At 47.0% G+C, this 71,936-nt stretch overlaps 1 protein-coding gene across 1 annotated transcript; it reads left to right on the top strand.

Annotated features, from left to right (window-relative positions):
- Positions 1-46,466: 46,466 nt before the first annotated feature.
- Positions 46,467-71,719, top strand: DMBX1 (diencephalon/mesencephalon homeobox 1). The gene is given in 6 exon segments (XM_068406917.1): positions 46,467-46,564; positions 46,566-46,623; positions 64,765-64,930; positions 69,121-69,299; positions 70,491-70,845; positions 71,319-71,719. Coding segments are annotated over 6 exon segments (1,257 nt in total).
- Positions 71,720-71,936: the final 217 nt, after the last annotated feature.

The raw sequence follows: 71,936 nt of genomic DNA, 5'->3' as shown, positions 1-71,936 counted from the left end.
ACTTATAAATCTAGAAGAATCAGTCTGTTTAATGGGTTCTCAGCTAATCAAAAATTAATTAAGCGTTTAGTGGGGATTCCAAATCCCTGAATTGGATTTAAAGAAGCCTGTTTCCATGTCTTTTCCAAGTGTTGCTTGTTTTACTATAACAGGAGATGTGTTTGATTGTGCAGACCTCCCATTATCCCTGGCTTGCAGGTGATCAGCCTTGAAATTCATTCTTGTTAGTTGATAGCAGCACCGTTCCCCGAAATGACTGTGACAGAGCATCACTAAGTCTCTGTCAGCCCTAAAAGAGGGCTCAGAGCTTTCATTCCAGCATTGTGCCATGCATCTCCTCAATAGTTCACAGGTGATAAAGAATGAACATCAGAGCAGGTCTGAGTGGAGAAATCTTCCCCTTACTTCTGAGGCTTTGTGGTTATGCAGTGGGGAATGGCAGTGCATTAAATGGGCTTTCTCCCTCCACATCTCTGCTTGCAGATGTCCTAATGCCTTTGCTCTCAGTAAACACTACCTATTGCACCCTTATTCCCTCTCTCAACCCCTTTCTCACCACTCTACAAGACAACATCCTCCACTGAGTGATGGAGACTACTTGCCCACAGGCAGCAGCTACCGTAGCCTGGTCCTGAGCTGGATGAAGATGGCTTTCAACGCCAATGTGTCTCAGAAATGCCCTTTACCCAGTCCCTTCTCTCCCTGTCCCTTGCCCCCACCTCTCCCCCTGCCCACAACCCGTGTAATCCCTTCTGTCTCAGTGCAGAAAACAGCCCCAGGGAGCGGATCCAGCTGAAAAGCAGCCCATCCATTGAAAAGCAAAAAACTAAAATAAAATTTATTTTAACTCCTATCTGTTCTCCAACCCATTTCCCAGTGAGAACAGCAGGGAGGGCAGACAGCCCCCAGGAGGGAAGGCTGGTGCACAGGGAGATGTGGTGCTGCCTGAGCCGGCTGCCTGCAATCACGGCTCGTCAAAATACACCCTGCGATGGAAACCACAGCCCCGAGCCTGCAGTGGAGACAGCTCGATTTGCCTTTCATCTCTGGAGATCTTTTTTTTTTAGCTATTCAGCATGCTGACAATGTAAATAATACCAATAATATAAAAAAATAAAAACGTATCAAGTGTCAGGCAGGATGCAAAATTTTTCTGCCTCTTTTTTCGGATGGGGGGTGAGGGGTGGAAATTTAATAATGCTCTACCTGAACCCCTTAAAGCACAACATCTTTGAAGTAGCAAACTGGCAAATACACTCAATCAATTATAAATGAAATAATCCTCTTAAAATATTAGAGATTTGGGTGCTAAGCAATACTGGAAGATTACGGAGAGAAAATCAGTTTTAGAGCTTCCTAAAGTGACAGAAAGAGAATAATCGGAAGAAATGGTGAGAAGTTTAAAACGATTATGTAGATTTGTGTCAGTGAAAATGTCCCAGCAATCCTTAGCCGATCTCTGGTACGCTGGAAATAGATTACGTTCAATCCTTTCTTAAAGGGGCAGGTTTCTTTCAAGTATGGGGGTGGTTTAATTTTTACTTTTTTTAATTTTTCTAAGCACCTCTGCAGTATTTTTAACCTCCAAATGAGGCTGGGCCCAAGGGCATGTCTGTGTTTCTTTGACATGCTGTACAGAGGTGCACGCACTGGAGCAGCATTTGGGGTACACCAATGGGTAAGGTGAGCCCCATCTCCACCTTGAGGCATGACACCCTGCACAGAGCAGCCACCAACTGGAAAGAGGTATCATCCAGCCCAAGATACCCGAGATACGTACCTGATATACCAAGATACTGCTTGGGCCAGGAAGATACAACCTCGTAGAAAACAATTGGTTTTCCCCACTGGAAAAGACCTCTGAAATCAAGACTACATCCACCCTTACAAGGAATTGGATGACCCTGGAAAAACTGAGGTACCTGAGTCTGAGTGAGACTCATTCCCTGTCTTCCTGTGGCACAAGCAGCACGAAAAGGGGAGAGCAGAAACCCAGGAAGGGAACAGGAACGCACAAGGGGCAATTTGACCCAGGTTTTGACATGAGCAGATTATGGAGAATCTGCACTGCATTTCCTTCTGTTGGTGTTGTGGTGGAGATCCCGTCTGATCCTTTACTGGGTCTGTGTTTCACATTTACAGCCTCCATGCAGATTATTTGGATAATTTGGAGCTTACCCCTCACACACACATATGCTTTTCAACACAACCTCCAAATGTTTCCTCAGTACAAAGGACTACACACACGACCTGGAAAACAGCTATTCCATACAATCACCTTCTTTGGTTTCATGGTACCACTTGGGTTTGAGATACAAGCCCAGGAGACCTCATGCCCCCAGGTGTGATGCTCACATGGGTGTCAGGAGGAAAATCCTGGAGTCAAGAGAGGAGGGCAGGAGCCCATCAACTCCCCAGGACCTCAGTGCTGGGATTTGCAGTCAGAAACAACAGAATAAATCAGAGGAAGAAGTTAAAAAAGGAAAAAGGCACATCAACATCAGGGCTGCTTTTAAAGATGGTGCAGTTAAACCGAGGGCTTGGTGAGAGCTGTTGTTAACTGATAGCAAAGGAGAGGAGGCTGTCTCTGGGGAGAAGTAGGTAATGTAGGTAATCTTCAGAGAGGATTTGCCTAAAGAGATGGAGGTTTGGGAATGGAAATTCCTGGAGCCAAGTGGGGGTGGAGGAGGAAGATGAAATCTGGTTTGTCAGCAGCCAGCAAGGAGATGCAGAGCCACCAAAGATCAGCCAGGCTCTCTAAGAAGACATTGCTGCCTTCGCTTAGGACCCACGTATCAGATCATCTCTGGATTCATGGGTATTTTCAGTAGGGAAAAAAAGTCTTTTTTTGCTAAAACAGATACTTTCAATGATACACACAAAAAAGCCATCTTTTTGACAAAGTGTGTTTTTTTCACTTTAACAAGAAAAATATTTATTCTCGTGTTTGGGCTTTTTCCCCTCTTCTGTTTATTGCTTTCCCTACCTTTTTTTGGTCTTACTTCTTCCTTTCCTGAGGCTCAAAGTGAAAAAAAACAAAGAAAGAAAGAAAAAGTTCCCAGACGAAAACCTTTCCTAGAGGTTCTTGCAAAAGGTAAAAGTGAAAAGCTTTCCTGCAAATGCTTGCAAAAGATAAAAATGAGCACAAAACACAGGATTTTTTCAAGAGTCCTATTTTTCAGCATCTCTGAGCACTGGAGGTGTTTTTCTTTGGATTTGGGAGAATTTGGGGGTCATTCCAAGATATGGTCACTCTGTGCTGCTCGCCCACAGGATGCCCACGGCTGCTGTGGTCTCACTATCTACAACAGCTTCCCCAGAGCAACTTTGTCTAATCCCAGCTCTCCACGGGGATTCAGACAGTCAGAAATAACAGCCCTTACCTGTCGCCGATGGAGAGGGTAGGCAGAACTAGTTAACGTTTGTAAAGCTCTTTGCAGATGACAGTGCTGTTGTGTGGTACTACCCCCGTATTATAGCTGGATGCTGCTTGATAGTCAGGCATGGAATCAATTTTTGAATAATAGATATTAAAAATGTCAACTATGACACCCACCTATAATGCCTGCTGCGCGCTGAGTGCCTATATATTGTTTCACACACTTAATATACAGTGGAGGCACTGTAATTACTCTTTGCTAATCCTCACACTTCATAATCTGCCTCTATGTACAGAACCTGGCCGCCTCTTCCCACCTCTCCGCAAAGATTTCAGAGCACAAGCTGCACCTAGCTGTCACTGCGCTAAGACACCACTATGTTTTTTCCCAAAATATTGCGAATTGCCAAACAAAGATTTACTAATTGAACTTATCCAGATCCCTAGACCTGCTCTGAGCCTGCGTCTATTACCAGCAGTCACTTATCATCAGCGGGATGGAACAAGTTGTCTATCCAGAGCGTCAAAGGCAGAGCTTTCTTTGCAGAGACCCTCAAATAAATATCATCAGAAATGATACACAAAGGAATACGTTTATTTGCAGCATAAGCTGTGGGAAATGTGGGCACAGAGGGCTCGGTCTCACTTAGATTTAGCCATCTGAAAACTGAACATGGAGTCTAAGCAAATCTAGGCAAGTTGTCTCAATTTCGTTTATAGTTACTCGGGCTTCGAGCCAACTTCTGCTCTCAGTCCTTGCTGGCAGTTTAGGTAGATTCCCCCTGTTTCTGCTAGACCCATCCACCAATACACATGAGGGGTAGGTGAGATTGGGACAGGGACTCTGGAAGTAGTTAGGAAGCAAACATGAACACCCCTAGGCTGGGAATGAAGAAGAACCAGAAACAGTTCAACAAAATATCAACAGAAATAGTTTGAAATAGCCCTTCCAGTTGGAGCAGAGGGGCCTGAAACAGCCAAACTAAGCTTCAGGTTGAGCCTGATGGGATGATGGGAGGGATCGTAGAATAATTTACATGGGTAGGGACATGCCAGCCTCTAGTACAGCCTCCTGCTCCAAACAGAGACACCTTTGAGGTTAGATCCAACTTCAGTGTTAATATCAGGTTGCCCAGAGCCTTGTCCAGCTGAGCTTTGAGTATCTCCAAGGATGGAGATCCCGCAGCCTCTCTGGACCCTTTTACAGTGTTGACAACAAAGTGCACAACGTGGTGCTTGCACACAAGGAAAGATGATGAAGAAGCCAGGAGGTCCCAGCCTGTACCCCTGCAGAGCTCCTTCTCCTTCAGAAGCCCAAGCCACTGGATGTGGGAGAAGGGGGCCAGAGAAGGAGCACGGCTATTCAGAAGCCTTTCGCTGCCAGCTGGTGCACCCTTCACTGGTGTACATGGACTTCGCAGACAGAGGCTGTGCTGGCCTCAAAGAACAGGGCAGTGCAGAGACAGGCATCTTTTGCTGGATTTTGGATAGGCCTTTACACTAACACATGGATGGCAGTGGAGGGGGAAGGAAAGGAGAGAAAGTCCAAAATATCAGCCTCCGTCTCCTTCTGTCCAGCTCACCCGACACCCCCATTCTGCTGCAGGAAAGGGATTGTGCACCTGCCATCCCTTTGGAAAAGTTCCTGTCTCTCCTTCCAGTCCTCCTCCATCTCATTGCCTCCAGGCAGCGGCACGGGCTGCAGAGGGACTGCTGTTAGGGAATAGAGCTTTATTAATTAGATCCAGGCCCAGTTTCCTCACAGGAGAAATAAATTACCTGCGCTTGAGCTGAGCAGGAAAAGCCTCTTTTCTGCTCTTATTGCATATTTCATCTCCTCCTCCACCCATGGGTTTTATGCTGTGCCAGGACCACTGTGTGGACAAATCCTGGCTCCTGGCTGGAGCTGGGGCATAATGACACTCCTGCCCACCACACGGGACACCACACAGGGGGAAATGCTCTGGGAGCCAGCTTCAGGAGCTGCAGTAATGAAAGGGGCTTTCTGTCAAGAAGGCAGAAGAGAGAGAATTTTGCTGAGATGATGGTTGGATTTTACCCCTCGATCTCCATCTCGGACAACTCCCCTCTCCTTGAAAGTATTAGGACTCAAATGAGGTCAGATGTGCCACCGTAGATTAGGCAGAGCCACAATGCTGATGACCTCAGGGCTCAGATATAAAAGAAAGGGGACTTGAGGTAGCCTTTCCTCACAGTCACAGTGGTGTCATGCATGGAAACACCATAGAGGTACCACCTCCGTCTCAAAGCAGGTGTTTACTTACACATCACAGAGGTAAACTGAGGCATGGAGCAGTGGAGAAAGAACCATAAGTTGGACCCAAAGCCTGAGGACTTCATCTGAAACCTGCTCCCTTTTCTTTTTAGTGAAATTGCTTAGATTTTTGTGTTGTATCAGTTAGGGGCAGCCCGGGTACAGACCAGGGCCCCAGGATGCTGCATGCTGACATACAGCAGAAAGCCAGTCCCTGCCCGAGTGTTTCTTGTTCCCCAGCCATACTGATGGAGCAAGGGTCAGAGAATAGAGAAACCTTCTGTTTGCAAGAAAGTCACAGTTTAAAAAGAAAAAAACACATTTACAAGCCTATGCAAAATGTGCTGCTTCTGCATGTGCTCTGTTCTCTGTGCTCAGCCTCTGCCTTCTTAAACTTGCTTGTGGGGTTAGCTCAGAGTTGCAGCAGACTAGCACTGCTAGGTCTTGGTTCACAGCATCTGAGGATCCAACTTGCTTTATTTTCAACCTAGGGAGGGCTGGGAAAGCAGGCTAACACCCACCCACTCCAGATTAACAATATCAGCGCCGTGACTCCCCGTGCACACACAGCACAGCTGCTGCCCGCTGTGCCAGGAACCAGCTGCGACCTGCACCAACCTGCCACACACAGACCTGGCATCATGGCCCCAGAGCTCTGCAAACCAACCGAGACAGGCAGCACACCGGCCTGAAACAGCTCTGAGCCCAAAACTCGATTATTGCTTAACTTTCCTGCCAAGCCTCCAGGTCCCTTTGTGCTAAATCATTCCCCATCGATCCGTTCCCATTATAAAGCTCCTGTCTCCCCCACGAGCATGCGACTCCATATGACTCGACTTCCAGCACAATTGAGCTCGGACCCTAAAAATCAATACTGCAGCAACCCAAGGATCAGAGGCCAATGAGGTCTTTAACAAACGTGTCTGGTGCTCTTGACTTGAGTAGGCTTCAGCCTACTTTGAGGTCCTTTCTGATCCATCATGGGTTTGTTCAAGTTGTCATAAAGCAAATTTGCAGTCATTGATCCAGGCAGAATGAAGTTGTGAATATCAGATGGGGGAAGGAGGGGGGAGAACAACCCTAGAGAAAGAGTTTTAATAGCTTATAGGCAACACATGTCTGAGCCAGAGGAAAGCAAATCAGGAAAATGCAAACGAAATGAGCTTTTTCTATTTTTTTCATCCTTTCTTCCCTCTGGAGAGGGAAGCTGCCTTGGCTCTCAAGAAAAACAAAAGGAAACAATATTATTAACTATAATACAGGGCTGGGTTTTTTCTAATGGATAAGCGCTATGGCTACCTATACTGGAGATATTAACCGTAGACCATGTTATATAAGGATAACTTACAAATATAGATAAAATAACAGGCCAGATCCTTCTTTGCCATGAAACCATGTGGCTCTGCTGAAGCCCATTCAGCTCCTGCCAGGAGACAGGACCTAGGGAAACTAATTTCAGAGCAAAAGTTGCTTTCCATAAAGTGTGATCCTGATGACAAATGACCCATCCACCTGCAAAATGTATTAATGAGGCTTTGCTATGCAACAAATTGCACAAAAGCCAATTGAATTTAATATAAGGGTCATTCATCTCCCTGGCTTTTGTTTTTTTACTTTTAATTCAGCTCCAAATCTTTTCAAAACTCATTAAAAGAAACATAATCAAAATTCACATTTCTGTACCTTTTTTTTTAAGTCCAAATCAGGACCCTAGATCCAAACACTCCCAGCTTGGCTCAGCTCTGCTTTCAGAGCCACCACCCATCCTCTGCAAGGATAAGGCTATTCCAAGGTTTGAAGATCATTTAGAAATGGGAATCCAGACTGGAATTTCTTGTGCAGGAGATGTCTACTTCACTTTCACATTACCTAAAACATTGACATATTCAGAGCAAATATGAGATGCCTACTGAGCTTTTCATGGCAGGTCTAGAAAAGGAGAAGAAGCAGCCAGAAAACCAGGAATCCTCCTGAGTTCTGCTCCCACAAGCCCTGGGGAGATAAGCAATCCTTGCCTTTTCCCCACAACCTTTCCCCTGACATTTTTCAACTAGCCTGTCGTGATATTCAAGACAGGTACCAGTTACATCCCCCTCTGAGTGGTAATGGGTTTGTTGCCTGCCATGCAGAGCTGGTGGACTCCTGGCACCCATCGCTCCCATGGAGATGCTGCAACAGCAGAGCTCAGCCAGGCAGTGCCCTGGGTCATCTGTCACTCTCCCCATCACAGTTCTCACTGCCCTCCCTCATCAGCCAAGTCCCCTCCCCACCCCTCTGAACAGCTCAGGATTTGGGAATCTGCAGCCTCCTCCAGACAGAGCAGAGGCAGGGCCAGGTAAGCGGCTTCTATGCAGAGATTGCCTGGATGCTGGTGGGAGACACCGAGTACCAAGGAAAGACAGCTTGGCCCTGTGAAATGGAGGGGGCGTTGGGAAGGGAGCTATCACAAGCACGTTGGAAAGCAGGGGTTCCCCAGATAATTCAGTAACAGAGCCATAGTGGGTTATGCCATTGATAAGTTTATTCCCCAAAATTATGCACCTGTGTGGATCAGCACTGCTGCAAGGCATGCGCTGTCTCTGTGAAAGCCACGCTATGCTCATCACACTCCCCAGCTCCCCACTCATTTCCAGGTGCGATTCCAAACTGTTTGGTACAGCAGAGTATCATGAGCTTGCTCCATCCTCTCACCTGATCTCTGCCTAGCAGCCTCTGTCTGCCCGTGGCTTTCCCTGTAACTCAAGATTTTTCCCTTAAGAAGTCCCAGTGAAACTACCCTCAGGTTCAGTGATCACTGGTTAGGCCCAGAAATCCCAGTCCAAGAAAGCATTTCAACTTTTCTCCCGTCACTCACCATGGCTGAGTGGTGACAGGATTGTCCTTTTTACAGGAAAACCCATGATTTCATTTTTCCTGCCAGTCCAAGCTGTAATGAAAACAAAAAGCACTGAAATTTCTCATGCTGCTCTTCCCTGCTGAGTAAAAGTGAGTTGAGGTGGATGAAATGAAGTTTTCTTTCCAATTTTGTTCACTTTTTTCACAGAATAATTTTGGGTTTATGTTTATTTTTAACAAAAACCTGAAAACAGTCTGTTCTGTCACTCATGAGTTAATGAGACTAAAACCCAGTTTCCCCTTCTGACCAGTTCTTCTCCTCTAAAACCTTTTGCGTTTCTCATATCAACATTATCCAGCAAAAACAGGCTCAGAGAGACTTTTCCAGCTGGATGCATTTGCATCTTCACACACTTGGCCATTTTCAGGGTACTCAATAGAGCAACGCAGCGATTTAAGAACTTCTCTGGAGCGGAGCCGCGGCACCTACCCTGTCCCCGGCTCTGTTTCATTTTGTGGTGATGAAGGAGCAAACAAGACCTCCATTCCTGATGAACAGATAGAATCAAGGTTTGCTTTCACTGCCCTTGATCCATTTATCTGAAAACATTTCTCCCTTGAATGCATTCCCCTTTAGAGCCATCTTTCCTCAATTCAAATTGCTCCTTAATTCCTCCTTTTCGAGTGCACCTGACTACAAGCTTTTCCCCATATCCATCAGTTCTCGTGCTCACTGTAATAGTCTGTGTGAATGTTTGCGTATATTACTGCTGCTTCCAAGTTATGCTCCCTCCACCTCGCACTCTCTGCTCTATCTCCATCTATTGCTTTACCCCGCTGCCCGTCTGAAGAGCGGCTGCACGCACTTCTGCAAAGCGTTATCTCATTATTTCAATTCAATCTGCTAAAGCATTTGTAGAGACAGTGTATTAAAGACACTATATAAAAATAAATTGAATCCAAAGGAAATCTATATACCTAAAGTTGTAAAAAGGAATAGTCTCCGGTGATGACTCCATTTCCAGCAATGGCATTGTAACAAGCCGGGGCCCATCTCCCGGTTGAATTTTAAATAGATCTGCTCAAATTGAGCAGAGCTGGCCAGGCTCACAGGGCTGAGGGCTGTGTCCTGGGGAGCAGGGACTTGGGGAGGCCTGGGAGAGGGGTAGAGGGAGCAGGGGACCGGTGCCACGGCCCAGCCTGCCCCCCTGCCCAGGCTACTCTAGACCACCAACCCACTAGCACAGCTTGCCCAGCTCAACTGGGAGCTGCAAAGAGGGACACACTGCCTCTCACTCAGCTGGTCCCTTGGGCATCGTCCCCCCATTTGGCATTCCCTCCATCACTAAGGCATCTCCATGGTGCAAACCCTGGTAGCTACCTCTGTGTTGGTCCTCAGGTCATGGAAACACAGCCCAACCTTCCTCCTTTTGCAGTCTGCCTCGTCAAAGGAGACAGGCACAGTTCTTACATGTGGAAAAGCAAGAGACTGGCGGTTTCGGATCTCTCTACAACCACAACATACTAAAATAGGTGGTTAGAAGACTATAAGGCAAGAACTTGGTTTGGATAAGTAGTCCAACAGAGACCCAGGTGCAGGTTTCTGGGCCATGTTGACAATCCAGAGCCAAAAGAGGTAGATGCAGTCCTTCGATCTACAAGCAGGGAGGCAAGGAGGGATCTTATCTCTGCATTGCAGAAGAGAGATGTGCTGGTCTGTGGAGCAAAAAGGATCAGAGGTCCCAGTAAGGGGACTTAGTAGAAAACAGCTCTACACATGAAATCTATGACAGGACTGACAAACCCACCCCAGAAATATTGGGGCACTCCCAAACAAAATAACCTCTTTGCATAAAGTTGTGCATCATGGTCTTAGCTGAGCTATGGTCTGCAAGGAACCTTTCTAATTCCTGATTACTGTAACTCTGAACTCTCCTCTGCACCCCTGGGAGTCTGTAAGATACAGAAATAGGAAGGCTTTGCCTCACTGGTTTGTCCTTGTCCTCATGACGCTGAGATCTTCACTGGTAAGTGACAGGGAAGGAAAAACTGTGCCATGAACTTGTACACCACAAGAAGGGGCCAAGTCACGGTCCAGATACTCCACAAGACAGGAGGCAATCCTTGGGGAAGGCTTTCTGCCAGTCAGTCCCAGAGCGCTTCACCCTAATTGATTCATCATTTGTCTATTTGGGGGAATGGCTCAGCCGAAATGACGTCTTTTTCAAGTTAAAAAAAGAAGAGAAAGAAAAGAAAACTGGCTTACGTCATGGTCTCCTGCACCCCTCCTGATTCAAAGTGTTCTCAATTATCTGTTTCTCCCTTTACAACTTGTAATGTTAGCATTTGAGCAAATTGAGGGAAACACTCACCTCCCAGTATTTCAAATTAAAATGGTAGGAAGTAAAGCAGATTTTTTCATTACACATGAACTAAGGTAACTACATCTTTTTTTCTGTTCAGAAAGATTTTGGTTTTCATTTTTCTCTTGGTCCTGGTTCAGAATCATGTCTCAAAATAAATATTTTCAGCCAGGAAAAAATATTCCCCCAGCCTTGCACATGACAACCAGCACCCATATAACGCTGTTGCAAAGGAGGAGGGACCTATAGCCAACCATGGGATGCTTCTGTCACCTCATGCTACGTGCAGCCCTGAAGAGCAGTGACTTGACAAGATCTTCCCAGCATCATTTACTCTCTCTGTCTTCCCAGGACCTGAAGCTTGGTGCCAGAAATACATTTGCTATTCTTTGACTTGTTCAGGGAATAACTGGTTGTTACCTGCATCCAAGGAACAGCCCAGTGTGGTGGCTTTGCTCAGGTGGTGAAATTTAGACCTTTGAATTGCTTAGGACTCTGTATTTTAATAGAAATATTAAATCTTCCAAACTGCATTGAGGGAACCGGTGGTGCAGGCTGGATCACAGCTATTGACAAAAATATAGTAACAATAAACCAAATGTCTGGAGGAATTTCTCCTCCCTATCTTCCTCTCTTTCCAGATCATTATTTCTTTATAAGGCTCATTACTAGCAGGTCTGAGACTCAGGCACTGACCCACGAAGGGCTGGAGGGAGGAAAGCTTTCAAATGCTGTCAGACCCAGCTGGGCGGATTGCAGAGAGATGCAGAGAGGTGAGCGAGGTGACAACTGAAGAGACAGGTTTCCTGGGGCCCTGCATTGGAAGTGGCAGGATTAGGCTCCACTAGCACATGCCCAGCTCTGCAGAGCCTCTGCATTTCAGCTTCACTGGAAATATGATTTTCCAGCATGCCAGACCCTGAATCCAAAGGAGATTTACTGAAATCCTAGTGGAAAAACTTAGATGAACAACATCCAACTAAAAACATTGGTCTTTTCTATAACCATTCAACAGTTCAGGAGCGGGTTTTACCCCAGCTGAAGCCTACTTGTATCAGGACTGTTGTGCTCTGTTCCCATCCCACCCTACATGTCTGTACATTCCTGTCCCCTTCCTCATGCTCCTGATGTGTGACAAGTTGTGTTGGTTCAAGGAATTGGTCCGGATGAAAACTAAACTAGCAGGGGGGGAAAAAGGGAGGGGGAAGAGAGAGAGAAACCCAAGAGATTTCAAAAGCAGAACATGCCTTCACTTGGAAATACCGCTGTGTTCAACCACCTTGCTTGTCATTTGTATTCCTCCTGTTCCATCTCCACCATCAGCCTGCCCCTGCTTGGTCTTTGTCTCCCTGGATCCATCACATCCTTTGGGACAAGGCAGAAGTTGCATTACAGGAGTCCATGCAGCCCATAGCTTTGTGATTTCTGCCAATCCCCCACCAGACAGGCCTCCCTCCTGGGTGGTTATTCCAGCAGAGCTACCCTCACAGCAATGTAGGGTGGAGGAGAAGGATGGACTTAGAGAAATGTTTCATGTAAGTCTGCTCATCCACCAAATTCATGCAAGTTTTCTCTTCTCTGGTTCTTCCCTCCCTTTGTTATCCCAGCTCCATGGTAAGCAGCCAAACCCAGGGATGATGCTCAAGCCCTTGCTTTGATAAGGCTCCATGAGCCCAACATGGAAGCCGAATGCAGGACCACTTCTCTACCCTGATCTGTAATGCTGGGAGTTTATGATCTTTTTGGAGGATTTGAAACCTCCCAGAGGACCGCAGTGATGGTAGCCTCTTTGCATCCATATTCATGTGAGAGCTGGAAAGGTTCTCACCCTTGCTTTGACTGTATAGCCCAAGATTTTCTGCTGGAGCCTCCACTTCTTTCCCCAGCTACCCTCTAGACCCATTACCCTATTTCCTTGGCTGAATTTCCTTCTTGCAATATGCCTCTGCCAGCTTGTTTCAATCTGTGACGTTGGTTCTCCCTGCAGCAGAGGTTGTATCTGCATTTTTTGCATTCAACAGCACACCACAGCCCTTCTTGTATCTGAACTTTGGTTTTGCTAGCAAGTGAGGGGCAGCACTTAACTGAGTTTGCAGCTGAGTAAGCCTTTCTACTGGGAACTCTTGGGAGAGAATATTATCTCCTAGTTGTGTGCAAAATGCCTCAGAGAAGGGACCACAACAGGTTGGTGGAAAAGCATTGTAATAAATAACATGCCTGATGGTCATAACAGGCAAGTGAGGACATATGACATAATCAGGGGATAATAAAGAATCTCACCAGGCTTTCAGGAGCGTGGGGCTCAGAGAGACACAGAGCTACAAGGCAACGTCACTGCCAGGCTTGTTGCTCACTGCCAGGAGTGAAACAACTTCATTCCAGCCACTGAGAGGTGGTTTGCGAGAGCCTCAGATATATTCACTGGGGAGAAAATTACCTGTCAAAAGAATGATAAAGTCACAGCGTGCTTTGCTACTGGAATCCATTTGTTCTGACTGGTGATGGGGAAGAGCTAAGGCTGTGTCACGTTCCTCTGCTAAGTCTTTCGCTGCTGCAAGATAAATGCAGGGGAAAGTATTAAAGAACAGTGTCCACATTTATGGCATGGTGAGATGTGTTATCGAATAGCTTTTTTTTAAAGTATGCAATCCTCTGTATTGCCATACTTAAGGTTATATCCATGCACACATCTGCAAGTCTGAACCTGCAAGTAGCATGTACTTTGCAGGGACTGACATTGTTCTTGGTGTGGCTGTGACAGGGGAAATGTGCCACATACACAAACCAAACCACCAGCAAGCATCACTTCTGCTAGAAAAGATCAGGGCAAATCACACCCATTTACACCATGCCCAGGAGCATCTCTCTGTTTGCCCCATAGATGTTTTTGTAGGCAGTTGGGATGGCTTCATAGTGTGGGTCACATACTCACAGAAGTTAGGGTAGAAGACACTTTAAGAGTCACTTGTTCCCATGATTCTTCTCTGCTTTAGCCAGTGATGCAGTGGTGATGATATGTGGATTTCACCCATCTTTTGGTCTAGATTCTGTTGAATTAGAAGGACTGCAGCAAGGGGATAAGGGAAGTTATCATCCCCTCTGCTCAGTGTTGGTGAGGCCACAGCTGGAAACATCCATTCTAGCATCTGTGGTTCGAGAGAGAAAAGGGGTCTGGGGCATGTCCTACAAGGAGAGATGAAGGGAGCTGAGCTTGTTTAGTCTGTCAAAGAGGACTAAGGGGGAATCTAATGCTGCTTACAGCTAACTGGACATGGTTAGAAAGACAACAGAGTCAAAACATTTCTCAGCAGTGCGAAACAGTGTAACATGGAGCAATATCCACAAATTGTGGCTTGGAAGGTTCATGTCAGACAGCAGGAAACAACTGAATACCGTGCAGATGGTGCAGCACTGGGACAGGACACCAGAGGTGGGACATCTCCATCCCTGGAGGAGTTTAAACCCTGGCTAGACACAGCCACCAGCCTGACGCGGCCCTGGCAACAGCCCTGCTCTGGATGGGAGGTTGGGCTGGAGATCCCAGAGGTGCCCCAGCACCACCCCTGGATGGCACTAATGGTCCTCTTCTCACTGCCAGACCTGGCGTGGTCACCTGCAGCGTGGTGCCAGATGCCCTACTGCTAACAGCTGGGGATCCTCTGGGGACAGATACAGATGGGAAGGGGATTGTGTCACACCTCTAAATCCTCTTCGTAATGCTTCACTGGTCAGGCGCACCTATGAAATCCTTACTTAATCCATTCCCCTGAACACCAATAAGGTGCTTGAGGACCCTCTAAAGATCTCATGGTGTCTATTAGATGCATGCACTCCTCCCCCCGTCCTCCTAGATAATGAACTGTTTGAGGGTGAGCAGTAAAATGAAACCTTTGCATCCCACATGTAGTGATTGGAAGTAGCAATGGGAAAATAAAAGCCAAGGAAGAACTCTGCAGAGCAGGCAGTAGGAGAGAAATGAAAATGCTATTATCATTCTTCCACATGAGAAGAGTGACAAAGGAAGACCTCTCTCCCCACCCTTCTGGGTGCTGCCTAGATTTTCCAGCAAGGGCACAGTAATAAGCAATCAGCTGATTGAAATACCACATTTCAGCCAACCAGGACGATAAGCGGACTTTCTATCAGGATTCTCCACAAAGGACAACTCATTGTGATAAATGAACTGGAGAACAAGACAAATGAATATAACCTACTACTGTGCATGGATTCATAAACTCAGAGAAAGCTTTTGACAGAGAGGGAAGGAAAAGACACTGTACAGGGAGCTTTGGTAGGAAGAGGCACACGGGAAGGTTGCAGTGAGCTCCTAGAAAGGGCATGGATTGAAGTAGAGATCTCTGCTAAGTGCTCATGCAGAGGTGACCACAAGGTTATGGGGGCAAAGTAGGAGTCCACTGAGCTGTGACCGCTCACAACTTGTATTGGGCAGAAGGGAACTGCACCATTTATATGACAGCTCTTTGGTGTCTAATCTTGACTCCCTGATGTGTGCAAATTGATCAGACCTGCCAAGACAGGTTGGTTCTTGAGCGGGCATAAACATACGAAAAACCCAAGCAACTTTCCTGCGTGATCCTGCTGTTCTCCAAGGGGAACTCTGGGATGACAGGACCTTCACCTATGGATATACCCTTCCTGCTTCCCATGTACCATAGACAGGATCACAGTCTGTGGTTCCTTCATCTGGTATAAAGTACTTTTAAATCCAGAAGACAAAGATGTAACAACATCCAGGGACTGACAGCTGAAGTCAGCAAAGTTCAAACCAGTAAGAGCATGTCAGTAAGTTCAAACCAGTAACAATCAGGGTAATTAACCATTGAAACGGGTTACTAAGACCTGGAAGGAATTCACCATCACTCACCTTCTTCATCACTGACAGTCAGGAAATCAGGAGTAGAGGCTTTATAAAAGACACAGCCAAGCTTGGCCAACAAATGCTGGGAGAGGTTCAGGAAGGAGGGGGAATACTTTTTTATGGGATGACCCTAGAAAATTGCAGCAGGCTTCGCTGGCTCTTTAGATGTAATGCTGGTGACTCCCATTATGCCATTCTGCAGTGTCCAACCCACAAATGGTGTTAGCAAGGAGTCAAATTCAACAGAAGAGTATGAGAAACCATTGAACTTGACTCTACTTCCAGGACTAAATTTTTGTCCTATCTCTGTATTTTACAAAGAAATTTAAATTCATATCATTGTAGTTCTTAGGGTGATTTTTTCCCCCCTCCTTATGATGTAAAAATAGCCTGCAATGAGACTTTGTTTAAAGCTATGGAGTTAATTTTCTATAATAATTGTTAACAGTAGGAGTTTTTCTTTCTTCAAGCTCGAGGGAGAAGCATGGACAGATTTATTAATGGTGTCCCCCAATGTGATTGATGGGCTGTCGAACAGGGAAACTTCACACCTGAAAAAACTTGAAACAAGAACAGTTATACCAAAAATAACGTCTGTGCCTGGTACCTCTGCAAGTCTCTCTGTAGTGACTTGTGGCTGAGCCTTCCCAGGGGCTTCTCTACCCCAGTAGCTCCTCTGTCAGTTCAGTGCTGTGCTCTGTTCTTCTGTTGCCAGAGAGCTAGATACCCTCATGGCACCACAAATATAGTGATGGATGATGTGAGAGAAGAGAAATCATCTCTGCAAAAGAGTGAGCAGGCAGAGATGAGATTCCCTCTTGGGATAGTTGTCTTAGAGTTTCCTCCAGCAAAAGTGTCTGTCAGAGCAAACGGGACTCAGACACATGATTTCCACACATACACATAGTGATGCACGAGTAAATCTGAACTCTTAGATACATCCCTTTCACCATCATTGGTAACAGGTAGCACCTGGTATCAGCCACACTGAGATTCTCCAGTCTGAAGAACAGATTACATACCTCTGCTCCAGAAAACACCAGCAGCTCTGAGGTCAGATTGAACAAGTAAGAGTGAATGAACGGCACAAGACCTTGTGAGCCCTCATAAAGTGAAAAGAAGAAGCACTGGGAACCATCTCAGTATGTGATAGGAGTGAGGAAAAGCTCAAGCCTTACCCACTGATCACAAATTCTGCTCCAACAGCAAAAATAATCTGTTTTAATAATCTTAATAATCTTTCTCTAGTATCCTCTGTCCATATGGCTGGTAATCTGGCTGCTTAGGAATGAATTATAAAAAAAAATCCTCAAATAGGGATCTGATGGCTTAGCTCAGAGAATCAAAGAAATTAGAGGCAGAGAAGCCCTATCAGGCCACTTAGTCTTCCTTACCTTTCAGGTCTCCTTTCATCAGGGTCCTGCTGGGCTGGAGTGACAGTGTCAAATCAGACCCCCAAGTGGAAACCGCATCCTCTTCCCAGCTCTTCCCCAGCCTCCCGTCGCTGTGGACACTTCTCTCACTCTCTCATTTCTCCTCCCATTTATTAAGACTGCGTTTTCTTCCGGACGGTGACTGTCCATTACAATGAGTTTACACACTGCCCAGCAAACAGGGACCGCAATCGAGGACAAATCCTTCCCATGCTGTGACAACGAAGTACAAAATCCTCCTGCAGGCTCTTCCAGGGTTTACCAAGGTCTTAGAGGGGAAACCACAAATGTTTCTTCCCACCTTTGCCTTTAGCATAGGATGTGGGCAAGGAGGGAGCTGATCCAGCTGCCCTCCGGTGCAAATCAGCACAGCCCACTGACTTTGCTGACATGACCCTGATCTAATGAGAGGATCTGTCAGAGGCCAGAGGTGCTGCTGGAAGGAGAAAGCTCGTATCTCATCTATTTTTATTTGTGAAGTTTCATCCTGACCAAATCAGAGTCACCCTGGCAATATTGACACACAGAGAGCAATACCAGAGTGCAAACTGGGCCTTTTGTGGAAAGCAGGGGCTGCGGGACTCTGACCTGCTGGTGGTCTGCAATGGGCTTTTAATTTATTTAACCATTGGTAAACAGATGTAACCAACATAACCTTCCCCATCTCCTTTGGCACCATATCAGAGCCACAGGCAAGCTCCGCTGGGGACCGGCCGTCACGTTGGGATGAGACTGTGAAGCCTTGAGGTTATGAGACCACTGCTGTGAGTTTTGCCCAAATCTTTACATGCCCAGTTGGTCTCAGCAAGACACCATTAACTTACAGAGGAAGAAGAAAGGAGCCCCATCTGGAGCTTAGAAAGCACAAATCTGCCATTCTCTCTTCGCAGGCTGGGGCTGTCTGAACAGAAGGTAAAGGTTGCAGGGAGATGCTTTCATAGGGAACAATGCATGGGAAACACAGAGACAATACGCTTTTCTCTTTCCACCCCCCATATTTCTCTGCAAGAGCAGGTACCTAAAATCAAGAGCAAAGAAAACTGCAAGTTAGGAACATCAATTCTGCTTTCAACAATTCTTCCCTTGCTCTTCTCTAAGTTAATAAATATTTTGCAGTTTTGCACCAGTGCAGCATTACCAAGTCTGCGGATCGAGGAAAATAAAATCTATCCACACACTGATTTTATATTGCAGCAACCAAACCCGTAAAACACACATCGGCAACAGTCACTGCAGGTAGTGAATTACACACACTTGCTCTTAGGGGAGCTCCGGGTGCAGGATTTTAAAGGATTTTAAAGAAGTAGACTGTCAGAAGTGCTGAAAACTGAGTGTTTTCTTTCCCTTACAGAAGCTCTCCAAATTGACACTAGAGCTGTTTGTCTGCTCTGCTCTGAATAAATCAGTAAATGAAATTATTTTCCTCTTTTTTCTTTCGTCTATTTGCATAGGCCAGTCTCTGCATGCTGTACTCATTTTTGAAGCATGAAAATTTGCCAGTCACTTCAGAAAACAAACCAGGTGCTACAAGTCCTTTTTCTCCTGCTCAGTGTGTCTGAGGGGTGGTTGCCCGAGATGCGTAACAGCTGCTTTGATTCCAAATAGGAGAGAAAAATTTCCTGGCCAGAAGAAGACACCCTGATTTCCTCGGTTGCTCTAAATCTGAGAGGCCCAGCCACTCCTTGGACTGGCTTAAGATGTTTCTGCTGCTCCATCCCCCTACACTGATCAGCCAATTGATCCGGGTTGAAATCTGTCCTCAAAAAAATGCAAAGGAGAAGGGCATTTTTAAGCTTCATTGTTTTGGTCAGCGAGATAACAGCAGTGCCCCGATGCTTGACAGGGCAGGCAGGGACAGGAGGGGTGGCAGGGAGGAAGATCTCTGCTTCCCAAGCGCAACATGGTGCTGGGAAGAGGCTTCGTTAAACAATGATGTGTAACTGATGGTGCTTGGGTTTCTGCAGGTCTCCTCCATTATATGTGGTTGATTTTTCCCTCCAGATATTCCCCTCTTGGTTGCAATTTTAGGTAGCCAGGAGTTACCATATTCTGGCTTGCATCTCTGATCCCAGCCAGGAACCAGCAACAGCGACTTTAGCAGAGGGTGCAGTAACACGGCTTGATGGCAAATGGTCCGTGACTAGACGGAAATATCCTAACACCTGGAGATCAGTTTAAACCCTGAAGCATGAGGTTTCATATCCCTTGCAAGTCACTTGGAAGCACTAACTGTGGACGCTGAAGCTAACCACATAAATGTCCAGGTATTGGCACCAGAGACATATCAAGCTCTTCCTTTTAGTAACACGTTGTATGGGGGGAAAAAGCCCTGCTACAAATTCTGAAATTTTCCCAACTTCAGACATAACCTTCATTGTTGAGCTATAATTAATGTCACTCAGTTAAAACCTCACACAATGCTTTCCAGACAGGTATTGCTATTCAGACTTCACAGCATAGGAAAAGTGAAGTGAAAGACAGCCACTAATTTGCACACAGTCAGCAAGAACATCAGCAGAATAACGCACTAAATAGTGGACTGTGTTGCTTCTCTCTCCCATAAACAAACCCCAGGAAGTCCAACGTAACAGTCAATAAAAGCTGGACTGCTGTGTGCTGTGATTCACCAGAAGAACAGAGGAATTCAGTGATGATGGAGAAAAAAAAATATGGACAGTCCAGTTGCACATCCAGCAGGGGAGAGAGACCAAAGGGGAAGGGGTAATCAGATGGAAGAAAAATCTGAAAGCAAATGCTTTTTAATTATCATCATTTCAAGGGATCACAGAATGACTCCACATGGTCCCTCATGGTTGTAGAGAAAGACCCAGGTCAGGGCAGAGGGCAAATCCAGGGTCAGATTCTTATTGAAAGTGAAAATTGTTCTTATTGTGCTTAACACCAGCTTTAGGAATATTAAAGAACAATTTGGGTTTTGTCAGTTAATACACTGTGGCCTGTGGTTAATGTGGCACTAAGATAGATTTTTTTTTAAAGGCTATTAATCTAGCAAGATTTTAAAGAGCTCAGCAAATATAATGTGACTCTGACATACTCCATCTAGAAATTACCACCAGCCTCATTCACTGATGCAAACATAATGGTTCTGTAACCAGAGAGGTTACAAAGACTCGAGGCAGATCAGCTACCCGTCTCCTATTCATTTAAAGGCACTCTAGTTTTTTTTATTTTTACAACACTGGAAGATGCTCAAGGGATCTTTGAAAGCCTCCATCCCTCAGCCTCGCTCGGGTCTACACTCATCCTCCTGACCATTTTTCTGACAACAGCAGATGGCCTTATCAAAGGTGCTGTCTCTCCTTAGAAATCCTGCCCTGTTGTCCAGGACAGTAATTTTCCCACTAAATATAGTCCCATCACATGTCACTAAAGAGCACCATTAGATGGGTAGGTGACTTCATGACAAACTCACGACCCCACAATTGCATTTTGGTGGAAGTTCTGGTACAAGACTCCTGGGCACGAACCACATTGGATTAGTCTCCGGGAGCAGACCACACAGCTTTGCTTCTCTATGAAAAAAAACCCACAAACCCAGCCACCCGGCATAACAGTGAAGGAAACCCCTCTGAAAGAGGGCTGGATCATCAAAAGGGTGCATTAACAAGAGTTTTTGGCTTGAGATTTCACCGAACTGTCGGTTCTCAGGAGAGAGGTACTATCAGAGGCTGATCTCAATGCGGGAATCCTCCTGGGACTTCTGTGCAACCCAGCCCAGCACTGATTCAGTTTGTAAAACCACGAAAACCTAACCATGGGGAACCATGAAGGGCTGCAGCGAGTCTCGCCAGTGCCTGCTCTGCTGGAGACCCATGTCCTGCAGTGGGAAAGGTACCCACCCCACAGCCATTCCAGTGCAAAGTCCCACCTCCTGCCTGAAGTGCCCATGAAAGGAGAGAAGCAGAGCTGCTAGAGGGCCAAGTGGAAAGGGGGGTTGTCTGCAGAGATTCAATTCCCAGATTTCCTCCACTGGCACATTCTTGGCTTCTCCCTGACCCTGTGGAGGCACCTCACACTCCCAAGATGGGAAGGTTCCCCGGGGTGTTTGAGAGCCCCTGGAAAATACTTTCAAAATGACACAGATCTTATGCTATGAAGTCAGAAACAGAGAAAAGCCTGGAAGGATCACCTCCAGCCCCTCTCCCCACTTACTTGGCATTTGTGCTCCATTTTTTTTCTCTCCTAACGTTTCATTTCTCCTCTTCTTCCAGAAGCACCCAGACTCTATGTATAAACTCCCCTAGCCCCATCCTCAGCTGGGGAAACACACTGAAATTAGATGGTTGGTGTTACTGAGAACATCGATCTCTTTTTCCTTCCCATCTGGCTCTACTGCCAGATTTTTATTGCTACTGCTTTTTTCTGGGGACACACACATCTCCTTATGGCACATCCGAATGGCCTTAGAAATAAAGGAATGAGACCTTTCAGCCAGCAAAAACCTGTAAATAAACAGTTTGGGCTGGCAATCAATGGGCAATCTCTCTAAGCCGTGGGATTGTTCAGTTAGATTAAGCCTTTCTAATGAATTCCTCATTGAGCCACTGAACAGAAATGAAGCCTTGTTAGCTCATTATCTTTCTAATTAACCCATTCTAAACCTGCTCCTTCCTCACCAGGAGGTAGCTGTGCTGTTTGGGTTTCACACTGAGGTTTATCAATGACCCCCTGAGAGCCTTTTGTACCAGTAACTGAGATTTATTTGAAATGACTGAGGAAGGCAGCTTCCAGTTTATTCCCTGTGCCAGATGAAGGTCCGAATACTATGTTATCCTCGGGCTACAATTTCCCAAGGACAAGCCATGTGTTGTGAGCATCTCCAAGCCCTTTTCTGCAGTGATGAATGCTCCCCCCCACCCTGCCCTTGTTTGCATGCAGATCACTGGGCTCGTTAAGCTGACGAAGGGGCCTGCCCTCCCTAATGGGGGCATGGGGCTGCACTGTGTCTGCCTGGAGATAGCAAGAGTATTTCACTGCTGGCATTGGCTGCTCTTGGCTGTTTTTGTGTTTATAAGCAGGGTCCATTTACAGGCAAACACAGCAATATGTCTAATAGATGGAGAGCCCTCTTCCAAAGGATGACCGCAGCAACCCCATTATTTGGGCCATTTTGAAGGGGACAGGCCATATAGTAACATCCAGTAGAGATCAATCCTATGTCAGAAGAAGGATGGAGTGATCAGCCCAATCGGTTGAAGCTTGGTGTCCCCACAGCCCACGTGACAGCAATCTCTGCTTCTTGGCTTCTCTTTGGAAAGCCCCAGCACAGAGCAGCTCACAGGATTGCATGCTCAGTGGCCCCGGCATCAAGCCCGTCCTTGTCCTCAGAGAGGGACTCACATCCCACTGCTCTAGATGCTGTACCACGTGTTTGTCACCCTTTGTCGCCTCTCTCCCTAAGTAGCTGGTGGGGTTTTCTCCCCTTTCTCCCATTCAACAGGACCTCTCCCTTTTGGGCTCTCCCTTGATCTTGCTCCCCCTGGGTTCACATCCTGGCTGACTTTTCCTGCTGCATACTTGAGCTGAGAGCACCCCTTTCCATTCCAGACCAAGCGACACAGCACCCAGGGAAGCCCAGATACCCTATGACCATCCCTCAAAGGAGCGAGAGAGGCAGAAGGATGCCTCCTCTCTCTCAATCCCTTTCTGCATCTCCACACATACAGGACCTGCTCGGTAGCCCATGTCCAAGCACATCCCACTGTGTTCAGCCTTCAGCTGAGCTTGGGATGGACAGCCCAAGTCATGAGCTTCCCTGAGCATCACCAGTCTGCCGCTCAGGGACCAGCATTGCCTCCCGTTCTTCCCACACCCTCCATCGCTTTTTCCACCCTTGCCTGGATTCTCTACCAAATGGCTCTGACTGACGAGCCACAAGCACTGAAATATGGATTCCACTCCCAGGTCAAAGCCTAGCACATTTTGAAGTGCCCATTGCAGGTTTTGTGAGTAGAACAATACCAGTCTACAAACTGCCCTTAGGGTGGCTTTGGAAACCTGTTTGAAGCAAATAAAAAATTAAAGTTTTTGGATTTCCATTTCCCCTGTTATTTTCAGTTCTGATTTCTCCCCTTACCTTCTTCCTCCAAGCTCTACCCAGCCTGGGGGGAGCCACGACCCCAATCCACCCTGCAAGATTCATTCAGATCCTGCCTCCAAGAGCAACATTTTAATAACCTGACCAGCCAGGGATCTCTAAATCTCTCCGAGGAAAGGAGGTAGTGAGGATATAAACAAAAATATGCTTTGCCTAATTGTTTCTTACGTCTTCACAAACAATTGAAAACGGCTCCTAGGGCAATATCCATTACATTTTGTAACAAAGGACTCTAAATGAAGGAAGCCCAGGCGGAACAGCAGAGTCAGAGCTGGAGACAAGCCTGGCACATAAATCTGTGCCAATCTGCTCCCACCGCCACCCCAAATGCTCCCACAAGACCTGGAAACTGGCACAGCAAGAAAAAAATTCCACCACGTGCCATGCCAAGATCTCCATTCCTCAGGATACCCTGCAGCTGGAGAAGCCCCCTTCCCTCAAGGCAGAGGGCACAGCCACCCGCCCACCCATTCAGCCCACAACACTGTGACATCCACATCCCAAGGCTTCCTAATGGGCTTTTCCCAGAGTCCCCATCCATCCATAGGGCTGTGGGCTGGTTCTCAAGGCAGGAGCTGGTGTAGAAGGCCACATGTCAGCAGGGGAATGACTGAGGAGGTGAATGCTAAGCTGAGATAGGCACCTCTCTTTGGCTATTAAAAAACCAGCCATTTAGATTGCATGCTATGCTGGATCACTGCCTAGGTCTCTGAAATTTTTTTATTCTGTATTTAGTGTAAAATTCACTTTATATATACTAGTCCATCCTACCATCATCATGTCTCCATAGAGGGCTGAAGTGACACCGTGTTTACAGTCCTGGCATATTCTATTCTATTCTATATACTGGGTATAGCATCAGCTGGACTTTAAGAAATCCATTAAGATAGATAGGTACTTTTTTCTTAATATTGAAGCAGAGTGAAAACTACAGCTCTGAGCTCTTCTGCTGAACATCTTTGTGGAGTAACACGGAGAAGACAACACAGTGATGTTAGGTGGGCAGACAAGGAATACCAAGCATGTGTTCTGACCAAGATAATTCATTTTTTCAAGGAATTTCTGAGTTTTGGACTGATTTTTCCTTTTTTTTTCTCCTACTCCAAGTAGTCCAAATTTGTGGTTTGAAGACAATGTCCCTGCACCATTGGCTGGTGGATTGGTTCCTGCATGCAGCGCTCTCTACATTTTGGAGGCTGCTTCTAGAGGCAGCTGCCCAATTCCAGACACAGGCAGGCTATTGCAAAGCAAAGTGATTTTCATGCTTTTGTGTGCTCTCTCCATCATGAGAACTCAGCATTTTTTTTCCTGGAAGAACTCTGCTGTGACTAAAAATCTCTTCTGTGAGCTCTCATGATTTGAATCCCTGGCTCCAGTCTCTTCAAACCTCAGCTCCTGTAAGACAGGTATTCAGCTTGCTTGGGACCTACCCCTTCCCTGTCCCTTCTCCTTCCCCTTCCCTGTCCCTTCTCCTTCCCCTTCCCTTTCCTCTTTGTTTTAAAGCCTTGCAAACATGACACGCACGCAGGACAAAGCCTCAGAAGCGACAAGGCAAAAGAGGCCTTACTACGTATTATTTTTATAATCTCAAGATTCATTTTATGACAACTTCATGTCATCAGCAACATCATTTTCACAAGGTGTTAATATTAGAAGCGGATACAGATATTAAAGTATAAAACTGCTCCTTGTGCATGGAAAAACCTATAAAATCCTCCTAGATCTGCCTTATCATTTTCACTCCCAAACATCTATAGTCCCCTCAATGTCATGAGAGTGATTTCACGAGATTCTTTCATTCTTTAAATGTGGGGTTAGGAGAACAAGATGATCCTGAACCTCCAAAACCAGGAGGAGCTTAGCTCTCCATGGGCTCCTCCAGCTGCTTTTCTGCCATCTCCTGTGGGTACTCTAAGGTGGGTAGAAACACCATTAAAGCACATTTTTTGATCTCCATCTATTTTTTTGAGACATGTTTGCTCTCCACACGCAACCGAGATGATGTGTATCGATATTTCTGTGCAAGAAATGAGGCAAAATTAGCATAAGGCAGCACCATACCCAAATGCTGAGACAGCCCAAGGAAACCAGCACCGTGCTCAGTCTAACGGCATTTACCTCACCCCTCCTCTTCCCCATCTCTCTCCTCTACCTGCAGCTCCCCCCATCCTGCCCCTCCAGACACGTCCAGAGGGATCTTTAAAACTCTATAAAAAACATAAGAAGCTGTTTTCGACTATTAAGAGAGACTGTTGATAACACAGTTCCAATAAAAAAAAAGTCTATATATGTGCTTTCTACAGCTTCCCTCGGAAAATAATTCATTTCTCCCTGCATTATATTTCATGGTAACCTAGAGACTCAATATGTTCTGGATTACTGCATCCATTTCTGTTTCTGTTCTAATGGCCCACCTGAGTACGAACCTTCCAACCAGAGTCCCCTAAATCTGGTGACAGGGGAGCTAGTTGTACTTTCTTGTTTTCCACTTGATAACTAGCCCCTTCCAGCATTGCTTTTATGGCAGTAATCTTCCTAGGCTGGCTGCAGATTGCTTGTCCTGTTTTATCTTTTTTTTTTCTTGCTTGCTTTTTTTTTTTTCTCTTGTCCTCCAGCCACTGGAGCCAATGGTCACTGTGGACTATCCATCACATTGTTTTTTTGTCAAGATGGAGTTCTCTAGGTCTGTTTACTCCTTTTCCCCCCCCATCCAAATGTCACTGCAATCCGGCTACTGCTTGTGTCAGTGAACTGCCCCTTCCATTTAGGGGAAGGGATCTGCAATTGCCAATGCATACCAATAGGCTAGAGATATCCTGGGTTTAATTTTATCGCTTCATATTACAAATGATGGGGCAAATGGAGGAGGCTAAGCAAACACCTCTCTCCCCTTACTGCTTTGGAAAGTAAAAGACATTAGAAATAGCATGAAAGGTATGGAGGAAATAAATCAAGTCCCAGCTGTACATCGGTGCAGCCTTGCTCAGTACTGTGCGCCCAGTCCCATGCACAAGGCCCGACTGTGTCGTGGAGTCTGGGTGTTACCCCTGAACAGCCTCCATCCCGTCCCATTTGCATTTTCACGTAAGTGATCTGAGATCCAGGCACAATCATTTAGTTCATTTTCTTTTTCTTCGTGCTCTGAAAATGAGATCGGATGGAAAACTGCAGTGCTGTGGAGGGGAGTAAATTAAAGTTCAGGAAACCAGCCTGCATGAAACATAAGGGCTAAACCTTCATTTATCCCTTCAAGTTCAAATCTGAGTACATACTTACATTTAAAATTTATAGGTAAAACTCTTTGTCCCTAAATATGGGATAAAAGAATATCTAAACTTTTCAGAAAATTAACCCAAAAGGATGGAGCTTAGGATTTTTTCTCAAAGCCATTTCTATGCGAATAAGAACTATTCCTTCTACAGTTCTTTTTAACCCACAAATCTCACAACCCTTTTTCAATCACCACACACACACACACAGTGTATTTGCCTCACTTTTCCTTTCCTGTAATAATTCAGATCTGCAACAGTTTTATTCAGTCTTAAGATCACTTCTAGGTCTTGACTTCTCCAGACTCTTAGTGCTGGTGCTTTTCCTCCTGAGGACACTGGCACTAGAAGGGTTTTCTCTGCCTAGCTGTCATTTAATTATGCCTCTGAGAGAGTGGCAGAGAATCAGCTGAACCCTTCACAGCCTTCCTCATCTGTCTGCAGATTTGCCTTCAGGTCCTGCCGAGTTAAAGGTGTGACAAAGGCCATTGTGCAGCTCTTCCCAAGGCCAATTCCTAGGGTTAGGCTGATCTTAGCATCCACACCGTGTTTACAACTTCCATTTTCTACAACAGGTTGAGTTCATTGGCATTAAAAACTCTCTATAGTGCATCAGTCTTAATCCAATTTTAAAAGGCAAGGCCAGCAACTGTGTTAAAGGGATTAACTCTTATTAAATATAGTGTATTTGAGTAAGCCCTAAGGGAAGGACTCCAGTTGCTCCTGTTTGCATGGATGGAGGCAGTCATACCAAGTTACGTCCTGGGGACCTGGCAGTAAGCTCAAGCTATAAATTACATCATATTACAGAAAAATATTTTTTTAAGTGTGGAGGTAATTGGAAAGCAGTGTCCTCACCAGGCTTTATAAACATTAAGAGGCAAACTCTTCATCTCCTGTAAATCCACATGGGAGGAAAAATGCAAGTGAGAAGTTAACCTGTCATGGCAGAGGAAGCTGCTACCCAGGTGTCACAAGAATGTGGACAGAAGATGTAACATTAGACTGTTGAAGGCAATGGAAAGGGATGGACCTGTGTCCTCCAAACTTTGGATGTAGCCAGGTAAGAACTAAGAAAAAGTGCTATCCAAAGCAAAAGGATTCCAACCCTGAAAGGAAAACAGTAAGATTTCCCTCCTATCTCCCCATAAGGGATTGTCTTTAACTCCAAGGAAACTAAGGCAGACAGCAGTTACACCATCTCACCTGCAATCCACCAGCAAGCAGACCAAGGAGGCAGAGCTGAAGCCGACCATCCCCAGGTCTCAGTGACTCCTTCCAGTCCATTTGCCCTTCACTGCAGGGTAGAAACCTCACGATCAGGAGGTTCCCCTGAGCTGCCTGACCTTGGCCCCACAAGCTGCCCCATCTGCCTGCAGCTGCCTTTAAGGATGCAGACAGGGACCAGTCTGCACAGAGGCTGTTTACAGCTCACAACCTGGTGCTGAAGAAGCACTAGCCACCTGGAAAGCCTTCTCTCATTGCTCCTACAGACCAGACTGGCACTCTTTTGGTATGTCCTTGTCTAGGGATGGGAAACAAATTATGTTGATTTAAAGGCAACCTTACATTGACTAAGAATAATTGACTTGGCAAGCTTGAGTGTGTGAAAGCCCCTCTTATCCACCCCACGTGGTGTAAGCAGTTCATGGGAACAATACCTAGTACCTCTAAAACAATGGTGAATTTGAGCCCAACTAACTAATCCCTGCTTATTCATTCCTAACAGGAGCAACAGAAGATATATGGATTTGTAAATATTTTAACCTAGCTAACGACTGCTTCCAGGGAGTTTCCAAAATCAAGGCCTTGGAGAATTACCTTAATCCTGATTCAAAACCCCATCTTAGATTAAAGAGGAACTTGTCATCAGCTGTTCCCTGTAATTAGTTTAATATGATCAGCTCTCCATGATAACGAAAGACAGCAACAGAGCTGCCCAGAGAGAAGCTTCCAGTGGATAATAAATACTGACAGATTTCAACCAGATGGCTTTACCAGACTGCAACTTTGCAAGTGTTTTTGAAGCTCATACATTAGTGCTTATTACTTAGGATCAGCCAATTGCCGAGAAATATCTGGATATGGTTCCAGCTGGGGTATAAAGGCAAATAAAACATATGGATTAACTTTGATTAAGGGGTAAAAGATCATTTTTGAAAATTACTTTCACTGAGCACCCAAAGCCTTGGGAGTACAATCACTCCTCTTTGGACTGGGGCTTCACTCTACGGATGGGCTATTAACTGAGCATCCAAGTTGGCTGCCAAACCCAGCACGGGCGAGGCAATGCCCGGCAGCTGCAGGGCTGGTGTCAGGAAGCACCAGGATGTCACTTCTAAGCATCTTTCCTGGACTGCTTTAGATTGCTTTCAACCCTGAGGAGAACACAATGAAGGGGTAAGCAGAGGAGGGGGTTGACTCCGAGATCCTCTTAGAGCAGCAGTGCAGGGAGGACCACAGTCTCCACAGCAATGTCCCTTTGCCTTTGTCCCCACAAGTCTGGACATCCAAGAGGACAATCCTGTATTGCCTTAGGGTTGCTCCAAGGACAGGGTCACCATCAGCAACAGCCTTCAGGTTTGATGTCAATGGCAGAAAAAAAGGAATATAAGTCCCTGACTCCAAAATCAGGGGTACGAGAGCAGTCGCATTTGCCAGACACAACCACTGAGGGCTTAGTGCAGTTGATTCAACCTGTAGGGCAAGAGAGAAGTCCACCTGGACCAGTGGGGATCTGGAGGCCCTGGAAGACCCACATTAAAGAGGAAAGCAGATCCCTTTCCCCTAGCTTAACCTCAATTTAATACAAACCTCCAACATTTAAGGCCGTAAGGTGTCACAGCCTGCTGGGACAGGCACCAGTGACACCACTGTCTGGCCAGGGGAAGTCCAGCCACTTTCCTTCCACAGGAGCCTTTGGAAATGCATGTTGCTGGTGACCCATGTGAGACTTGCAGCCATGGGACACCTGCACAAGCCATACAATTAAAAAGGTCAAGGGCGTCCCCCACTGTGTCCTACCAACACACCTCCAGGCGACATGAAGGAGATACTCTGGTGAGAGGAGAACCAGCTAGCACCAAGCCTACATCCTCCCTTCCTAACCCCCTCGTAGGGGACAGCCCCGAGCCACTGGGACAGCCCCAAGCCACCAGGCACACGTGCCACCAGCACCCACTGTGTCGGTGTGGAAAGATGGATGCGGGGAGGAGGAGGGACACAACAACAAACTATTTTTCCCTTCCTGAGTTCAAAGATACATTTCAGCTGTCTACTTACTGCTCCAGTCGGGTGAAAGCTCCCGGTGTCTGAAGGGGCTTTCTTGCTTCTCTTGGCATTATGGCCAAAATATCATTAAGACTCCTGTAGCTGGAACTGAGCTGTCAGTAAGAGAGAGAACTTGACTGAAGGCATTTTTGCAACCAAGGGATTTTAATTTTTCCCCCTTCTTCTGACTTATCCAAGAGAAAGAAATATAACAAGAAACCAAGACAGGGATTTTTCAGCTGTATTTATTTCTTCCAGCGTTTGCTGCAATGGAGACATGTTTGGGTTTGCTGCTTGCTTGCTGTTTGCAGGGGTTTTTTATGAGCTATTCACATCAAATGTTAAGAAAAGCAATAGAGAGTAGAAAGGGCTGAAGAAGAGAGCTGGATGCTCTGGGCTCCACACTCAAAACCTGGGGCTGAAACTCTGCTCCCAGTCACTTCGTTAGAGTGAAAACCAGGAGTGATATGACAGTATTAGTGACACAGTGAACTCCACAGATTTCAGCAGGTTCACATAGACAATGAAGGAATGGATTTTACAATCTTAAAAAATATCTCAGCATGCTGAATAATCACATTAAACCTCAAAATATTCCCACCAGGTTGTTCAGTCCCTTTGTCCATAGCTCAGACTTTTAAGTCAAGAGATAAGAAAGAAAAATAAAGCAAAATGTCATATATTTCCTTTCTGGTTTTCAGGCTTTTGAAATGATACAGAGGTCCCTTTCCAAGGGTTGATTAAAAGCCAAAGTGGAGAGTCTAGCACCATCACATGACTCCTGGACCTGGAGATTTAAGGGTGAAGGACAAATGGGATTTCCAGCCAGGTCATAGGCTTTTTCAACTTATTTTTCAGAGAACAGATTGATTACCAACAATGAGCTCAAACCAGGTATTCCCACATCCCACCACTTCCCCCTGAAAGGGGAAAAAGTATAGATTCAAACCTAAATCTAGGGACAAAAATCCCCCACTCCCAGTTGCTATCCAGCTTCTGAAAACAAAGGAGATGCCCTCAGTCCAGCAGACGCTTTTTGGGATAAGCTTTATCCAAAGAAACTTCTTTTTTTTTTAAATACAGATCAAACCCCTAAGACAGAGCCCCAATGCAAATTCCCTGATGCTTGTTTGACTTCATTAGCACAAAAGCAAATGAAGACGCTCTCCCCATTGTCCCGCTCCAGTGGAAGAGCACTGAAAAGGCAAAGTACCAGTGACCTGTGGAAACTCTCCCAGGCTGCTCCATCAGTGGGACAGAAAACATCCCATTACCTTCACAACTCTCAGATGAGCTCTTTTGAGACCCTTCTACCTGCTAACTTCCCGCAGCTCTTTTGGGAAAGGCTCAGGGTCCCCCAGCGCATGTGACAATCACAGCTTTCCCAAAGGCTAATAGTTAGGAGAAGCATATTGGGAAAAAAATCCATTTATAGCCTTTCAAAAGCTTTGTCCCACCTGACACTTGATCTCCTGGACCTGATTGTGGGCTGCTAGCCCCAACCCGCTGGCTCATCCCTGTCCTTCAGCATGGGGCTGGGCTGGGGTGGGGGTGTATATTTGCCCTGGGGATGCTCTGGGGTTCAAAGTGTTAAAGTTTCCTACTGATCATCCTTCTCTTCCACTGAGGTTTCCCTATTCCATGCCTGGTGCTGAGTACACAGCAAAATCAGCGGGTGACACAAGATGCTGTAAAATCAACCCACTGCTGAGCGGTCCAATGCCATGATGGCCAAACCAGAGGCTGCTTCCAAAACATCCCAGCCCTGTGCCACAACACTTGTGGACGTTCTTTGTTACCTGGTGGAAAACCACTGCTGCCTGGGTCTGCAGTGGAAAAAGGTCCACCAAAGGCTCCTTGCATGAACCAAGAGGAGGCCTCCACTCAGCTGCTGCCATCTTTGCTGCCTCCTCTTCCATTCTGTAGTGGCATGGCTGCTCTGAAGAGCATCATGAAAAGATCCCACCTTGTTTTAGGAGGAAGAAAAGAAAACAGCTTAGCTGTGGAGGGAAAGAGAGCTACTATTTGCTATTCAAATCAGGAGTCAGTTCTGGGCACAGGTCAATGAGAAAGGGAAACTTTCAGGCTGAAAGGATATGGACTTCGGAGATTTTCATCCAGAAATCGTGTTTACCAGTTTCATACACCCTCTGCGGGCAAACACACCCCACAACGCCAGGCCAACTTCAAAAGGACCCTTCCAGTGTGGCTGAGCAGGGAGAAGCTGGGGGTCTTGGGGGAGTGTAGCCAAAGATTACACACATCTCTGCTTGAGGACAAAGCTCCCGCGCCCGGGCAGCCGGCGGCCGCAGGGAAACATGATCCTTCTCGCAGATGCACAGTGGGTCAGGTGTGCCCAGTGGGGTGCAATGCCAGCACAGAGTACCACCAAGTACGGCATCTTGGAGGTCTTCAGTGGCTTTCCTCAAAGGTGAAATGGGGTCCACGGCCGTTGATGCAGGCTGGGATGAGCAGCAGCAAGGAAGGGTTTGGGGCATCCCTCATGAGCTGGGTCCATGGGCGATGCTCTGAATGCCTCAGGCAGAACTGCTCCCCATCTGACTGCAATCAGCCAACACGTGGTGAAAACATGTCGCGCTCGACAACCTTTCATAATGGGAAAACATCCAAAGAATCTCCACAGACTCTCTCAGCACGCTGAGCATCAAAAGTGCTTCATTCAGCAAGTTTCCACGTGGAGGGGGAGTTTCCTCACTTTATTTAACTTCTACTTTTATTTTATGTCACGATACTCCCTCAGCTTCAGTTTTATTTCATACCCTGTTCGTGCCGTATTCGGTATTTACTCATGTCCTTTGACGTCACAACGCCAAAATTACCCGCAGATAATTTTGACTTCCCAGTGAGATTTGCACCAAACCACATTTCAAAGTGCTGGAATTCCCCTGGGGACAGAAATACTTTTTTGCTTTTTTGCTGCTCCCCAGACAGATTGAAGGAGGGATCTGTGATGAGAACAGGTCCCGTTCCCACTCTGGGGCAGGGTCACAGCATGGGCGTGGATGGGTGGGCATCCCCGTGCCTCCTTCCCTCCCTGCCTAGGTGTGCCAAGGGGGCAAAGCCATGGCAATGTCCCCCTCCTCGCATCAGCAAGGCTGTATTAAACATGATGGAAAAATGTGGGTGCAGATTTCTCCTGCTCCTCTGGAGCAAAGCATCACTGAGGATGAAACCATGATGCTGTAACAACCCCACTCTTCATCCTCCTCATCCTCCAGGCAGATTGCTGGATGCCAGACTAGACACTGAAGGAAATCCCAAAATCCCCACCCTGACAACTGCAGAGATATAAACCAGAAGAAGAAACCAATGGGTTTGACTGGTGTCCCGCAGCACCCAGGGAAAGTGAGATGGGCACCTGCTCACTGCTGAGACCCAAACCAGTGGGGTCCCCAGGGGGACCACAGCGGTTCCTCATGTCTCCCCCGAGCCCAACATTTTCCCACATCTGAAGGCAAGCAGCACTAAACCACACACACTCTGCAGCCCCCCAAGACGAACTGTAACATTCTCCTATGTGCTGCAAGAAAGAAAAACTTAAAAAGCAAGAAAGAGTCAAAATTTGGTTCAGGGTTGAAGTGAAAGCTTGGACTGACTCTTTAGGAGCTCAGTTACTCCTTGCTACCACACTTACACACACCCATCCTTAAATTAATAAAGAACTATCCTTAACGCAGTGAAAGTGCCTTCAGATGTGAGCCACTTCGACAGCCCATTATCAGCATCGTGTTTGTTTTTCCATATTGACTGTGTGTGTAATATAATCCTTGTTTATGATAATTGATTTTCCTTGGACTGCCTTCCTGGGAATAATATGCACACTTTTTAACTCTCTTTTTAAAGATCAAATGGCATTTAGGCCTGGTGATTTGAATCTGAGTTGGTCGGAGCATTTAATACAATAAGAGTGAGCTTAAAGGAAAGCAGTTAAACCCTGGATATTTTTCTTATTGCATAGCCTGAAAACCCTTGAATTGAGAGGGAAGTTTGCATCTATTTTCTTGTCGTCTATTTTAAAAGCTGTCAGAGTTGGTTAGTCTCTCTTAAAATTAGTCCTTTGGATCATCTTCTTACTAAAAACAAAATCTGAGCTTTTTTTTTTTAAAGCGATAGCGGATTAGGGCAAGAAGCTTTGTTTAGCTAAAGCGAGGGATTAGAGGAGATTTGCCCCCATAAAGTTGTGGTTTGATGGTGCTTTTATCCCTGGATGTTGCTAAAGCTGTGTTGCTTCAGGATTAGGAGCATACAAAGAGTCTCCTTGTGCTGTTTCACAGCCAAGAGAAAGACGGGGGGGAGAGGGAGAGACAGGGGAACACATGCAACAGAATTGGGAATTCCTTGGTCACACAAATCTAAAGTTTAAACCCCCTGACACAAACTTTGCTGGACACGTTGTGAATGCGAGATGGCCAGACCTCTAGTGGGAACGGTGGATGGTGGAGCGGAGGGGGTGAGACTGCCTGAACCGCCACCCCCCAGCCTCCCGACGGTGACTTTCCTCCAAAATGAGCAAAATTCGGCTGGGGTTGGCAAGAGAAAGGCGAGGGGAAGGCAAGACCTCAGCATGGCTTGGGCAGCATTTCTGCTGGGGGAAACTTGGGCCATCATCAGCAAACCCTGATGAAAAGAAGCCACAGAGTTGCTCGAGACCTGCTGGTGTCCAGCATTGGGAGACAAGGGCATCTGTTTTATTCAAACACCAGCCAGCCATGCAAGGGACTGGTGGTCCTCAGCCTTCCCACCTTTGGGAGATGCTTCAGTCTTGGCCTGTACTGATGTGATGTCCCCACCAGCCAGAGCCAGGTCCTGGGCCAGCTCTGCCATGAGTCTGAGAGGAGACAGAAGAAATGGAAAAGCCTCATGTAACGATATCCTTGCAAAACAGCTTTAAATAAAATAGAAAGAAATCAAGACCAGGCACCAAGTGGTGATGGCACACCAGTTCCCCTGCCCTCAGGCCTTCCAAGCATTAGGAAACAGCCTGGTTTGTTTGGCAGGAGGCAGAGAACCTCCAAAAACCTGAGGTTTTGTATGTATGGGAGATCTACCCCTACCCAAATCAAAGCAAAAAGGGGCTTTGTACTTGCCAAACCCTCCTGTGTGACAGTATCATTTCAAAAGCAGGGACAAGTGACAGGAAAAAAAAACAACCCCGATTCAAATCCAGCAAAACACCCGACAGGCAACTTATTTCCATCCTGTGGCAATTTGTGTACCTCCCCCTACTTTTTATTTAATTTGGGGGACACAGAGTCATGCCTCGATACCCACAGCCCATGTAGCAAAGCTGTGACAGTACATGTGCAGCACCACATTGGGCTGCAGGGTTTGGGGGCTCCTCGCCCCGCGAACCCCAATGTGTGTGACCCTGCGTAGTTGTGCCAGAAAGAAAGAAGCAGCATCCTTGCTTATACCAAGTGAGGGAATCAGGCTCTTCTCTTCAAAGTAGGAAATTAGATTTTATTAAAAGCAGTAATACCCTTTGAAAAGAAGCTCTAAAAATCCCTCCTGTCACTAGCAGACTATTATATCAGATTTTTCTGGGAAATCAAGTGACTCTGAAGGTCTGTGACTTTACCAAAAGACATTCCAGATGATAAATAATATAGTCTGGAAGATGTAGGTTATACGCATGCACTTGTGTGTGTATTTGAGCATGGGTATACAAATATGTGCACATATATGTTTTTATGCAAACACCTTTGCTCGTTTGGCTTGATACCCAACAGCTGGTTGAGAAGTTTTGTTAAAACCAAAAGGATGCTGAGCCCATGCAGGAAAAAATACCCATGATAGCACATTAGCCAAATTATCTTTGTTTAAGCCATTCCAACTAACAGATACAATCAACATTTGAGAAAAAAAAACAAAGAACAACAAGAGAGTGGTGTTATAAGAATAAAGCAAGATTTCTCCAAGCCAGGGGAGATGCACCATAGGTTCTCACTAGCCAGGCTCCACCTGACCGGAGAGTGATGCTGAGCCAAGGTCTGATCCAGCCCTGCCATGAGCCTACCCCTTTACACAGCTGTGTTTTCATCTTCCTAACTCCTCGGATGGCCCCCTCACCATTTCATCTCAGGCTTGAAATCAGAAATAACGGCAGCAGTTTGAGCCAAATGAGATTCCTGACACCCATTCAAGGGAAATCCAGCTGTTTCTACACTTTTCAGTTCGAAATAGAGTTAAAGAAACTGGAGATTTCATATTTCCTGCAGAATAGCAATTGTGGAGGACAGAAGAAGCACACTTGGAGAAGTCAAAGCATTTGATTTTTCAGGGGGAAAAAGTAACATTTCAGTGCTCTGAAAATAGTTCTGGTTTGGGTTTCCCTTTGCTTTGTCGTAAGAAAATTAAACATGAAGTTCAATGTCTCTCTGATGCATTTATGGCTTTACAGCCCAGTTTACCTCTTCTCCTGAAGCTCCTTTGTAGCCAGGCTGCATTTCCAGTGCTCAACCACAGGTCAGGCAGGTTCCCTTGATGCACTAAAAAAGACAAATAGACTTAAGCACAATACCTTTTGGGAGGTGAAGTCTCCCAGAAACCCCAAACTGGTGTGGGCCCACATGGCAGAAATACAGCTCTCTGACAACAGTGCTCCATTGGGAAATTCAATTTAATTTTCTTTTTCTTGACTTGTAAATATACATTTTGCAACTGTTAAAACAAATCCCAAATATTCAAATTCAGAGTGGACCAACCCCAAAACTGGACCGATCTGTGTTTCTGTTTGTTTACAGTGGCAATATTTTAGTCCATATTTCCCTCCTGGAAGGGTGGTATATTTGGGGGGTAGACATAAAAATCATCCATCAGTTCTCGTAGCAAGCCTTCCTGCTCTCTTTTGCTTCCTTCAGATGTGCAAGCTGGCAAGATGACCAAGGCTTTTCCTTCCTTGTTTTGGGGTGGAACAGAGGTACAAAGTCTCAGCAGCTCACAAACTGGGAGATACAGATAATACCCTATGGGCTTGGAAGCTCCTTAAAGCTGGCGTCCCGCTGCTGGAAGGGAGCATGAGATGGGGACAGGACCCTGGGTGGGCTGACTAACCCCAAAGTGACCACGTTATGGGGTGTCTTTGGACCAGCAGTTAGCAGAGCAGCTAGAGGCAGTGGGATGGGTGAGAAATGCACCCCGAGGTGGGCAAAAGATGCTTGAAGAGCTGCTCCTCTGGAGGAAGGTCTTTCCTCCCAGTGCTTGACAGCGCCCGGCCACTTCTCCCCACTGCTGCGTGGGGGAGTGCCCTTCCCCTTGGCTCACAGGAGGGTGAATAAAACCCCAGGCTGATGTGGGATACAGATGTCATCTGTTTCTGACCCCTTGTGCACCTGAAGGCTGGGTTTTCCTTCCCTTTTGGGGCACTCGCTGGCAGCAGAGCGCTGTGACTTAGGGACAAACCTCCCTAAACAACAAGCATTTTCTCTCCGACGTCTTTGCATCATTATGACCTTCAAAACAAATCAGAAGGTAAAATAAACACATAAAAGCAGCCGGGGTATTTGGCCTGACTGAACTCCATCAGGGCTGCGGAGCTAGAGGAATGCATTATCAGTTCCCAGCAATTTTTGATTTTTCCCCAGTGTGGGACTGCAGAAGTGGCCTTATTGAAAGGCCAGAATCTGCTTCTATTTCAACCAGTGACAGCTACATTTATATTAAGTTGATTCCCCCTTGAAATTACCCAAGTTTAAAGAATTATCTGTCTGCAAGGAGAAAAAAAAAAAAAAGAAAGAAAACCGTGCACCAGCAGTGGCTGTTCAGGATGATGTTCTGGGTTTGGAAATTACCTATTTAAGTCAATAAATGGGTTAGGAGGGGGAGAAGGAAAGGAAGGTAGAGTTTGTGGCTCTTAATCATAGCTTTGTGGGGTTTAGCTGCTCTCCCACTGTTGAAAAATGTTTCAAAAAGTGAAATAAATGATCTTCTAGTTACTAAAGTATTGATTTTGCCTACATCCAGTAATAAAGAGCAAGTCACCTGTAGGTAAAACTCTTGTAAAATATATTTGATACTATAATAGTCTGGAGATAGAGTTACATGCAACCGAGAGAGGCAGAGGGATGACAAATAATTTGTAATGAGGTGTTTACCTAACATATTTCATGTCATGTGTTACCCAAAACTAAGCGGGGCTCATTTTCCTTTCCCCTCCTTTGTCCCCACCTTGGAGAAACCCACCGCAGCGGTGGGGTGGCACAGAAGATGGCATCGTGAGGGGTTAGCTTGGCTGGTGACTGTAGGCAATTCATTCCCACAACGGGGACCAGTGAATGGAAATTGGGTTGAAACGCTCCCTCTGGATGCTCAAAACACAACACAAGGGCTGGAGTCGCTATTGCACGAGCGCTGGTGGAGGTGGCTACTGGGCCACGCTCCTCATCGGGGAGGGAGAGTTCGTTTTCCCCAGCCCTCTCGTGTCCTTGAAATTTCTCCTGTGGAAAACACAGCTAGCCTGGCTTTGTGCCTGGGAGATGGATTTTATCCCCCAGGAAACATATCTATCATTTTGCTCAGAGGTAGGTACAAAATAAATGCAGTCATGCTTTTGAGCATCCGTTACCGAAGGACCGAACTTAGTGCTAAATGATGTAAATCTAGATAAATATCATCGCTTTCGAATAAATTACTTTAGATTTACACCAGCGAAACAGAGCTGAACTGCATCCAGCTTCACTGCCAGGACAGGCAGAACTTGCACTGATGCCCATGAGACCAATATTTGGGCTTCTTTCTGAAAAGATGGCTAGGGAGACCCAGGTCTGGGTCTGATGTTCTGGGTAAGGTCCAGATCTTTAGTCCCAACGGCAAAGCCCTCCTCTGGTTTCAGTGATGGGAGGCTGGGATAATGAAACTCTCAATGTATGTTGGGCCTGGTTCCACACTTAGATGCAACCAAGCTGCATCGTGTCTCTCTCAAGGGTAAGTAGAATCAGTGCTCTGGAGGATAAACCACAGCAGACAGTGATGTTGGATTCAGAGCATCCCACAGCACAGAGTTAGAACCTTAGCTAGGGAAACAGAGGGCTATTACAGTGGCTTGAGGGTTCAAGGAAAATCAGGGTCAGAAACTTCTTCATTGCCTCAAACTTCTTACATGACCTGTACCCACACGGATAGGCTCATTGTGTCATTCCCAGAGAAAGCAAGTCCTCTTATTGAGTTACCTTGTGCTCTTAAAAGACAAATAAAAAACCCCACAGCTAATGGCAGCTGCCTGAATCATGGGGCGCTGCAAAGGCAAGCAAAGCCAGGACGAGTTTCCTCTGCTACTTCCATGGGATGGGAGTCTATCTAAAAAAAGATATGTCTCTCCATGACAAGCCCATAGGCAGGAACTGAATTTAGGCAACATTCTGGAGTTTCTGTTCTGCTTGGATAACATTTCTAGCACTCCAAGAGCTGGAGAACCAGCTCTAGGAGCTGTAACATCCCTATCACAGACTCCCTCCACACCCACATTTCTTTTCACAAGACCCATCAGGGTGTAAATAACAAGCCTGAGCACTGTGGCCATGTAGAGAGCTCCCAACCTCTCAAAGAAGTGAGGAAAGATTTTTCTGGTGAGAAAACGCCTGTCAGAGGGGAGGCAGAATCCCACCGTGTGTCCTTCAAGCATGGAGAATATCAAAATCACAGGCGGACCTGGCTCATATAGGAAGTCTATGAAGATGAGTGGTGGATTTGTTCATGCTGGGTATCGATATGACCATTGTAAAGCCCCAGAAGATTATTTCCCCTTAAATTAATCCATGGGAGAGATGTCCACAAAAAAAACCACCACCACATTGCCCACCCTTCACAAAGGGACTGGACAAATCAGGCTTCCCCCTTTCCTCCTCTGGCAGCAGAAGACGGGCTGAACCTTCAGCCTGTGCTTAAGCCCTCCTGAACCATGGGCCCAACTGAATAGTGGGGCATTTTCAGGTATTTCACCGTATTTTTTTTGTAAAAAAGATTCTCAGCAAAATGTGAAGGTGAAGGGTCTGGAATGACATTAAATTGTCATTACTCAAGCATCACGGAGGAGGAAAAACATTTTCATCAGAAGATCTTAAAACCAATTTGCTACCAGAGGTCTTTTTGGCCGTGTGGTGGCTGATGGTTCAACCTCCCGTTCATGCTATCTTCCCCACGTGACCTGGGAGATATTGTCTGCCCATAGCGCTCCATCCTCAGAGGAGAAAGGAGATGTCTCATACCCAAACTACAACTGCAACACACCACTGCAGCAGAGTCAAATCAGAACGGCCCACATGTCCTCACTGGTTGGCTTTTTTTTTTGCAAGCTATTTGGTTATTTTGAGGGTGGTTTCAAATTCCTGATCAGTATCCAAATCTTCTGTAAGGGGGACATTTTTTAAACCAACTCCACTCATTTAGATAACCTTTTTTAAGTAAACAGCAACATTTCCCCTGGCTTTAGACTGATGGATAAAAATTGGTTGAGGACAAGGAGTAGCTCAGGCACTGGATGATCCCAGACCATAGGAAGGCCATGGATAAAGGGCTCTGAATCCAACCCAGATGTTAACACACAGGGAATTTATGGTGCATCAAGTTGGAAAAAAAAATTAATAACATTTTAAATCAAACAGGAACATTTACGATATATTATTGCGAAATTTCTGTTTTGCTGATTCTTTCTAGGTAGCAAGTGAAAAGAAAGGTTGAAAACCACATGTGCCTTTGCAACAGAGCAGTCCAGGTGTGAGGTGCCCCCATGGGAAGCCGGACCCCGAAGGCCGTCGCTCCTGGGAGGGCAGGGACACGGCTGAGCGAGGCCTCTCTTCCCAGCTCTGCCCCTGGCACTGGAGACGGTGCTGGGCACATCACTCCTCCATTTATTTGCCTTTTCTCATCACCCTTCCCGCTTATCTCTTTTTGCCCTGGATGCCCTCCTGTTTCTCACTTCATCTGCAGCTCCTGGGTTAGAAAAGGCCCCCAGTTCGGCAGGAGTCTCTGAACACAGCTGGGATTCACGGAATAAATAAATAAGTAGATCTGCCCATCATAACTATACTTTAAATTCCCTGCACGGGAGAGACTTCCCCTTTACATTCTCCCAGCTAACACTTTTACCAGAAACCAGAGGCTGAAAAAATTGATCTCTTTGGTTCTTTTCGCCTAATACTCTTGGTAGATTTGATTCTTTACAGGTATTTTTTTTAAAAATAGGCTAAACTAAGGAATGGCTTATTACAGTTACAAACTGCAGTTAATAGCAAAAAAAAAAAAATTCCCTTGGCTGCTTTTGAGAGAAGGATGAGGCCAAGGAGAGAATATGAAGCATTTTTACTCAAACACATAACATTAGTTATTATCACAATTAAGGAAGAGTGAAAATGGGAGGAGGAGCTGAGTTTGCTCCATGTTTTGTGATATTCAGCTCACCTTCTCCTCGAGGGGCAAAATTATAAACCCATATGCCTCTGCAATCAAGGTATAAACCTTAGGTCTAAGATGGAAGAGATTTCTAACTCTTGTCCAAGGAATGAAAGGCTAGGTGAAGAATTGGAGGAGGTGTAAGAAAGCAAGCGGAAGAGAGAAGGTGTTGGGTTCCCTTTAAAGCAGGTACCTAAATCTGAGGATTTTTTTTAAACCCTCTTTAAGATGAAGGCTCTGCTAATAACATGTCCAGAAGATGGCTCCTGGCAAATTGCTTTGTTATTCTTGTCAAAAAAAAAAGTCCCTTGGAAGCAGTCAATTTTAAACCATATATCAAAATGATTAATTGCCCTTGAATGAGCAGATGTTGAAGTACCCTTGAATGGGGCTAACGCCTTTTTGGATTGCAAACATAATGTATTCATGGACTTGGAAAAATATCATTAGGGCTATTAATTAGCTATAAGCACCAAAAGCTTTGGTGACTCCAAGGTGTTCACTTTCTTTTTTTTTTTCTTTCTTTCTTGTTAAGGCTTAAGGGGGAACAACTGGTTTTGCTGGAATAAGGTTAGCAGGTATTTTTTTAATGCTGTGCAGAAAACCCTGCCAAGTAGCTCAAATTGGAAAAAAATGTAAGAAATACTGGCTGACCTTTAAATATAGGTAGGAACTAGCCACAACAGCCAGGACTTAAGGAGAAAGCACAAGTATAGTGGGGCAAAGAAAGAGAAGAGAGGGAATAAAAGAAAGAAACCTGACATTGCAGGAGGCTGCTTGGGATATAATTCTGCTCTCAGCCAAGGGAAAGATATGCTAAATCGCAAATGTTGGATGAAGGTTTGAGTCGATTGTGGGGGGAAAAGGTGCTTTGTGTCCTCCTAATTTGGGGAGAAAGGAACTTTTATTGCATAGTTGATCCCGGAGGAAAAAAAAATATAAACTCCTCTTCCCACTAATCTCGCTTTCCTCCAAACCTCCAAGAGCAAAAGGAGAAATGTAGCAAGCTGTGACTTGAGACTTTTTAGTAACAGAAAATCCTTAAAAGTGAGCCTGTTTTGGTCTCTTTTCAAATACTGCATCAAATATATTTTCAATGAATTCACGGAAAAAAAGGAGGCAGGGGAGAGAAAAAAAAACTTTTTAAATCTGTTTAAGTTTATAAACAAGATTAAAGAAACAATGTCAAGGGTCTTATGGAAATGGTGATAGTGCCCCTTTAAATAAGAGCAAGTGGAGATTTTCTATATCACTGTGCAGTTTAAATCTTTCTTGATGGACCGGACACTAGTCCTCCTTAAATCCTTCAGAAAGCTGCTTTAAGGAAAAAGACTGCGAGGAATTTCTTCTCGCTTTAATTGCTTAAGAAACGGTTCCCACAATGAGCTGTGGCCTAGATTTGCCTCTCATTTAAGTTCTGATTTTTAAAAGTTCACAAGTTAATCCCCTTTCGGTCTCACACGAATGCGGTTGGCGTCGGGGACAAAGTGCTGGACAATGTCTGGAACATTTCAAACCCCCAAAAGATGCCCCATACCAAAAAAAAAAACCAAAAAAAACCCACACCAGAAAACCCCACCACCCAAAACAAAACCAAGCAAAGTGGCCTTGATTTAGTTAAGTAGCTATTTTAAGACCTTGTTGCCATTATAATTAGAGGCAAGTAGAAATCGTCGTGCACTATATCTGCCGTAGATGCAGGGGTGAGGAGGTTTGTCAGCGTTTGCAGTTTTCTTCCTTGTGCATTTTCCAAGGATGGAGCTTTATTCCTCTTTATTCAATCTAAAATCAAATGTCCGCATCTCTAGCACATTTTACTGTCCTGGCAAGAGGTGTGATAAAATTCACAAAAAACAAAGAGGGAGCGAAGGAGGGAGTTAACGCATTAGCTGTTTAAAGCATAACCACCTTGGCTTTGACTTTAGTTGTTCTGAAGGAAACAGCCACGATTTCTGTGCAAATGCAAACACAAAATTATCTGTGTATGGGGATGGCGGGTTAAAATACGCAGGGTAGGGAAATTACTTGTGTTTCTAAACAAAATGAGGAAAGCACAGTTTTCTTCCAAATTTATTCCCAGATCGTCCCACTGATTTTTTTTTTCCCAAAAAGCAGTTTCCAAATTAAAAGTAGCAGTGTCCTCCCCGTCATGCAGGTGAGGGTGCTTCGAGTCTACATGGAAACCTGAAATTCACGGTTCACTTGGGAAAGACATAAAAAAAGGTCTTTGAGGGGGATTTTTTGGTACCTGTATGGACCCAGCCAGTTAGCCAAAATATTACCGTTAATATCACGGAGACTTAAAATGTCCCTTCTACTCGTTGAACTAAAAAATTCCCCCCACCCTGCCTTGTAGTGCGGGATTAAGTCGGGGCGACAGATTTATGTATTTTCATATTTCATTTTATTCTGCCATGCAAAACTTCCATACAAAAAATTGCCCGATTTTTGCCCCCCTTCTCCCCCGTTTTTTTTTTTAACTATTGTTGTTATTGTTATTGTTATTTTATTGGAGGGGGTGGAAATAGCCATTTCTCGCCCAGCCGAGCCGAGGTTTGGTGTCGGACCCGGTGCTGGCCACAAGTCTGCGGAGCCCCGGGGAGGACGGGGCGTCTCGGGAGGGAGCGAGACCGAGTGGGGGGGTCGTGGGGGGACCCCCCCGCTGCACACCCCGCCCGTGCCGGGGCTGCCTTCCCTCCTGCTCAGCCCGCAATCCCTCCCTCGGCTCCCCGCGTTTTGGACAAGAAACCCCTGTAATCCCTGGTCCCCATTTCCCGGTGCTTTGCCCACATCGATACCTTGGGGCGGGGGGTAAATGTGCTCAATCAGGTCTGCCCACAAACTGGGGTTACTTTACCGAGCTGCGCTAAATGCGCTATTTACTCGTTGCTGTAAAGACGCGCTGAATTAAGCGCAATTATTTATTTATAGGGGCTGGTTAAATAGCAGAAATCCCGTCGCTGGAGAGCTCGGAAAAATTTTCTGAAGACAGTGGGAAAACTCTTATTAATTCATCGGGGGGAATTAAACCTCATGATTTTTCGTCGAAGCAATCACAAAATCTCCCGTGCTTAAGCGCTCAGCGAGCAGAAAGGCGAGACAATGGTGAAACCGCGGTCGGAGGGGTTGGGATTTGGTGCCTGGGCTGCAAGCGACAATTCAGAAACAACCGAGGAGACGCGCTGCCCCCGCCCCGACGGGCACAGACACCCCCGGGCACAGGGGGAGACCCTTCCCCTCTGCATTAAACGAAGGAGCCTTGCAAAGTTTGCCGGCCACTTGAGCAGATTTTTGCACCCCAGGGTTGCGGTTTGTGCCCCAGGTCCTGAGAGCTACAGGTCTGCGGGGCTGCTCCCAGCCAGGCTTTGGGGGGCGAGGGGGGGTTTCCAGGGGGGTCGGTGAGTATTGGGAAGCATCGTCTGCCCTCTCCCCGCCGTCCCCCGTTTCAACTCGTTGTGATCAGCGGAGTAGGGAAGGTGCAGGTTGCAAACTCGGGGAGGGAGGGGTGTCTTTGCAGAGTCACCCCAAAAAAACAAGCAGGATGATCCCCCGTGGGCTTTGCGGGGTGGTGCTCAGGCCAGCCTGGGCACTGCACTCCAATAAACGCCCCCGAAAAACGATATAACGGCAATGAAAGCACGGAGTTTCGACCAATACTTTTCCCGGCCAGAAGCGGGTGGTTATTAATTAATTAGAGGGTGCGGGGGAAAGGCAGCTCGAGGGGCTCCCCTCCTGCCTGGGGAGCAAGAGGCACTTTGGCAGAGCGAGGGCTGGAATAGATTTAAATAGATTCACCCCCTCCCGCTCTTTCCTGGGACAATCCTTGGTACCCTATAACTTCTCGGAAAAAAATATATATATACCATAAAAACAAATACAAGAAAGTGACACTTAGAGCCTTCTGGTGTCCTGAGCCAGACCGACCCCCTCTTTTTTTTTTTTTTTGGTCAGAATTTGTACAAAATATCAAGCTCAAATTAAAAGGTCCTCTCCCCCCCTCTTATTCTTTCTTGTTCCCTTAATTCCTGTCTAAACGGTTTTGCTCTGGGAGAAGAAATCTTTTCTATAGGAGGGAGAGAGGAAAAAAAAAACCTTCAAGAAGAGAAGGGTATTATTGTTTTAATCCTCTTACCCGCAGTCATTTTAAAACAGGGTGTTTTGGAGCCTGAAATGGCGTCTCGTCTCCCAATCCCATCCTAAATCCTTCTGGGCTGGGAGAGAATCTAAAGGCAAGGAGCTGGCATCTATTAGCAGTCTCTCTAAAGGCTTTAAACTGCTCTTTCTGCTGCGAAGGCATGGCAAAGCTGAAAAGCAAACACAACCACCGCTCCAGTTAGTCAGCTCTGCCAGATAACCAGCCCGGCCGCGGGACGGGAAGGTATCTGCGAAAATCCCGCAGAGAAAGAAAAAAAAAAAAAGGAAAAGGAAAAGCTGGTTTTCCTCTTTTTACATCCCGAAAAATATATATATATATTTCGGGAGAGAGTATAAAAAAATATTTTAAAAGCAGGGAGGTGCGTTAACTGGTCGTTTCCTGTCGGCTAAAGCCCCGTGGCCGCCCCTCCTCGCCCACTTTCTCGCCCTCTGCCTTCCCTGTCCGTCCGTCCGTCCGTCCCCCCGCCTCCCCGGGCAGAGCCGCCCGTGTGCTCCCGGCTGACCGGAGCTTTCCCGACGGGGCGGGCTGCGGACCCGCCGCCCCCAGCTCCTCTGGGCTCCTTCCGTTATTCCTAATTTTATTTCTCTGTGTCTTGTGTGTCTCCCCCCCGCCCCGTTTTAAAGAGCAGCCGAGGGGTGCAGCAGGCTAAGCTGGGACAGGGAGGGGGCCAGGAGGAGGGTGGGGGCCGCGGCGGCTCTGTAATTAACGCAGGGAGATCATCCCCCACCAGCACCTCCACACAGGGGCCATCAGGGGAGAGGGAAACTTCAGGGTCTGCTCCAGCGTGGTGCTAAACGGGGGGGAGGCACGGCTTCCCTCCCCTATGCGTTGTGGACCCCATCTTCCCCCAGCCCTGGGTCTAGCCCTCCTCCCTCTGCCGGCATCCCATCCGCTCCCAGGGATTTAATTAGGCGTTTACACCTCGGCTTGGAGTAAATGACTGGTAAGAAGTGTTGGGGGGGAGGACGGGGAGGGGGGGTTGTATCAGCAGCCCCGTTTTGATTGACAGGGTGGAGGACCATTGAAAATCTTGCTGGGTAGCTCCCGGGTCGCTGTGAAGCTCCTTTTAAAAATCCTTCTTCAATGCAGCCTCCCGGTAGATGGCAGCTCCGCCGGGCGCGGAGGCAGCGCGCAGGCAGCGCGGGCGGATGGAGTAGGGCGGGCCGGGGCGCAGCGCCGCGCTCCCACGCGTGTCACCGCTCCCACGGCGGGCGGAGAGGCTGCCCCGCCGCCGCCCCAGGTAAGAATCCCCCCACACACGCACCCCCATGTGGGATGGAGATGCGGGGTGGAAATAAAGGGGAGCTTGGGGGTGGTTTGCGAGGAGGGGGAGTCTCTCCGCGAGGGACTCCGCGCCCGGCGGAGGACCCGCTGGCAGGCATGTGCGCACCGCGAAGGGGGGGAGCTGAGCCCGGGCTCCAGCGCAAATCTCATCCCCTACTGTCGTTTTTTGCTTTATTTGGAGTAACTACACTTTCTCAAGGAAAAAAAAAAAAAAAGGGCAAAAACCCAACTACCAGCTCAGGGCCTCGCTCACGCGAAACGCGGCGGGGGCTGAGACCGTGGGCCCGCTCCAGTGTGGGTTTAGGCAGCTGGCGGGGAAGAGAGGGGTGCAGCCCGGCTCAGGGGAAGGGGGGGGACGCGCATCCCTTAGTCTGCCGGGCTGCAAGGATGGAGAGCTCAACTTTCCCTCCTTCATTTACATAATGATGTTTTAATAAGCCGCGCAGCCCGATGAGAGCTTGCCGGGGGCAGAAACCACCCCGAGGGGCGCCGGGAGAGAGGGGGAGGCCGGGCGATAGACCCGCTTGGGTGGGGGGGCTCTGGCGGCGGGTTTTTTTTTCTGGTGCTGCTGGAAGTTGAGCGCAGAAGGGCCGGCGAGGGAGGACAAGACTCTGGCAGAGCTAGGACAAGTTTCTAGGGAAAAATCACACCCCCCACACCACCCCTTTGCGAGGTTAGACGGCAAAACGGACGAAGACCCGCCTGCAAGGAGCTGGGGGGCCGGTCTGTGCCGTTCCCCCTCCCTGCTCTTACTTCTTAAGAGGTATATAAATCCCGGACCTGCGCTGTCAGGCTCGCTTGATAAATTAAGGGCTTCGCAGTCGAAACCTATTTACACCTCCATTATAGGGCTACCCAAATGGGGATCAGCATGCATATTTTTACCGCGAGAGATCTCATACATCTACGCCAGACTCACCCCTCGGGCAATGGGAAGGAGGGGCGGGGGGGTGCCCGCCGCTGCCAGCACTTGAGCGGAAAGAATTTCGTGTCCCCGCTCGGTGCTGGCTGTCTGGGGCACCGGGGACCCGTCCCCCTTGCAGGGGACAAGGAGAGGGTGACCTCCCCAGGAGGGGGCCTCACCTTGGCGGGGGGGGACACAGGGGCTCCTCCAGCCCAAAGCAAGGCGCTCGGGGAAGTTTTTCCTCCGAGGGAGATGGGGTTTGACTGCGAGACCCCCCGTGGCCGCCCCTTTTTTTAGGGGGAGAAGGGGCAAGAAATGTCCCGCCCGGATCCTTGCGGGCTCCCGCGGCCGCCGGCTTTCCCCGGCTGCTCTTTTCATCTATTTCCAGGCAGGACCTCGGGCGGCTGGGGAGAGGGGGACAGGGGTCAGCGCATCCCGGGCCGAGTCCTTGGTGTGCCCGAGGGTCGCCTCGGCGAGCCCCGGCAGCGGAAAGGAGAGAGGGGGCAACATCCCCCGTTTCTCGGTGGGATGCGCGCACCGAGCGCTGCCCGATCCCTTCCGAAACGAAACGCGGGCGGAGCGAAGTGGCACTAAAGCCAGGGACCCGGGGAGGGCTCAGCCCAAAACCCCCGTCCCCGGTGAAGGTTGCGGGGGGGGGGGGGTTCTGCGGGATTCCCCCCGCACCCGCCGCTCCGACCGCCCGGGCTCCGGCTGTGTCCCGCGTTCCAGCTCCGCTTCCAGCGCCGGGGAAAAAGAAATCTCCCCCCTCCGCCCCATCCCCTCCCCTCGGGCGGCCCCCTCCAGTTCCACTTGGTTAGCTCAAGTTTTCCATGTAAATGACAGTAATAAATATCTAATCATGTCCCGCAGCTATCGGCGGCTCGCGAGCAGCCGGTGTTAATGAGACATCCAGGGGAAGTGGGGGAAAAGAGAGAAAAGAAATATTAAAAAGGAAGAAGGAAAGGTTTGGGGTTTTTTTTGCCTTTCTCCCCGAAATGGTTTCGACAAGCGAGGCCCGGCCGCGGTGGCGGGGGGTTGGGGGCGGGCGCGGAGCCCCCCGCTCCCTCCGCAGCGATCGCACCTGTGGGTCGCGCTCGGGTTCGAACCCGTCCCCTCTAATTAACCCCCTCCCCAAAACCCCGGCAATCCCCCTCCGGGGAAGCGGCGGGCCCGGTCTCATCCCCGGCCCCGGGGCTGCCGTCCCGAAAGCCCCGCGGAGCTGCATGTGCCCATCCCCGCCGTGATTCCCAAACAATTAATGGGGCTGCAAAGAGCTTTTCGTGCTGATGGGGGGCCGGGGCGGGGGCTAAGGCTGAAATTAAACCATGAGAGTTGGATTTGTTCTCCTAACGCTAAACAAATGGAGTGATTACCTTCTTTCCAAACGCATCAGTCATACTACATTAAGTAGCAGAGAGCTAATTATCCCAATTAGGAGGCTGATTTATAATTAATGGCTTGGACCAAGTGATAATTGGATGTTAATGGATAACAGTTTTGTCTGAAGTAGCCTCCCGCTTCCCCAAAGGCAGGGCTGGAGGGTTGTTTTGGTTGGTTTTGTTTTTTCCCCCATCTCCTCTCACCTCTGCACGGAGCACAAAGCAAACGAGGAGCGAAATCTGCCTCGGTGGGGACCGTCCCCCGCAGGTCCCGGGGACGGAGGGGGCCGCCGGCTGCTTCCCAGCCTGGCCGGGCTTCAGCGAGGTGGGCTGCGGGGGTAACCTCCAGCACCCCCTTTCCCCAGCTTTTCAAGCAATCCCTGCTGGTTTTTCCTCCCTTCTCTGAGTTTCCCAGCCGTGGACAGCTGACCCGAAGCAGGCAGGGTTGTCCCACGTCCCCAGCGGGTGCTGGGTTCCTCAGCCACTCACCCACAGGGTGTGAGTCGTGTCCTCGATGGGGGGCAAAGGCTGAGCCCCAAGGGCTGCCCCAGTGCAAGACAAGGTTGTCCCCCTGCCCTGCCTGTCCGAGGGAGAGCAGGATGGAGGAGAAGACGAGAGGTTTTACACCTTCCTTGGTCCGTGTTCCCCGTGCAGTGGGGGTCACAGAGTGAACCTGCAGTTTCTCACTGCTCAGTGTTTCTCGTAACCACATTTCTGAACTGGCCTTTTGACTGTTTAGCTGTTCTTTGCCATGCTCGCAAGGGTAAACTTGGATCTACAACCGTTTGGCTTTCAGATCATGTTTCTAAGTTCAGTTTTTCTGTTCGAAGAACCATAAGGGCAGAAAATTCCTGAAAGGGTAAGAGTGACTTCAACTCTGAGTTACCCCATGACTGATGAGAGGTTGTATTAAATTACACCAATGTACTCAATGCAAAAATACATCCAAAATTGTACTGTCAGTACACGGAAAGCCAATTTATATTGGTTTTCCAGTTTTCTCTGCTAATTTAAAGAGATCTTAATGTCTAAATGGGACATTTTCCTCGTGCTCGCACAAATCAGCAGGCTCCTGCAGCAATCTTCTTGCCGTCTCAGAAGACGCAGCTCTGTTTCACAGAGCCGGGGCAGATGTTTCTTCTCCTTAGTGCCAGGGTCACTACCTGCATCAAAGAGCCAGAGCCAGAGGAGCTTCCCACAGGTCAGAAGGAAGGGCAGGCTGGCCAGGCAAATTTTGCACAATATAGTCGTAGAGGGAGTGACTGCAGTGGGGTTTGTTCACAGTGTCTTTATCTTTTAAAAGAACGCTTCGCTGAGAAAGAGGGGAATCAGATGAAAAGAAGCCTGAGTGAACAGTTTCCCTCTCCTCTGTCATCACCACATCCAGCCCTGCCAAAACAAAGGTGCTGCAGAGAAGGGCCAGGACCAAGCTCTTCTGATGTGTCTACCTACTGGTTTTGCTGGTGAAGCTGTGAGTAAACTCTTTAGCTAGAAGCAGCCCGTGTTTTCTAAGACACCAGTTATTCTTTCAGTGATTTTTCAGGAGCATCCCAAAATTCATCTCGTCACGTTGGAAATGCTTCTGCTGAGGCACTGAGGAACGTCAGTCAGGTTTGAACCCTTTCAAAAGGTTCAGTGCTGATTTCTACCACTCATGTCAGCACAGAAATGTTTATAGCTACCTCGCCTCATTTGGCAAAAACATAGAAGTAGGGAAAATGCTGAAGAACATGGATTCAATAGAGCCCAAATTTTCCAACCCTATGCAGCTACTGATAAACTAACCTGTGTTGGGGGAATGTCCATCAAAATATGTATGGTGCAAAGAGGGCGTAGAGTTCTGAAATGTAGCTAAATACCCAGGAATTCATTCATGGTGCCCTGGGGTTAGCCAGACCCAGGGTCTTTTCCCACCAGTCTGTTCCAACCCAAAAGCTACTGAAATTGGTATTTTTTTTTTCTTTCCTTTTGACTTCATCAGGGTTTGGATCAGGTCCTCTATGATTTCTAAAGCACGTCTGTACAGATATAGCTCTTGGGAAGGAGAGAGGCTCTAGGGAGGCCTGGGAGCAGGGCTAGGACTGAGAGATACCAGCAGTTCTCCAAACGGGTGTTTACAGCCAGGAGTTGTGGGTGGACTACAATACAAATGTGATTTCTTCCTGGTAGCTGCTGGCACAACCCTTTTAGGGCCAACTGCAGCCTCTGTGTGGCTAGAGCAAGCATACGTGGGAAATGCTGCTTTAAACTGTCCAGATGTTACAACTTAAAGTATGGGGTGTGATGTTTGGGAACTCTGGTAGGATCCTCAAAAAAAGAGAAACAGTTGGGCTGGGGGAAGTGAGCTGATGGGTCTCAGGAAGGAGAAAATGCTCCTGCCGAGGGAGCTGCAGAAACCCCATGTCTTCAGCCGCTTAATGCCATCTGTACTGAGTGCTGGGGGAAAGCAAGCAGGCAGCAGCTCCGCATGCTCTTAGCGTGTGTTAGCCAAAGCTGGGTAAACGTGCTTCTGCAGAAGGACTGAACATCTCCCTGCAAAACCCAGCTGACATTTAGCTGCTCTGCCTGTTCTACAGCGTGCAGCTCTTTAAAGCTCAGATCACCTGCTGGTGGCCAAAATATATTGCTTACCTTGGCAACTACGCGTAATTCGGTGTATGGATCCAAATGCTTACGGGAAAGGAAACATTACGTGCACCACAGTGCTCCCCGGCCCCTGGCACCTCTGCTGCTAACTCCAGTTTGTGGCCCTGTTTTAAGGTGGCCAAAGTCTTCTCCCCTCCTTGTAAAAGCCATTGAACTCAAGCAGCTTTTTTTTTAATGGTAGGAAGAAAATTAGTGTTATCACTTGTGAAGAAGGAAAATTCAAAATTCCATCTTATTCTTTTAAGGTATGAAAAGTGCCCCACAATTGCATAAATTACTGGGGGTGCTTTTCAGGATTTGTTTTCTTTTTCTTCTTTTTGACTAAGGTAGGACTTGTCTGTCATTTTATCTTACAGCTGATCTTAGTCTGAGCAGAAGCAATTGCCACCATGTGTTTTTTGACTGTAGCTTTGAGCGCCATAAGCATCATCTGCAGGGGCAGACCCAGGGTCCAGATGTACCTGCAGAAACATCCTGGGTTCAGGCTCTCAGCTTCTGTCTCCTTCAAAATTTGCTTGTTCTTTAGATCTCTCCAAAATGAGCTTCAAGCCAAATTGCACTTGGTGTCACAGCCTTGCAGCTTTTCAGCTCACCAGCTGAAAGAGCACCTAGGAAAGTCACTTTGTGCCAAGTGGGTCAAACTCCAAAGATGCGGCACAAACCACTGCATGTCACAAAGACGCGTTGCTCTCTCCTCCTTGTGTGCATATCTAACTGCCTTCAGCTTAACACACAGAACTTACAGCTCCAACTTACATTTACTTGATGAATAGTGATGGTGGGTGGAGAAATTGCCCTCCCTCCATGCCCCATCCCAGCTGCTGCCCTTGGAGCCCAGCATCTCGGCTGGGAGCATCGCACTGGGAGCACCCAGAGCAAGCACATGGTCCCTTCTGCCGGCCCAGCTCCCAGGCTGGCAGCACCCGAGAACAGCAGGAGGGAATGTCTTTAACTGCCTCAGCAAATCTTTACAAAGCTGATCTGTCAGGGCTCTCTTCTGCCAGCGCTTCTTGCAGTGACTGATCTCTCTTACTAGGGCTCAGACTAGGATGTAAGATCAGCATCGTGGCTGTGGTGCTCGGGACAGACAGAAGTCCTGGTTACTAAATGTCACAGGCTTAAAAACATATTTTGACACAGAACTGTAGATCCTTGTCTTGTTAACGAGACCATGTCATGGGCAAAATCCTCCAGGATACTGCTCCATCTTCCAGGGACACTGGAGATTCCCGAACCCCCAGCAGCAGCCCAAAGGAGCTGCCTCCAAGCCAGTTAGTCTGCTCATGCAAGCGATCTGCAGTCAAACACGCTGCAGGCAAAACAGTTTTGGGGGCAGAGAGCAAGCGGTGAGCTACCCCTCGTGCTGCCAGCAGCCCTGAAGGGAAGAGTTTGGGAAGTCTGGACCTCTCCCATCGTCCAGTTTGGAAAATTCCCTTTGCCAGCGTTAGGGCAAATGAAATGATGCTTCTCAAGCAAAGCCATTTTGGCAAAAGTGAGAGGAAGGGCTGAGCCAGACAAACCGCGTGCAAATGCAGCTAAGCCAGAAACATGCTTGTTTTGGAAGGGGTGAGGGGGAAAGCAGGTTTTTTTTTGCATGTAAACACCAAAGTCAAGCACTTTTAGCTGTTTGTGAATTCAGTAGTTTGATTGCGTAGCGCTTTTAAGGTTACTCTGAAGCCAGGGCCAGTCTGGAGGCAGAGATGCTGTAAGATCTCGAGAGGTGAGAACAGCCGGGCAGCGCAGGTACGGGAGAGCCAGGCTGCAGCAGGATGCTGCTGCTTTTCACATCCGCGGACGTGGAACGTGCGGCAGCAATGCTCGCAGAGCAGAGCGGTAGGTACTCAGCCTCCTCAGGGTCGGTCTGGGCTGCAGGGTTCAGTTTCTGTTGTGATATTAATCGTAAGATACCTAAAATTTATTATTTTATTTTTTGCTGTTGACTGAGCTGGAAGCAGAACGAGATCCTGAAACTACAGCCAAAGTGATGTTCATATCAAGAGCTTTTCTTGTTTACCCAGGAAAATGTTTCCACTTCGATATAGGTTACAAGAGCTTTTATTGAGGGTTGAGTGCTGCTCCGAGGAGAGAAGGGAGGTGCGTTTATACAGATTTGATCTGTAAGCACCAATTGTCATGTGTAAATTACGGCAACCAAGAGATTTAGCACCACAGTGATGTTTAGTGATCCCAGTCCCGGCTCTACACTGCAAATTGCTGGGCTCCAAGCCTTAAAACTTATGCCTGGCTCAAACGCAGAGACTTTGAGGGTGTCTTTATTTTATTTTATTTTGTTTTGGACCTTGCCCTTTGAAGCACAACTCTGCAAACAGAGGCGCTGGAAAGTCTTTTGCTGGGAACTGTCTAATCAATCACTCAGTTCTGTTACCTGGGGCTTTGAGGGGGGGAAAATGATGATTTCACAAAAGCCTTAAATAAGAATCACAGCGACTGATGAGAGTTACCTCTGTCAGCCAGGGCCTGTTATCCCAGCCGCTCGCAACCCGGTGTCTGAGTTTGTAGAGCCCTACAATAAATCCCATCTCAGCAGGATGCTCTGAGGTTTGTTTTGTAAAACTCACAAACGCTCTCACGTTCTATTATGCTTCTGCTACAAATAAATGAGCATTACAAATACAGTTGCTCTGCTCTTCAGCAATACAGCCCCAACAGAGGCAATTATTTGACAAGATCTACCCAAAAACTGTGGTGTCCCTAACTGCAGGTATTTCCAAATTTCAGCTTCTGGCAAACCTCCCTCGTTTTAAGAAAAAGATCTTTTTCATCTATACTAAGGTCAGTAGAAGTAGCTGAACGTGAGCTGCAAGAATTGGCATAATCAGTCAGGTTTTGCTTTCAATGGGTTGCAACTTGTTCAACCAGACAAGGTCTAATTAAGAACTCACTCTGCACTAAAAAATTAACTGCATTTAAATCCAGGGATTTACACAGATGTAAAAATATTGCAGGAAGATTAGAAATGGGGAATCTTGATTTTTTTTTCTGAGAGCTGTTCTCAATTCCTTTATTTCAGTTATAAGAAAAGTCCTTTGGAAACCTGTTTTTATGGTGCATGTTGCTCTCTGACTTTAACATTTGAATGAGAAAATATGATGTGTTCCAGTATTTCAAATTATTTATATTTCATCCACTACAAAGGTGAGATTGTTTCCTTAGTCATTCAGCAATCTCACACAAGGAACAGAACTGATTTATGACATGTTGGTTATTATCTTCTGTGATTTTGGACCTTTATATATCTTAAAGATTTAGGGATATACAAAAAGAAAAAGATTGAAGAAAAACTCTTGCAAGGATCATTTATTCAGAACCCCCCAGGTATGTAATTCATTTAGTACCAAATATACATAAAACCGATGCCTGTGTATTATAGAGTGAGCCTATTTTCCTAGACTGTCAGACAAGCAGAGACAGAGATTCATTCTTTATCTTGCTGATTTGAAGTGTTTCTGAATAAGGACTCAAAGAATAAAATCGTAAAGCAGAACAGGTCCAGGACGGTGGGGGGAATATTTTGTTGTGATTTTATTTTTGATGATGTTTCTTGCTAGCGGTAACGGAGGGACGTTGTTAGCACAAACCATTTGCTGTTATTCCCTGTCAGTAATGCACAACGGGAAGCGATTTGTACTGCCCAAGTAGGCACTCGGGCTGGAGGACCACAACTTTACCTGACGGGGCTGTTCCTATTTTTTTCTGTCACCTGCAGGATCCCAAAAACCAGACAAGAGCACCAAACTTTTCTTTTGCTATTTTTTTTAACTGATGTTTTTCCCATGCTCAAGCTGTGTTCTGCGTCAGGGCGCAGACCCCAGGCGGTGCCAAGCTCTTCCAAACTTCAAATGCATCTCCAGCAAATCTCTCTTTATCAGAAATGAGCTATGGTGTTAAAATTCACTTCTACCAATGAGTCGTCAAAATCCAGATGTAACTTCTTAGTACAGCTTATTTTTCAGGTAAAGAAGGCCTCATATACTCCTGCACCATCACCAACCCTCCCCAATTTCTGGAAAGACTTAATGAAATAATAGCACAACACCCCACAGCGCCCACCAGTCAAAAGCAGGCTCTGGTATCCTCTTTTTGTTTCCTCTGAGAAAAATTTAGTCTTTTTAACTCTGACCTCATAGGTTTTGTTACCCCATTCTGCATGATGGCACCCAAGCATCTTCTATAGGTCAGTGAATTTAGTCTCAATACTTTTTTGAGTTCGGGGTGATTCAGTATTGGGAGGGACCAAATGAAGGGAAAAGAGAAAATGGTTCAAAGCCCCTGCAAAGCTTTGAGTCCTACATCCAGCCTCAAACTCATCTCACCCAAAGGCATTTGCTTGAGAAGGGCAAGTGTCTTGTCCTAGGTGGTTTTTTACTTCTGCCTGGGAAAAATGGCCACAATAAGCTATTGAAGAAAATTCCTCCATCTCTACACAGTTTAGATTTGGGGGGAAGGGTGTGTATTTACTCCAGAATAATGCACTTGAGCAAAACCACTGTCTTGGTTCAAAATTCCTTTTCTCCAGAGCAGTGTCAGCACAGGGAGCTGCCGTGGATGTCCTTATTCAGGAGAGCTCAGCACGGGGACAAGCCCTCCAGCCTTGACACGAGCTCTGTGGCCAGCACGAGTGACACCTGAGTTTGCAGGCTGCAGGGATCGATACGTTTCTCCCTTAATGAGTTTTGTCAGTTCTGTATTTTTGTTAAAGGCCTTGTGTGTGACTGGCAGATGAAGCCAGGTACAGATTGATGATGGGGGAGGAGGTAAGGGGGTGAAATGAGGAGAGGAGCGAGCAGAAAATATCCCCGACCTCAAATTCTTGGCTGCAGTTAATACAGCTCCAGGGTCCATTTTGTGGTTTTGGTTTCTTTTTTCCCCGATAGAGGGGAAAAATATGGATGTTTCTCACTACAAAGTACTCTGCAGAAAACTTCAGTATCTCATTTTTAAAAGATGTTTTGTTCTCAGACCTTTTTCAATTCCACAAACACAAGCCACTAGGAATAGGATTTTTCACCTGGCAAGGAAATTTGTGGTTTTCTCCTCTTTGCATCTTGTCTCAGAACAGAATTATGTGCCTGGATATAAAATTAGCTAGCAGTTAAATAGGGAAACTTAAAGCCTTTTATACAACTTGAGAACCCAAAGCTGACAATATTAAAGCCCAGGGCCAAATTTCCCCCGTATGCTACATCTTTAGGCGGTGTACAATAAATTGCACCACTCTTGTGCTATGACTTTATGGGAACCCGAGGTTTTCAAGGCCACTGCTGGGAAGGGGCAGATGGGAGGCGTGTTGCACCAGGAGCAAGGCAGCTCTGCTTCCAGGTTAACGTGGTTCCCATCCCTGGCTGGTAGATGTGCAAATTGTTTCACATCAGATTGAACAGCAGCAGCTGAATAAAGAGTGGTTTGGTCTCCGGTCTGGGATGGGCAGAGACCTGCATTGCCTGGCCCCTAAGTAAGGGGATGGAGAAACCTGGGTTTCCCATAGCCAGCAGCAGTTAAAGCTAAGGGGAATCCTTGGTCCTCTCTGTGAGGCTGGATCCTGGCGGGCTACAGCAGACGGATTGGGGCCCCACAGCCAGAGCAGTCTGCAGGCTTGGGAAGAAAAAATGGGCACAGCATCCCCAAGACCTCCATGGTGAAAGCTTAAGTGAGAGGTAAAAGCCATAGGAGAGTTTTGGGGACTGAGGTAGCGATGTCGGGCTTGCAAAGGCAGAAGAAGCGGGAACCGCAGCAGGGTCTGGCCCAGGCATGGCATGGAGACCTCACAGCATGTGGGCAGCTGGGAGAGAGCAACCCTTCTGATGCTGGGAATGGGAGAGTCACCGATGTGGCCCTGAGGGGCTGTGCAGAGGAAACCACCTGCCCCAGGAGCAAGCGCTGCAGATCAGCCCACAGCCTCTCGGCAGGGGCAAACGCGGGCTAGCCTCACCCTATACAGAGATTTTCCTCTCACCTAGTGTTTTTCTGAACATTTTTTCATCTCCCATCTCCTTTCTCCACCGCTCTCACCTTTTCAACAATCTCTGATGCACAAAACCAGGGTGAGGCATCCCTTTTCTTTCAGGATGGACCCCGCATTACCTTCCCAGCTCTATCAATGACCACTCAAGCCCATACCCTTCCACAAAGCAGAAGCTCAAACTTTGCTCTCATCCTTCTCCCGGCCGTAGCTATTCCTGAGGCCCTCCAGCCACCCAGAGACATAAAAGATGCATTTGCAGATTTTGAAAATTAAAACCATCTATACAGCCAGTAGGGAGGGATCAGCTTATTTGGTTGCTTAATGAAATATAAAGATTATTTTAACCAGTGTAAGCACCATTCGACAGCTTGTGAAACACAGCAGTGACTTGATGAATGGCTTTCTCCATTAAAAAAAAATTGCTGTATGATGTCTTTTAAATATTTAATTTATTGGGGTTGGAGTGTGCTCAGAGCTGACAGTTAAACAGGAGCTATTTGCGGTCTCAGTTAACTTTGCTTATTAGGCTGAACAGTCTCGCTCAGTAAATTCAAGATATCTCCTTTTCCCTCATTTTTTATACTGAATCTGGGATGATACATTTGCTGCACAAGTGGGTAGGAAGCTCTGCCTGTTTTCTGCACTGCAGCACGCCAGGCAGTTATCACAAAAGCTGTGATGGGTATTGACTCCTGTCATGAGTCCATCGTCATTAAGTCAGTCCCCTGCTTTTTTTTTTTTTTAATTCATGTGATTTTTTTTTTCTAGGCCACGCAGAAGAGTTTGTTCAGACACACATGTGCACACAAAAGCATCTTTTAACAATCAGATAAACTGAAACCTTCCAGGAGCACGTGTTTCAGTGGAAACACTGGGCTTCAGACACAACATCATTGGCAGTGTCCTCAGAAGACTGTATAGTACGGGAAAATTCCTCTCCTCTGTCTCTTTGCTTTTCCCTTAATGTGCCAGCTCGTTACACAACCAACGGCATGCAAGGGGGATTAGAAAAGAAACAGGCATTTCTGTGATTCAGGGAGTCAAAGACACATGGCCTCCCGCATATCTCCTGGCAAGGCTGAGCCCCGGTGTGGATTCTCCGGTGTCTGTTAAGGACGGAGGTCTGGCAGCAGCCCAGGGCAGTTAATAGGTTCTGTGTCCTCAAATGAAACACACAGGAATTTAATAAGCTTTGAGACCTCCACCCCGCCAGCCAAAGCTGGTGGAACCAGCCAGCCAGTTCACAAGTTAGGGGATGGAAAGGGAGGAGGTGAAATGAAGTTGCAAATCTCTGTTTCCCTGCCTGTGTTAGCCAGAAAAGCCAGTCCTGCTCTTGGACTGCGAAAGCGAAGCAGCGGATGACCCTCAGGCTGGCTGCAGTGATCTTGCTGCTGATGGGGATCGGCTGAGCGCTGCTGCCCGCAGAACTGGCTCGGGATGTGCTGAGTGCTGCTCTGCTGCAGGCTGGGGTGGGATGATGCTCTTCAGAAATGATCCATGCTGAGGATGGGGTGAGGCTGTGCTTCAGACACCACCAGAACCATCCAGGGAAGCATCCAGGTCGGGGACCTGCAGGTCTTCCCCAGGTGATGGGAGATATCCCCTGTGGCCACGTCAATGGCACATGTCACTCAGACACGGTCTTGTCCCTTAGCATGTGCAACAAGCAGCAAAGCTGTGCAATCCAGCAAAGTAACACACTGGTAATTTTGCTGTGTACCCATCATGGTGAAAATACAAATGCCAAAAATCTGTTGGCCCGTGAAGTCCCTCGCTTTGATCAGAGAACCAGCAAACAATGTTGGCATTGACAAGCCTTCCTTAAGCTCAGTTAGAGCAGAGCTATGACATTCTTGTGTTTAGGTCAGCATCTGAACCAAAAATATCCATTTTCACAGTGGTTCGGCTTAGAATAGCGTTGGCTTTCTCTCCTGTTAGAGTGAATAAAACCTTGACAGGGTATAAATGAAGGTTATTATTTTGTTTTGGGGATGTTTTTGCTTTTCTAAAAATTAAGCTTGGGTAAATTTTGAAAGGAAACATTTTTTAAATGAATTCAAAATTAACTACCTGGATACCATAAAACAAAGCAGATCTGATTTTCCCCTGCTTTCCAGAACTAGCTACAAAATATGTCTTAGGCGCCCGTAAATGCATTATTCAATAAATCAGTTATTCTTATAAAAATTATCTGCTTATATTAACTAGATTCGAAGGGGGATGGGGTGGTAGCTGGGCTTGCACCACTGGGGCAATGCTCTAGTGTTGAGGTAGACCAGGAGGCCCCCCATCCCCCTGGGGTGAAATCAGGGGGTGAATCTGGGATGAAATCGGTGTGCCCAGCTCGCTCCCTGAAATGCCTGTACACCAATGCACGCAGCATGGGGAATAAGCAGGAGGAGTTAGAAATCCGTGTTCGGTCGGGGGGCTATGATCTAGTGGCAATTACAGAGACTTGGTGGGACGCCTCGCATGACTGGAATGTGGTCATGGATGGCTATGTCCTGTTCAGGAAAGACAGGCCGCTAAGGAGAGGTGGTGGAGTTGCTCTTTATGTGAGTGAGCAGCTAGAATGTATTGAGTTCTGTCCAGGGGCGGATCAGGAGCGAGTTGAGAGTTTGTGGGTGCGAATTAAGGGGCAGGCTGGCAGGGGTGATACTGTTGTGGGTGTCTATTACAGGCCACCGGATCAGGATGAGGAGGGTGATGAGGCCTTCTACAGGCAGCTGAGAGCAGTCTCGCAATTACAGGGCCTGGCTGTTGTGGGGGATTTCAACTACCCTGATATTTGCTGGGAGGCCTACTCAGCCAGCCATCCTCAGTCCAGGAGATTCCTCCAGTGCATTGATGATAACTTTCTGATGCAAATGGTGGATGAGCCAACTAGGAGAGGAGCGCTGCTGGATCTTATCCTCACTAACAAGGAGGGTCTGGTTGAAGAGGTGAAGGTTGAGGGCAGCCTTGGTTGTAGCGACCATGAGATGGTAGAGTTCAGGATCTCATGTGGCAGGAACAGAATAGCTAGCAGAATCACAACCCTGAACTTCAGGAGGGCCAACTTTGGCCTTTTCAAGCAATTGCTAGGGGAAATCCCATGGGACAGGGTACTAGAAGGTAAGGGGGCCCAAGATAGTTGGTTAACGTTCAAGGACTGCTTCTTCTGAGCTCAAGATCAGAGCATCCCAACAGGTAGGAAGTCAAGGAAGGGTACCAGGAGACCTGCATGGTTGAACAGGGAACTGCTGGGCAAACTCAAGTGGAAGAAGAAGGTGTACAGATCGTGGAAGGAGGGGCTGGCCACTTGGGAGGAATATAAGTCTGTTGTCAGAGGATGTAGGGAGGCAACTAGGAAAGCTAAGGCCTCCTTGGAATTAAACCTTGCAAGAGAGGTCAAGGACAACAGAAAGGGCTTCTTCAAATACATTGCAGGTAAAGCCAACACTAGAGGCAATGTGGGCCCACTGATGAATGAGGTGGGGGTCCTGGAGACAGAGGATAAAAAGAAGGCGGAGTTACTGAATGCCTTCTTTGCCTCTGTCTATACTGTTGGAGGCTGTCCTGAGGAGCCCTGGACCCCTGCGTCCCCAGGAGAAGTCAGGATAGAGGAGGAATCTGTTTTGGTTGATGAGGGCTGGGTCAGGGACCAATTAAGCAACCTGGACGTCCATAAATCCATGGGCCCTGATGGGATGCACCCGCGGGTGCTGAGGGAGCTGGCGGAAGTCATTGCTAGGCCACTCTCCATCATCTTTGCTAAGTCGTGGGCAACGGGAGAGGTGCCTGAGGACTGGAGGAAAGCGAATGTCACTCCAGTCTTCAAAAAGGGCAAGAAGGAGGACCCGGGTAACTATAGACCGGTCAGCCTCACCTCCATCCCCGGAAAGGTGATGGAGCAACTTGTTCTTGGTGCTGTCTCTAGGCACATCAAGGATAGGGGGATCATTAGGGGCACTCAGCATGGCTTCACCAACGGGAAGTCTTGCTCAACCAACTTGATAGCCTTTTATGAGGACATAACCCGGTGGATAGATGATGGTAAAGCTGTGGATGTGGTCTATCTCGATTTCAGTAAAGCGTTTGACACGGTCTCCCACAGCATCCTCGCAGCTAAACTGGGGAAGTGTGGTCTGGATGATCGGGTAGTGAGGTGGATTGTGAACTGGCTGAAGGAAAGAAGCCAGAGAGTAGTGGTCAGCGGGACAGAGTCCAGTTGGAGGTCTGTGTCTAGCGGAGTCCCGCAAGGGTCGGTTCTGGGACCAGTTCTATTCAATATATTCATTAATGACTTGGATGAGGGATTAGAGTGCGCTGTCAGCAAGTTCGCTGATGACACAAAACTGGGAGGAGTGGCTGAGATGCCGGAAGGCTGTGCAGCCATTCAGAGAGACCTGGACAGGCTGGAGAGTTGGGCGGGGAGAAATTTAATGAAATATAACAAGGGCAAGTGTAGAGTCCTGCATCTGGGCAAGAACAACCCCATGTACCAGTACAAGTTGGGGACAGAGCTGTTGGAGACCAGCGTAGGGGAAAGGGACCTGGGGGTCCTAGTGGACAACAGGATGACCATGAGCCAGCAGTGTGCCCTTGTGGCCAAGAAGGCCAATGGCATCCTGGGGTGTATTAGAAGGGGTGTGGTCAGCAGGTCGAGAGAGGTTCTCCTCCCCCTCTACTCTGCCCTGGTGAGGCCGCATCTGGAGTATTGTGTCCAGTTCTGGGCCCCTCAGTTCAAGAAGGACAGGGAACTGCTAGAGAGAGTCCAGCGCAGAGCCACGAAGATGATTAAGGGAGTGGAACATCTCCCTTATGAGGAGAGGCTGAGGGAGCTGGGTCTCTTTAGCTTGGAGAAGAGGAGACTGAGGGGTGACCTCATTAATGTTTACAAATATGTAAAGGGCAAGTGTCAAGAGGATGGAGCCAGGCTCTTCTCAGTGACATCCCTTGACAGGACAAGGGGCAATGGGTGCAAGCTGGAGCACAGGAGGTTCCACTTAAATTTGAGGAAAAACTTCTTTACTGTAAGGGTGACTGAACACTGGAACAGGCTGCCCAGAGAGGTTGTGGAGTCTCCTTCTCTGGAGACATTCAAAACCCGCCTGGACGCGTTCCTGTGTGATATGGTCTAGGCAATCCTGCCCTGGCAGGGGGATTGGACTAGATGATCTTTCGAGGTCCCTTCCAATCCCTAACATTCTGTGATTCTGTGATTCTGTGATTCTGTGATTCTGTGATTATACTTTGAAGTAGGAGGTAAGGTTTTTTTTTCTTATACTCTTATATAGGATGTGGTAGGAAAGGCCATGACTGGTAACGTTCTCCATGGGCCATAGGGATGTGGCTGACATTTTGCAGAGTGAGGTGGGATGTAGGTGCTGGATATCCACCAAACTTTTTTTTTAGTCTAAACCTGAGGAATAATTGGGGAGTGAATGCAGGGTGAGTGAACAGCAAGACACAAAGCAGATGAAGGCGACACCAGGGTGTGTATCAGATCTTCACTGTGTAAACACACCTGGATCTGTCACCCTCCACCAGTGCTCTTGGCACTGAAATGATGTGGTGGCAGAGCAGAAGGGTCTCAGGGAAACATAAATGAGGCTGAGTGCTAGATTCCCAAATTACCGGTTTATAATTACTGCAGCCTCTTTGAGAAGACAATCTCAAACGCAGCACTCTCACTCATGCCAGAAAAATCACTCAGTCAAAAAAAACCATCCCAGAGCAATGAGGACCATCCCTGAGCTGGCAGGGTGTTTGACCAGGCTCCAGCTGCATGGCTTCCCTCCTCCAATCCTGGGCACCACAACAGATACATGCTTGCAAGGGTGAAGCTAGAAGTTGCCCCTGGTCATTGCTAGACACTATAACACAGAATTCAGCTCCTTTTCGCAGGAACTACAGCTTGGTCTCTGGATGTTAAACAAGGTTACTCCACGTTTGTGCTTCCTATATTATGGTGGTTTGGGAGAGAATGGGAATTCAGAGCAGGGGAAGTAGTGGGACCAACTCATTTCCATTCCTCTCTCTTCACCAAGAGTCGGTCCTCCATGGTATAGATCCTCTAGAGGCAAAAATGAAGGTATTTCCTCAGTACAGAAAAAAACAACAGATAACTTTTAATCCAAATTCTTGCTGTTCAATGCATTAGATTCCTTCTAAAGTCATGGGAGTTGAACCACCTCCCTCCAGTGATCAAAACTGTTTTCTAAGAGGCTGCCTAGATAACCTGTCTGCTTCCCTTAAGTTAGTCCAGCTGGACCTCTTTCTCTGAATAGTCTCACTTCTCTGACTTTCCAGATGATGACTTGCTTATATAGATGGTGTTTTTAAAATTTTCTTTCATGGCAAATGTTTCACAACTTCCTTTCCAATGTCTTACAAACTACAGAAATGGCATCCTGGAGGCCCTCAGTCATTTATAACATGGATGAATGAAGCATCACTCAGCTTTTGAGATCAGTATTAGCTCAGTTTTACAGATGGTCTGTAAGGAAAAACAGCTTGAAGTTTCATGCAGGGCCCACAGTAGAGAAAAAGCCATTAGTTTTTTGAAATCATTTCCTTGCCATTGAGCTATGAAATGTCAGTATTTATTGCAAACCTTAATTCCCTCTTTAGCCATAACATTTTTGGTCCTATTACACTACAGATTTATTTTCTTTTGAACCATACATTTGTTTTTTTTTTTTCCTTTTTCCTGTATCATTTGTGGTTTTTTTAAGAAGAACCTTAAGAAAAATGAATGGAAACAAATTATGCATGAATGGGTTCAGATAAAAAAGATTATTTGACATTACAGCAATGGGATTATGGAACAGCCCACTGTAGGCAATGACTGGGACAAAATCCCAGCTAGTCCTGGGATACAGCTAGGTAGGTTTATTAGAAATAACAATAGTATGATGTATTTTATTATGGTATGTAAAAAAATCCTTTCCCATCTTTTTGTTCATCATATCATGAGTGAACGCTGATCTCTAAGCTTGGAAGCCAGACTGGTGTCTCTGGTGCTTTAGGTCTACAGGACGTACTTTGATTCCTGTCCCAGAACCTGGTGGAGTTGGGAGGTTGGAAGTAAGCCTTGCACGCAGCCGCTTGAGCTCAGCATTTCCAAAGCTCTGCTGAGACACCAGGACACTGTAATAGCACATTCCTAAGCACCTCTCTCCTCTGGCTGCTGTTTTTCAGGTTTATGTCGCCATGCAGCACTATGGAGTGAATGGTTACTCCCTGCACGCCATGAACTCACTGAGCGCCATGTACAACCTCCATCAGCAGGCAGCTCAGCAAGCCCAGCATGCCCCCGACTACAGGCCCTCCGTGCATGCCCTCACCCTGGCAGAGAGACTGGCTGGTAAGAAAAACTCATGGCTTTTGCTGTTCCCAGGTTAAAAAAAACCCTTGTTGCTTGCACCGAGTGAAACCCTTCTTTGGGAGTTGGAGTGTGACATAGCCAGCTGGCACGGTGCGGTCCGAAATTCTGGCCATGTGGCCAAGCTCTGCAGGTGGCACATGCCCTCCAGTGTTTGCCGCCAGTGGACCGTTGCACCTTGCTGCAGACTGGCCTCCAACAGCTGGGGAGCCCAGGGGTGAGAAGGGGCGTAGCCTCACTGTATGGGATTGAAGAGAGAGAATTAAAAAGACACTGAAAAATGTTTTAACAGGTGAACAAAAAATAGCAGAAAAATTCACTTTCTTGTTAGTAAATAACAGCACAATGAATACGAGCATGCAGTGAATTGGATTCTCCCACCAAGAGGCCCAGGACTTGCATCCCCTAACAGCGATCTTCTGCCATCCCAGACCATAACTTGTTCTTCCATATTGCCCCTTCTTGCAACTATTTTCCATTTCTTGTCCTACCGAACACTCTTTCTCTCTGGAAAACAATCTTCATTTGCATCTTCTTTGGGTCTCACCTTGACCTGTTTCTTCCTGGGGATCCTAACTCTTGGGTGATGCTTTCTTGCAGGTCCTGCTGGCTCTCTCTGTTGCTTTTGTATTTTGCCTTGCATAAAAGAGCTTTTTAGGCTCAAAGAAAGTCACATGTGACTTTACCCAGATTGTTACACAGCATTGTTGATGGTGGGACAGGAGCTGCTACTCCAGAGCATCTGATCTGTTTTTCTGTGTTCAAACATGAGTGTAACAGCACTACATTGATATTGTTATTAGAAGAAAGTGCAAAGTCCAGAGAGTATTTATGGTTTGGTAAGGGGAATTGTTCAAAAATAGTTGATGGACACCTGAGAATAATTGGTATGGTAGGGCAAATATATCTGCTCTACATTTCAGCCTACCACAAAACACCTATATCTGGCTGAGATCATCAAAGGCTACTGCAATGCAAATGGTCAACAGCTCCAACATCACTGTTTTGGTCAGGGCTTGGATGCAATGTGGTAGACCAGACCTGACAACCGGTATACTGAAGCTAAAGTGAAAAATTACCACAGATGTGATTCTAGAGACCTTCCCAGAATTGAACGATCTTCCCTGATTGTCTGAACGTTACACACCTGCTTTAAGATAGCTTTCTAGCTGTCTGATATTAAAGGGAAAAAAATGTGGAGTGACTCCTTCCAGCCTAGGTGGAAAGCAGGTGGAAAAAATTATCTACCCAGAAAACTTTACTGGGTTAAACTTAAGAGACACGGTCTTAAGCCAAAACAAGGATGCAGAAGTTTCAGGACAGTCCTCCTAGGTGGGTAGCCCATGAAGACGTGATGGTAAAGGTCTGGGACTCTTTGGATCAGTGAACCACCACTGACTCCCAAATCTTCATGCCAGCAACGTTCCCTTATCTAGCTGCTAGTAGTGTCCTCCTTAACACGGTTCCTCAGACCAGTCACTGTGGCCTGTGGGATCTCTTGGGGGCTGTAGGGCAGAGCTAGGAGTCACTGTCCTCATTAAAAGGGAACCAAAGTGGGATCAAGGAGACCTGGACTCTAATCCTGGCTCTACTGCTGAGCTGCAGAATGATGATAGGTGGGCACTTTCCTTGTCCTGATCATTCATCCCCTCCTTCCCTCATCCTTTCAGCCTGTAGGTTGTCAGAGTGGATGGTGCTGAACTCAGCAATGTGCCTTGCAGACCTTGGATTTCAAGGTGTCCCTTTCCTAGATGCAAAGATCTCTTGAAAGATTTTTATGATCACCTGTATCTTTTACAGACTTAATGTCTTTGAACCTAACTAGGGTGAAAACAGAGGGAGATAAAAAAATAGAATTAAAAAAGCTATTCTCATATTCTTGACCAGGAGATTCAATTGGGTTTCCGACCTCTTATCTTTAAAATTAATAAGACATCTGGAAGTCTTTCCAAATTACATCCCACGGTCCCCTTGTCTTCTTATCATTGGCAAGGTAGGCATTACATACCTACAAGCTGGTTCCTTTGCAGTTGCCTCCCATTCTATTACTTCTGAATATCTTTCAGTGCAGAGATCTATAGATCTCATTTGCCTTCCAGGGACAGTTAGAATAAAGCAGTACAAAAGCGAATGACCTTAAGTCATAAAACAGAGGTTTCTGATTGTAACTGCAAAGCTTCACCTGCAATTTATATTCTCCTTCTTGCACAAAGCCTGAAAACACAGTTAAAACATTAAAATAATTGCTGGTTGGCTCTTGTTGGAGTGACCCAACTTAATGCAGGAGCTGCTGCCTCCAGGGAGCTGGTAGGTCTAACTGCTACTCGAGAAATTCAGGAATATTCCAGCCTGCAGGCAGGGTGTTTAACCAGTGTCCTTTCTCCTGACTACTTGTACTTGAGACACAAATGTTAGCTTTGTAAAACGTTTCATGGTAGCTTCAATTTCTTGTCCCAGAACATCCCTTCTCCTCACCTGGCTGCATTGTGAGCTGGCCTGAATTCTACAAAGACAGTCTCTTTGCCTCCAAAGTGGCAGCTATTACCAGTGTTTTAACTCCCTGAAGAGCTCTGATACCTTGAACACAAAGGTCTCTTGTACGCAACCAACACTGTATTGTGTTTGGCCGAAGACCTTTAGCCTGATCACATCTTTGCCAGGTTGCCAAAACCACGCGGCTTTGGCAATTGCCCAGAAAGGCGCTGCAAATGCTGACCTAGAATGAAACAGCTGGAAGTTTGGAGGAGGAATGTTTCAGTGGTGCAAAGCTGATTTGCTACGCTCGTTAGCTGACATATTTGGAACCTGGCTGTGTGGTTCTGGAGCTGGCCTGAGAGCAGGGTTTTTTTTATTGTTTACATTCACACCACGATGCTCGTGACAAAAGCACAAATAAACATCAGCAAGAGCCTTCATCTGGCTCCGCGCACTGCTAATGCCGACTTTTCTCCCTGTCAGGTTGTTTTCTAGTGTGTTCATTGCTCCCTTTTACTGGAAGTCACTTTCTTAACTGAATTAAAAATGATACCAGACACGGCTCTTTCTGCATTTCCTCTTTGAGAGCAAACCTCTCGCCAGACTATTTCATTCCAACACTGTAGCACAGCATGTCCCAACTTGCATAATTAAAGGGTGGAATTTTTTTTTTCATTTTAAAGTAACTTATTTTCATTGATTTAAGATCTTTCTACTCCCACTAACTGTTGTGCAATAATAACACTTCTGGTAAAATAATAAGCACTTTACAGTGAGCCTTAGATTTTCCCCAGCCTGAACTTCTTCTCTGCCATCAATTTTGCAAGCACAGTTTGCAAAGTCAGACCTTCTGAGTAGCTCCTCTACTGAGCAGAGCTCAGCACATGAGCTCTGGGCTTGCAATCGGTGGGGCTGGGCTTGGTTCCTGGCTGGCGTTTCCACCCCAGATGCCGGAGAGTGTCCGCGCTCACTAAAACACTTCCTTTCAAGCTAAACACACAGAAGCACATGAGCTTAAGTGCTTTCCTGAACTGGAGCCCAGAAGAGCTCTCCAATATCATGCCTTGAAGACTACAGTGAGCTACATACAAGACACTAAAGAAGAGCCAGCTCAGCCTGGTTTCTGGGAAGATGCGTGTCTTCAAATGAACCTGCAGCCAACAAAATGAGCCAGAGGCAGCTGCATTGAACCTGCATGGACTCTTCCCACTGATCAGCGCATCATGGCAGTGTTGAAGCCTACCCAAGGTCTGCCCTTGGCTTCAAGGAGAACATGACACATAATGTTGGGCCCCTCTCCTGATTACAACACTGAATGTCCCCACCTTGTTTTTAATTGTGTTTCTTAATGAGAGGTTTATGCCACAGTGGGGTCTGGGCACCTGCATGTTCCACTGATGTTGGAGCAGATTGGCTTATTTCAACCAAATTTAGCATTGGAGTCTCAACCGTTTCCACAGCTGTCATAGAAAGAGGTTCCCTCTCCAGAACAGGCTTTCTAGTCAGAGGTTTTATCTCCTCAGACACCTCAATTAACCAGCAAAATGCTTGTATGTGTTTTATTATATCTAGAGCCATGAAAAGAAGTTTTGTAAGTTCATCTGGTGTTAGCAGGTGTTTTATTCGACTGTCAGCATACAAATTCCAATAATTAAATTGGCCACTTTTCTTGTCTTCCAACGGCTGTACATTTCAAGACATCATTTTGGAGGCACGTTATGGATCCCAGCACCGCAAACAAAGGCGAAGTCGCACAGCCTTCACTGCCCAACAGCTGGAGGCGCTGGAGAAGACCTTCCAGAAGACTCACTACCCAGATGTGGTAATGAGAGAGCGGCTGGCTATGTGCACAAACCTACCTGAAGCCAGAGTCCAGGTACTGATATTGTGTGGATTTGTGAGTGGGGATGTTTAAAAGTATATAGTGGGGTTCCCAGGGGGTTGACAACTCCCTTAACCTTTCAGCATTCTTCCAGTGTAACCAAAGATTTTGGGGCAATAAAGTTGTCAAAGGTGAAGGGGGGGAATAAAATAAATAACTTGAAGTCACACATCTGCTAAAGAAATTATTAATCCACACACACATTTTTTAAGTTTAAGATTGTATGAAGTGTACACTGTTTTTCATTTGTTCTTTCACATTTCTTTGGGGGAAATTTTAGAAACATCAACAGAAGGCTACTTATTTATTTATTTGCAAGGCTTTTCTGGCTTTCTCAGAAAAGCAGAAACCCAAGTAATTGCAGCTGTTTTTTTTCCACCAGTGTCAATATTTGTAACATCTCAGGCCAAGGTTTGGTTTTGGTTTTTTTTTTTTAGTTGCAACTAGCGCAATGTGCTTTGTAACCTGCTGATGGGGAGGTTCGTGCATTGCTGGGCTTTAAAAGACTAAATAGCAAATTCTTCAGTGTGAAGTGGATAAGTGGTAGAAAAAAATAACTCTTTTATATAAATGACAGGACATTTTGATTGTCAAAATTTTTGTTTCCTCATCTAACTAACCAAACAACACTAACAAGATTTGCAAATATATTTCCTCCAAACCATGTCTACTGATTTAGGTTAAAAAATATGGATTCTCTCCTCCTTCCCTGAATTCGGTTCCCAGATAACAGCTTATGCCTATAATGATTTATTTTGAGTGTTGCCACCATATTTTTGGTACACTTTTAACAGAATGGTTTTAGAAACTAACAGAGCATTGTACGGTAAGCCAATGTAAAGTCATCAGACTCAGCTGTAAGACATTCTGGTTGGACACAACTGCCTGAGCAATTTAGGAAAAAAAAAAAAAACAAACAACAAAAAAACAACACTAGTGGAGTGGCTTAAAGAATCAACATAGAGGCTGGACATTTTTTAAAATATATTTGTTGTGTTATTTGTAGAAGCACTGAAAACAGGTAGAGCTCTAAGATCCAACGAAGTGGAATGACATTTGGGCACAGTGTGCCTGTAGTACCTCATTTCTTGGGGTTCCCCTGAAGCTCCCAGGCTGAATGATGCTGAATTTGACACTAAGCAGGATTTTCACCAGTTTTCCCCCTTGCTGTTTGTGGTATTGAAGGTTTGGTTCAAGAACCGGAGGGCCAAATTCCGGAAGAAGCAGCGTAGCCTGCAGAAGGAGCAGCTGCAGAAGCAGAAGGACTGTGAAGGGAGCCACAGCGAGGCAAAGACAGAGACGCCCGTGCTGGAGACCCAGGCCACCACCCCAGACACCGAGAAGGTCCAGAGCCTCCCAAGCGAGGTGGGCACGGATCTCAACCTAACCCTGTCGGAGCAGTCGGCCAGCGAGTCTGCGCCCGAGGACCAGACTGACAGAGAAGAGGAGTTTAAGAGCGCCTTGGATGAGGCTAAAGTGGCCAAGAGCCCTGGTGTGGACAGCAAGGCTTTGAACTGCAAGAGGGCGAGCCCAAAAGCAGGTGAGGGGCAGCATCTTCATGGGGGTTGGTGCCAGAACCTGACGTACCAAGGGGGTTGCTGGTGGTTGGGTGTAGTCCCTTATTCCCTATAGTGCAGGTGCTTACCCACACATAGGCTGCCCAGAGTTGTCTTCTTGTCCGCAGCACTAAATGGGGCCCACAGAGGACACGATGTCTATTGTAGCAGGAGCATGGAAAGAGTACAAACTTCTACTCAGGTTAGAGCTTGGGGACAACAGTGCCAAGCAGCAGCAGAAAAGCCATAGCAAAGAGGTCAGCCCCGTTTCCAGGAATTAAGATGCTAAGTATGGAACAGACATGTGTTTAGCTCTCCTGAGCTAACACAGCCCCTCTCTTTCATCCTCATGATGCAAGAGAGAAGCCCATGCTGCAGTTCAAACCCTACTGGGGTGCAGATCAGCACCTGCATCCAGCCTGTAGAAATAACCCGTCCCCTCTGTCTCCTGCTACAGAGTCCCCTATCAGTGCGACTGTGACGCCTTCATCCAGCAGTGGCCTGGCTCAGACTCACTCCTACTCCTCCTCACCCCTGAGCCTCTTCCGCCTGCAGGAGCAATTCCGCCAGCACATGGCTGCCACCAACAACTTGGTCCATTACTCCTCCTTCGAAATGGGGACACCATCTGCCATGCCCTACTTGGGCATGAACGTCAACATGACGCCACTGAGCTCCCTGCACTGTCAGTCGTACTACCAGTCGCTCTCCCATGCTCAGCAGGTCTGGTCCTCACCCATCCTGCAGGCCTCCAGCTCCCTTCCGAGCCTGAACAGTAAAACGACGAGTATTGAGAACCTAAGGCTCCGGGCAAAGCAACATGCGGCGTCCCTTGGGCTTGACACCCTACCCAACTGACTGCCAGATGAGCTACCATTGCCCGTGAGAAGATGCATCAGAGGTTGGCACTAGACATGTCACTCCTTGAACCCCCGTCCACCCTCATCTCTTCCTGGAGTAAGGTGCTCCCTTTCAGGGAAAACTTTGCATTTATTAAGGTCTTGCTAGCACCACGATTGCATCAGACATTGCTACTGGCCTGGTCCTCGCTAAATATTTGAGGAGGAAGGGGGAG

The sequence above is a fragment of the Nyctibius grandis genome, chromosome 8, assembly GCF_013368605.1.
Source record: "Nyctibius grandis isolate bNycGra1 chromosome 8, bNycGra1.pri, whole genome shotgun sequence".
NCBI lineage: Eukaryota > Metazoa > Chordata > Aves > Nyctibiiformes > Nyctibiidae > Nyctibius > Nyctibius grandis.
This window is presented reverse-complemented; position numbering and strand designations above follow the sequence as displayed.